A 72,089-nucleotide genomic window follows, 5' to 3' on the forward strand; every position below is an offset into this window, starting at 1 on the left:
TATGATCAAGGATTGCTTTAGAGTGGCTAGGAAATTAGAGAAAACAATATTTCTATTTAGAATACAGTTTCAAGAAAGAGAGATGAAATTCTGGGGCTTAAGTTTCTGAAGTTTTAGCTGAAACCAAAAATACATTTCAGTAATTTTAATATATAAAATTGTATCTGGAAAATACATATTTTAATAGTCTATAAAAATACTGGTGATTATATTATCTTAGGTGTCCCAGGATTTTCAGATGCCCTCGGGCAGTTTCAGGAAGCAGAATAAATATGAAGTATCCTTGTTTTGGCATCAGAAACTAGCCCCTGTTAAATTGTATGTACATCAGTAAAAATACTCCAGATCTTCAGGGTGTTGAAATCTCATTAGAGAGATGTACATCCATCTCTTTTCATGAGGTTTCAAGTCTCCTGTCAAAGAAAAGTCAACTTAGTGTGATGATCTTTTTGAGCAAATTTCTAGAAACTGTTCATGTGGATTTGCTAAGCGATCTCTTTCTCAAGCAGTTTCTGATCAATGCAGAGCTCTTTTAACTGCATTTTTAGAGTAACTTACCCATCTGATTAGGAGGGTTCTCGAAGGGCACTAGTTTTGGCTGAGTGGGCGAAAGCCTTCTGAAAATGAATTATCAGGGTTTTAAAAGCTCAGTGAAATAGCAAGACAGAATAGAGATCTTTAAGCATCAAATAAAACATAGAAATTACCTGTGTTCTAAGGTCACAGCATTTTCTGGTGTGATAATATATGCATCTGGAAGATCAGCAATTATGTGAAAAGAAATACCAGAATAATATTTGTTCTTCCTTTGATGACAATGGATGCCAATAGTGAAAGATATTGTCAAAGTAACTGAAGAAAACAAATTGAATTTATCAAAATTTCTAAGTATTGATACAGGGGTAACCAGTGTACAGGGGGTAATACAGAGAAATTTTACAAGGGGGTTAAAGGAATTCCTTTGCTTAAACAAAAGTATTGTCTGTCCTAAGTACCTGCCATTGCCATCTTGCCAAGGCATTGATTACTGCTGGAGGGGGAGAAGCAAATGCTAGTTCTACTGACAAAAGCAGACGATTGGTCCTGCTGATAAGACGAGGAGAGGCAGACTGGGTGACCAAGCCCTAAGACCATGACAAAAGCACAGGTGTTTGGTCCTACTGAGAAGTGGAGGAGAAGCAGACTGGGTGACGACCAAACCCTAAGGCCATGTCTGAAGGTTAAAAGGTGTAAAGTTTAAGAAGAGGAAGACTCATTTACTTCATCCTGAGACCCCTGCCGATGACCAGAAGGGGCACTGCGCAGGTGCAAAGGACCTTCCGGCTCATTATAATACGAAGCAGGGATAGATAATAAATATGTATAGGCGAATTGAGGAACCTCAAGTCTATGTATACCTTAAGAGAATAAATGTAAAGGGAGAACAACCCTGAGGTGTGCATGCTTTGGAGGAGCGATCCCCATGCACCTCAGCGCTGAATAAAAGCATACCTACTTTACAACTTTAACTAGTTGTGGAGTCTATCCGCGCATCAGTATCAGTGACTGAAATATGTTTATCCTTCACTGTTTTCTAGGTAGTAAGAACAAAAAAATTTACACGGATTTGGTGCAGAAAAAATAGCATGTATGTCAAAATGGCATGATAATGACAAAATGACAGAAATTCTGCAAAATCCAAGACCAGCAGGCAGTACCTTAGGTTAGATTCTCAAACCAGTGAAAACAATTGACTGAAAACAAATAACTGCAGGGGAAAAATAATGTCGAGCCACTAAATTCAGTTCCATATAACTCAGCTAGATTCAATCGCACTGTTAACAGAATTTTTCAGGTCATAAGGTGGACATATAGTAGAAATAATTAAGAAAATGTGGTTTATTTTTTCTTTTTGTTTACCCTACCTCTATAATTTAATTTTTAAAGTCACTGCAAAGATCAAGAAACGGGTTTTCAAACAGATGCTTAATGATTAATGGGTGTCCAAAATATGGTGCAGTCAGAAAATGAAGTTCTTCCTATATGAAGGCTTCTTTCTGACTGATAGAATCATAGAATACCAGTTTGAAAGGGACCTCAAGAATCATTTGGTCCAAACTTTCTTGGCAAGGTATGAAGTAGATGAGGTAGTGCAGAGCCCTGTCCAGCCAAAGCTTAAATGTATCCAGTGTTGGGGAATTCTTCACGTGCCTGGGGAGATTATTCCAATGGCTGATTGTTCTCATTGTATAAAATTTTCTTCTATCATCTAATTGGAATCTCCCCAATAGGAGTTTGTATCCATTGCCCTTTGTCTTTTCTATGTGACTCATCGTAAAAAGGGAGTCTCCCACCTTCTGACAGTTTGTCTGTTTGAAAAACTGCTGTCGTATGCTTGCCACCATTGCTAGTAGCCAGCCTTGCAAGCTGACTTGCACCTTGCACCTTATTCCTCTACTGATGCTCATGGGTCCAGTTCTGTAGTGGAGGTGCACCATGCAGCTTTTGAAATAACATGACTCTTTGCAGAGCTCCTTAATAACTGTCAGGATTGTTGGCTTTTTCCTTTCCAGCTTCTGGTTTTTGTTGTCTGAAAACTGCTGTGTCATTACTGTTTCCTGATCTTTTGCAAAATTAGTATCAACCTCCTGCCTCCATCTCTGTGTGGTTGGAGGATTAATTAACGTTTATTATTGATGTACCATGGCAGTGCCTCTTCCAGCCCAACGCTGTCCTCTAGTGAGTAAAGTCTTACGTTGCAAGTTCAACATGAATCTCGACTTTGGAGATAAGAGGTTGGCAGGAGAAGGAAAGTTGCTGACAGTGTACCAAGCACCCAGTTCTGCCATCAGACTCTTGGAAACCTTTGCATTTGAATCTATTGGCTGTTCACCTTACATTCATCAAGTGCATATACTTTAGATTTCTTTGTTGTTGCCCTGGATGGTTTCTGTGTTTGCTCTTACCAAATTAATCACTATAACAGAAACACAAAACTTTTTTTTTCAGTTAATTAGTATCTTTTCTGTGGGCATGTGAGTGCATTACCATGCTTTCACTGCCTGTCTTTGAAAGTTTGTGAACAGCAGGATATTGAAGAAGTGTTTAAGAGGCTTGTCCAGGGTCACATTAGAACAAAGATTGCTCAGTTCTTGCTCCTTAACATCAATCTGTGCTTTTTCCTTTCTGAAAACATGGTGATGTTTGAGTAGTTGAAACTATAATGCAGATTTTGTCCAAGGGGGCATGTTCAGAGAACTTGAAATAAATTTCACGTGAACTGATTAATATTATTAAGAATCTTAGCTAATTAATTTTACTTAACATTGAATATTAGTCCTAAAATTAGGTTTACTTACTGAGAGATATTGTTAGAACTGAAAATCTATCCATTAAGGCCCCAAATTTACGTTAAATTAAAAGCAGTACTGCCGGCCACTTGTAATAACTATATTGCATTTTCACCAAGAAGTGAACTAGTAAATACATACATATTAGGATTGCAGCACTTTGTTTTAATTTGTCTATATTGTAAAATATGAAGAAATATATGTAGATAAAGAGAGTGCACAGATGCATTTCCCTCACCAGATGCATGCCTCGTGTAAAGCATTTTTCTGAATTTCTAAATAGCCCTAGACCATACAACAAGAACAAAACTAAGAGACGCCCAATATGCATCAGAGGTTGTTTATTAATTTTCCTATCAAAGAACAAAGCCTGAGAACCTATCAACAGCTCTTCTGGGAGGGCTTTATTGTAACATGGTTTCAATCGGTTTGATGGAATACATTTTTACAAGCTAAAATATCTTCCTTCTGATTATTGGGAAATGTATTTTGATTGGTAAACGTTGTTTAGAAAATCCTTTGCATATATAATGCGTTATGTTTTCTTTGCTATGGCTTTGGATATCTATTCTATTTTTTCTGATCTGTGTAAAATGGATAAAAGCTGAAGTGATAGTAAATGCTTCCATTAAATGAATTTATTTTTCCTTTTACAGTGTGAATGCCAGCTGGTCACTGTATTTCTAAACAGACTGTTTAAGTCAGCAGATGACAAACTGTCCTAGAGCTGACAGTGTCAAGACCATCAAAACAAATAGTGTATTTGTCCTATTCTGATTAATATTGTATTCAGACCAGAACATTACTATTGGTGTTAAAATCACATCAGTGGCCCGATTTGGCCATCTCAGTCTTTGTAAATAACACGTTAGTAGCATTAATTGGAATTTGAAGTCATTAACTGAAGGAGCAAATACATTCAGTCCCTACATCTGACTTAACCTCCACCCACGTTTCAGATTTACTTTGGTTTCAATTGACCTACCATCATTTTTCATTAGTGTCTTGTCTGTCAAATTAGAGATACAGAGTGGTCATAGATTGAATGGGGAAAAATGTCCTCAAGGAAGATGGTGGTTCTAAGGTTTTTGGTTTGGGCTTTTTTGTTTGTTTTGACTTTGTTTTGTTTTGTTTCTTTTTTTTTTTTTTTTTTTTTTTAATTCAGCCTCCAAAGTATTTTCTGTCAGGTCCTAACCAAATGGTGTGAAAGTGAACATTTGGGTGTGAGCTCCATGAGTCATTCTAGCACCTGCATTAATCATTCATATCTCCAGTAGCTGGAAACTATATAAACCTATTCAGAAGAGCATAATGAAATGCAGCTTAGGGGTCAAAGGTTTAAGGTACTATGTATTCAAGATTCGCCAGGTCTTTTTGGTTTTCTACTGAAATATGCTTCACTTACCAACTCTTTAGATGTCAGGTATCTTGAAAAATTTTGAAATCACAAGCAAGAAGATGTTTCAGTGACAGGTGTTGAGGCATTTCTTCTAGCAATATCTAATCCCTTATAAATCTCTTAATGATTTCAGAGTGGGCTCTTACCTACTGGTCGAGAGAATAAGAACTGAGAGGCCGAACTCTGCCATAAGCTTTTCTACTGTATGATAATGACTGGACACTCCAATTTGTAGGCACCTAATTTCCTCTCATTGTCCTGAGCATATGTACACAACAAGGGACCATGGATTGCAACGTACAGCACGAGTATATATGCCCTTCCAAAGTCACCATTGCAGTAACCTTATTCTACTTTTTATATAACTCTTTAGTGCCAAAACCTGTTTTCAAATGTAATGAAGACATTTAGGTACGTTGGCACTCAGTAGAATTTAGGTTAAGTAGCCATGCAATTTTTGAAGTGCACTTTATCTTCTAATTTGCCAGGACACGTGGTAGTTTTACCTGTTAACCTGTTTTCTATGTGCTATTTTGAAAATATCTTGCCTTGGTATTTTTTAGCTGTCTTGTATTTTGTGTGTTTGTGTCAGCTGAACTTTCTAATAACATAATAGTGATTATTTTATTTACTTTATTTCAGGTATATGATAGGGTCAATTTAAACTAAGTTAAAAATGTCAATGTAGTACGTCAAGTCCTAGCTGTCTTGGCATACCTACGTGAGAATCAGTGGCACTTTGCTAGCTTACACTTCTGGGGGGACATCTGGGCAAGGTTAGTGAAGGGATCTTCTTGATTGTCCCCTTAATCTTCTTATATTTTCATTTACAGATTTTATTTGCTACAAAAGTATTTCTGTTTTCTGTGCTTACACAATAGTTTTTCTCAAAACCCTCCCCCCCCCTTATATAGTCTAGCTACTTTTAGTATCTTTGTTTCCAACATAAACCCGAATTCAATCTTTGGATAACTACCTTCTAGAAACATACGTTTAGGGAAGTATATAAATACAAGTCTTGGCGAGTGCTTTTATTTTGTACTTCTGGCAGGCAGTAAGGTAACAGAAGAAAACATGTGGTCACCTAGTCAGAAAAAACTTTTCTTATACCACCACCACAATGTAATATACTGATTGCATTCTAAAAGTGACTTCAGCTATGTTTTATATGTAAAACTCATTTTGGTGGGAGAATCAAACACTTTGATCACATTTGCAGTTCTTCATTCCTAAATGTACATGGAAAGTTTTTCATTAATGTGAAACATGCAGAAACACCAAAGTCTCTGCTTCTGAGATGATTACAAGTTTGCAGTTCTCTCTGTGTACAAAGTCAGTGTAAGTATGGGATATCTTCACCAGTCAGCATCTTGCTTTAAAAAAAGAGCCATTACAGAGAAGAAAATTAAAAAAAGTTTGACATTTTTATTTTAATAGACTATTTTCAGGAAAGTTAAAATAATTATGGGTAAAGAGCAGCACTGTACAGTTTAAATCCTCCTAAAAGTGAAGGTCAACATGGGATTCCGAGATGAAAAAAACAACGGATTAAATATTTTGACCAAAAAATGCATTTAATAATGAAATCTGTAAATGGAAACCTCTTCTATGTTGTCTAATGCTAACACATGACATTTTGCTGTCCACATAACCTTTAGATTTTCTGTCAATATTATTGTTCTGCACCAATTTCAGAAAGGGCATTAAATGCTGTCAGAATGAAGAGCATGATTTAATATTGAAGCAATTATTAACCTCTTATGATGCAGGAATATAGTATGTTGACGCAGGAGTCACGGACAACGCGGAGACTATCAATGTGATCAAGCAATTGCCAAAGTTTATTTGGATACAGTGCCCTTTTTATACCCTTACATTATGTAACAGCCTCAGATAGTGAGATATGATTGGTTAATCTAGAGGTTATTACAGTTTACAAAGCTAAACTAATATTTATGATATGTCATAATTGTGGCTAATTATCCTGTTCTAGAAGGTACAGTGGAAAACTACAACCTTGGCAGAAACCAACATCCACATGTCCTTGGCGAAGAGTTACAGAGATACATCATGGATAACAAGACAACTGGCCTTGGTTATTCTGGCCAGAAATACAGAGGATCATAAGTCTTGTTACTGGAATCCTTACTGGAAAATTACAGAGACACTGAGGTTTAGAGTACTGAGACCGCTCACCAGGTGGCCTTGGTCCTTTAAGAACCCCACAAATCCCCCTTCTTGTTCTTGAGTGATCCAGATACCCTTTACAGACTTTTTTATAATACGTTGCATACCCTGTAAGATACAGGGAATAATCATTAAGAATAGGATTACAACTGCAAGCAACATTAAAGTGACGTTGATAATATCTTTAATCCAGCCTGCGATTCCCCAGCTGCTTAACCACTTATCCAGACCCCAATCATCAATGGTTAATTTTTTGGTCATGTCATCTAACTGTCTTATTACTTTGTGAACTGATTCTGAATGATCAGAAAATTCATGCAGCACATTCCATCAACATCTTCACACCCATGGCCTTGTGCTAATAACAAGAAGTCTATGGCAGCACGATTTTGAAGCATAGCGTGTCTAATCGAATCAACATTTGCTAAAAGCCCAGACAATGCTACAGAAGTAAGATTGGTCTGCTTTGCTAACCAACACCCTAACTTCTTAAGAGTCGCTAAGGCTCGAGCGGAAGCAACTCCTGGGGTTAACAGTGAAGCCACTATGGTTTCACCTGGTCCGCAGAATTCTACCGTGTCATTGCAATCACTGTTAAAAGAGTGAGTGCTCTGTTTTCCTCTATTCCTCCTCCTCTGAGTCAGAATAGTGGAAACATTAACAACGTTAGTTTCCCCAAAGAACATGGTCCTCCTTTTATATGCTCTATCACCACAAACTAGAAACATCCCATAGGGCAGCTTTAAAGGAGCATTAGTAGACTTTGAGACATTACGGCTAGTATAATTGCACCAAGGGGTCTGATTGCGATATTGTGGAATAGATGCACTTACTTTTTGCACGAGAGAGGTGGTATTCTATCCTGAATAATTTAAATATACACAATAATCCGTTTTTATTGATCCAAGCAACTCAATTTCCTGAGGTTCTAAACCCCTTTGCGGAAGATATACAGTCCAGGCAACCCAATGATCTGTCATGTTTTGACCCTGGAGTCGTAAGGGCCTAGCTGGTTCAGGGATTGGCAAAGAGTCGAGCGGGACCCTGACTAGGCACGTTGAGAAGGGATTGCTTGGAGACGCAGTAGCTAAGCAAATAGAGTCTTGGCCTGTCATGTTAGCCAAAGTTATCCAAACATTGGTCTTTGGCTGTGATGGAGGCCAGAAGGTGCAATCTACGTTCAGCATGACTGCAAAAATACTGATTGTTAGCAAGACACACATTACTGTTCTGTCGGTTCCTCAACTGGCTGAGTCAAAGGCCGATCTGCTTGACTGTTTCTCTCTGACTTCTCCCGTAACCAGGGCTTAACCCACTTCACTGGTATCCACCTTGGTCCAGCCTCTGTTGAAACACAAACATAACCACGTCCGGTCATTATCACTTCCACTGGTCTCTTCCACACACCTGTACTTAACTCTCTGTACTGGACCCGTGCGCCTGGCGGCTGCCAGTAAGTCACAAAAAATTCATGGTATACACTACCTCTGCTAAGCACTCCCCTGGGGGACTAGGGGCTCCCCCTTTCTGTTTATCAAGAAGGCTTTTCAAGACTGCATGGGTACGCTCTATGATGGCCTGTCCCGTAGGAGAGCGTGGGATACTAGTGCTATGGCGGATACCCCACAGAGAACAGAAATGAGCAAAGGAGCGAGATGTATAAGCAGGTCCGCTGTCTGTCTTTAAGGACAATGGAACTCCCAATGCAGCAAAAGCAGAATGAAGGTGACAAATAACGTGTTCAGCAGGTTCGCCCATTTGGGCAGAGGCCCAAACTGCCATACAAAAGGTGTCAATAGAGACATGCACATACCTCAAACGACCAAATTCTGGAACATGAGTAATGTCCATCTGCCGCAATTGCAGAGCTAGGAGACCACATGGGTTAACTCCTAGTCCTAGCCCAAAGCCTGATTTTTGGCAAGCTGGACAGGATTGCACTATGCCATGTGCATTAGAAATGGGTATATTAAATTGGTGGGCTAGCACTTTCGTGGACTGATGGAAAAAAATCATGAGACTTACATGCCTGTTCAAAAAGGTTTGGTGCAGGTCCCGTCCATATGGGAGCTGCAACCAATTGGTCAGCTTGCAAATTACCTTGGGTTAGGCCTTCAGAAAACTGATGACAATGAATATGAGAGATAAAATATGGCACAAGCCGTTGATTAATTGTCTGAAGCAGCTGTAACAAAATAGACAACAAAAGAGAATTCTTAACAGTTCGAATGAAAGAACGCTCTACACGTTGTATTATGCCCGCAACATAAAGTGAGTCAGAAACGATATTAATGGGGTAGGCAGACCAATGCAGAAAGGCCCACACCACGGCTTTTAACTCCAATGTTTGCAAAGAATCAGCTGCTTCACCATCAGTCAAGTGCTGTTGCCATTGATCATCTGCATACCATGTAACTACAGCATGTCGGGATTTGCGCCCAGCATCCATGAGAACAGTTAACCCCTGTACGGGAACTTCAGATCTAATTGGATACTGTTCAAAAGTTTGAGACGTTAACAAAGGCATCAATCGGGATTGTGGAAAAGAGGTACAAATTTGTCCTGGATAATCTGCAAGGGCTACCTGAAGAGCAAGTGAAGTCCCTAACAGGTAGCTCAAATAATCCTGGGCTATTGGTATAGTGATAGAAGCTGGCTCCTCACCTGTGAGATCAATAATTCGGGTACAACCTTTCATGATCAATTGAGCAAACAACTCTGGCCTTGTCACAGTAGTCTTTTTTTGGTTGAAAGGGAAGAAACACCCATTCTAATATATGCAATTGACCTTCAGGTATCTGAGCAATAATGCCAAATAGGTGAGCATTTTGAGAACTAGAGTTGAGGAGAAAGAACAAGAGCGGTAGATCATGGATTCGTCAAGAAACCACTGCCAAACCGATCTTGTCTATGATTTTCTGCAAGGCCTCTGCTTGGGAATCAGACAACCGCCAAAGGGTATTGGCTTCTGTTGCTTGACCTAGCAACGGCATTAGTGGTGCCAAATCGTCATTAGTAATTCCACAAACAGGCCGAACCCATTGAATATCTCCCATCAACTTTTGAACGTCTGTTAAGGTTTCTATTTTACTGGTTAGAACGACCTTTTGGGGCCTAATTGAGCTGCCAGTTATCTGCCACCCCAGATAGTTCCAGGGGGCTTGTCACTGAATTTTTCCTGGGGCAATAGACAACCCTCTTGCTTGCAACGTTGTGGTAATAACTGCCAAAATATAATCTGGTAAACTTTTTGCTGCAAACAAGATATCATCAATATAGCAATAGATCAAGATATCACGATACTGTCTGCGCAAGGGGGTTACTGCCCATGCCACATATGTCTGACACATTGTGGGGGAATATTTCATGCCTTGTGGCAAAACGACCCAGTGATATCGCTTTGCCAGTGCCTGTTTGTTGACACTAGGCACCGTAAAAGCAATCTTTTCACAATCCTTGGGATGAAGTTTTATAGTGAAAAATCAATCTTTTAAATCTATTACAAGCAGTTCCCACTTCTCTGGGATCATACTCGGTGAGGGTAACCCTGGCTGCAGCGCACCCATAGCCTGCATAACTGCATTAACTGCTCTTAAATCATGTAACAATCTCCAGTTTCCCGATTTCTTAGGGTGTTCCAAGGACTAGTGGATGGGACTACATGACCTGCCTGCAATTGTTTGTCCACCAATTCTTGGACCTTCTGCAGCCGTTCATCTTTAAGTGGCCACTGATCTATCCAGACTGGCCTTTCTGTTAGCCAAGTTAATTTCAGGATAGGAGGCTGCTCTTCAGTGACCACACCTAAAAAAGGTGACGTAACCAATTTTGTGTGCAGTTGCCTTAGAAGATCTCGTCCCACCAATGCTAAAGTGTCGTGGTTTAAAGTCCCCACACTCCTTTGTTTCCCTCCCCCCCCCCACCTTCCCACTCCCGGAGGGATGGGAAGGAGAGCCAGAGGAATACAACTCCCACGGATTGAGGTAAAATCAGTCCAGCAATTAGGGTACAGCACAAACCACCATCGCCACCACCAACAAATCAGTGCTAGAGGAAATAAACAGGGAGAGAGAATACGATACCACCCGCCGCCACGAGCTCAGCCCGGAGGAGAGAGCTAACCCCTCCCCTCCTGGCCAGCTTCCAGTCCCCTCCCCGAGCAGGACGTGCTGTGGTATGGAATACCTCCCCGACTAACCCAGACCAGGCGCCCTATCTCTCCCTCCTCCCTGGCAGAGCATGAGCTCCTGCTGAACCCATGACATTATCCACCCCTTATTCCATACCATTCACGTCATGCTCAGATCCCATATTTTCAATATACCATCATATATATATATATATATATATATACATCTACATACACCCAGACAGATAGAAAGAAATCATTTCTTAATACATGGACCAATCCCTATAATGCTATTGAGTCCATTTGGTCCATGATGTTAGGTTTGTAATAGTCTTTTGTAGCAGGAGAGTCTGTGTGCAGTGCTGGATTGTTGCCTGCTAATGTTGACCATTCCTTTACTGCAGAACTCATCTGGTTCTATCAAAGTTCATTCTCTGTTGGGACAATGGTTAGAGGGAAGTCAGGGCCAGTTGCTGGTGACCTGAAGACATCTAGTTGATGGACTATAAAAACATTACACAGCAAGCAACAATGTATAATTAAATTCATTGGCTGTTTTCCCCTAAAATCAAATCCCCTTGAGGTATACATTGGACTTCCCCATCTTCCTGCGTTACCCACCAAGTATATCCGGGTCCTTGAGCAAAAGCAATCCCACAAGTGGGTTTGCCTTGGCCTGAAACAGGAGTAACTCAGACTGTCTTCCCTAGCAAATTCCTCATGTGCACTACAGGAACCTTGTCCCCCTCTACAATATGTAAAAGTTCAGACTGGGCTGGGCCAGCCCTTTTAGCAGATCCTCTGGTGTTGACCAACCAGGTGGCCTTTGGTAAATATGTATCCCAATGCTTGAAAGTTCTCCCACCCATTGCTCTCAGTGTAGTTTTTAACAGCCCATTGTACCGTTCAATTTTCCCAGAGGCTGGTGCATGGTAGGGGATGTGATATACCCACTCAATGCCATGTTCTTTGGCCTAAGTGCCTATAAGGTTTGTTCCAAAAAGGAGTCCCATTGTCTGACTCAATTCTCTCTGGGGTGCCATGTCGCCACAAAATCTGGTTCTCAAGGCCCAGGATACTGTTCCGGGCAGTGGCGTGGGGCACAGCATATATTTCCAGCCATTCTGTGGTTGTTTCCACCATGGTAAGCACATAGCACTTGCCTTGGCGGGTTGGAGGGAGTGTGATATAGCCAATTTGCCAGGCCTCCCCATATTTATACTTCAGCCATCGTCCTCCATACCAAAGAGGTTTTAACCGTTTAGCTTGTTTAATTGCAGCACATGTCTCACACTCATGAATAACCTGGGCGATAGTGTCCATTGTTAAGTCCACCCCTCGATCACGAGCCCATTTGTACGTTGCGTCTCTGCCCTGATGGCCTGAAGTGTCATGGGCCCACCGGGCCAAAAATAATTCGCCTTTATGTTGCCAATCTAAGTCCATCTGAGCTACTTCAATCTTAGCAGCTTTATCCACTTGCTGGTTATTGTGGTGTTCCTCAGTGGCCCGACTCTTAGGTATGTGGGCATCTACATGGCGTACCCTCACCACCAGCTTCTGCACCCGGGCAGCGATATCTTGCCATAATGCAGCAGCCCAAATGGGTTTACCTCTGCGTTGCCAGTTGCTCTGCTTCCATTGCTGCAACCACCCCCACAGGGCATTTGCCACCATCCATGAGTCAGTATAAAGGTAGAGTACTGGCCACCTTTCTCGCTCAGCAATGTCCAGGGCCAGCTGGATGGCTTTCACCTCAGCAAACTGACTCAATTCACCCTCTCCTTCAGCAGTTTCAGCAACTTGTCGCTGAGGACTCCATACAGCTGCCTTCCATCTCCGATGCTTTCCCACAATACGGCAGGACCCATCAGTGAACAAGGCATACTGCTTTTCACTTTCTGACAATTTATTATATGGTGGTGCCTCTTTGGCACGCATCACCTCCTCCTCTGGTGACATTCCAAAATCTTTGCCCTCTGGCCAGTCCATGATGACTTCCAGAATGCCTGGACGACTGGGATTTCCTATCCGAACTCGTTGTTTAATTAGTGCAGCCCTGTGTCGGAGCAATCCCAGGCACAGCTACAGGTTGGGCAAAAAGGAAATTCATGGTAGTCCTGTGGAAAAGGACTTGGGGGTGTTCTGGTGTCCTCAACATAAAAAGGACATGGTACTGTTAGAACAAGTTCAGAGGAGGGCCACGAGGATGATCAGGGGACTGGAGCACCTCCCTTATGAAGACAGGCTGAGAAAGTTGAGGCTGTTGAGCCTGGAGAAGAGAAGGCTGCGTGGAGACCTCATAGCAGCCTTCCAGTATCTGAAGGGGGCTTACAGGGATGCTGGGGAGGGACTATTCATTAGGGACTGTAGTGATAGGACAAGGGGTAATGGGTTGAAACTTAAACAGCAGAGGTTTAGACTTGATATAAGGAAGAAATTCTTTACTGTTAGGGTGGTGAGGTACTGGAATGGGTTGCCCAGGGAGGTTGTGAATTCTCCGTCCCTGACAGTGTTCAAGTCCAGGTTGGATGAAGCCTTGGGTGATATGGTTTAGTGTGGGGTGTCCCTGCCCATGGCAGGGGGGTTGGAACTAGATGAACTTCAGGTCCTTTCCAATCCTAACTATTCTATGATTCTATGATTCTATGACACCAGAACTGCACACGATACTCCAAGAGGGGTCTTGTGAGAACAAAGTATAGACGCAGGATCACCTCATTCGACCTGCTGGTCATGTTCCTTTTGATGCAGCCCAGGGTACGGTTAGCTTTCAGTGCTGCGAGTGTACACAGAAGCCTGGTCAGGTTCATTTTCCCATCAACCAATGCACCCACATCCTTCTCTGCTGGGCTGCTCTGAATCTCTTCTCTGCCCAACCTGTAGCTGTGCCTGGGATTGCTCCAACACAGGTGTAGGACCTTGCACTTGGCATGATTAAACTTCATGAGGTTGGCATCAGCCACCTCTCAAGCTTGTCAAGGTCCCTCTGGATGACATTCCTTTCCTCCAGTGTATCAACTGAACCACACAAGTTGGTGTCATCAGCAAACTTGCTGAGGGAGCACTTGATCTCATTGTCCATGTCACTGACAAAGATGTTGAACAGAATCAGTCCCAACACCAACCCCTGAGGGATACTACTTCTTACTAGTCTCCAAATGAACATTGAGCACATTGACCACAACACTTTGCATGCAGCCATCCAAACAGTCTTTATTCACTGAGTGGTCCATCCATCAAATTGATGTCTCTCCAGTTTAGAGACAAGGATGTCATGCGGCACAGTGTCAAACACTTTGCACAAGCCCAGGTCTACTGTTTTGTGCCTGTTCATCAGTTCTGTAGCCCTATCACAGAAGGCCACCATATTGGTCAGGCAGGATATCCCCTTAGTGAAGTCGTGCTTGCTGTCACCAACCACCTTGGTTTTCACTTACGAAAGAACTTATAGTATAATTTCCAATTACAATGCATGATCTCTGTGTAATCTTAGAATCATAGAATAGTTGGGGTTGGAAAGGACCTTAAGATCATCCAGTTCCAACCCGCCTGCCATTGGCAGGGACACCTCACACTAAACGATATCACTCAAGGCTTCTTCCAATCTGGCCTTGAACACTGCCAGGGATGGAGCATTCACAACCTCCCTGGGCAACCCAGTGCTTCACCTATCAAACTGAAGTCTCTCCAATTTAGAGACAAGGATGTCATGTGGGACAGTGTCTAACTCTTTGCACAAGTCCAGGTAGATGACGTCAACTGCCCCACCCCTTCTGTCTTGTAGTTTTCCTTTTTTTTTTAATCTTTATTTTTGTTTCGAATGTGTAATTTGCATGCCAATTTGTAGACAGAATGTAGAATCATTTTTAAGCTATAGGCCCAACTTTGCCTAAGCAAACGTTTGTAACAGTTCTTAATATTCAGAAGTACATGATGCTTATGCTTGTAACACTGTATTTTGCTGCTTGTCTGATCTGTTGTCATGGGTTCAGCCGTGGCAGTCATTTTTCTCCTTCTTGTAGCTGGTGCAGTGCTGTGTTTTGACTTATGGGCTGGGAATAGTTGCTTGATAGCGAGCGTATTTTGGGGGTGTTTTTGTTCAAGGCTTTTTCTGAGCACATGCTCCAGCCAGGTGGAGGAGGGGAGGCTGGGAGGAAGGAGAGGCAGGACACCTGACCCAGGCTAGCCAATGAGGTATTCCATACCATAGCACGTGATGCCCAGGATGCATACTGGGAGAGAGAGAGCAGGAGGGGTAGAGCTCTGGAGGAAAATGGAGGAAGCAGCATGCGCTGCTCGGCCGGGCAGGGTGGAGTGAGTTATGGGTCGGTGGCTGGTGGGGTGTTGTGTTCTTTTCGCTTGTTATTGGCTGTATCATTATTATTGTGTTATGCCTTAGGTATTAAACCGTTCTTATCTCAATCTGTGGGGGCTACATTCTTTGGATTTTCCTTCCTAACTCTCCGGGAGTTGGGGGACTTGGTTTAAACCACAACATCTGTTTTAAAAGTTTTCTTAATATGGGATTTACAGCAACAGCAGCAAGAATATTATCTCTTGTAGTTTTCTGTGCCTTTTAAGAAATCTTGCTCTCCTCCCCTCTTTTGTTGGGTCTTCTGGTAGCAGTGAGAATTGTGTAAAAAGTAGTGGAAGGAAATCACTTCAACAGTTTGTTCTCCCTTTCAATTAGGGATGTTTTCATCATACTGCAGTATAAAGCTACGGTGACCATTGTTAACTTCATCTCATATTCCTGCCGTTTATTTGAACAGAATGGATAGCAAACAGAGTGTATGAAAACATGAGGATAAGTCCTGGTTTTGTCGTCTATGCTGTGTAGATACAAGAATCTGCCAGAGCAAATCATTTTGCAAAATGAATATATAAGCTGTAACATTTCAGGTTATGTCTGCATTGTAATGAACTAAAGAAAAAAAAAAAACAAGAGAACCAACTAGTATTAAGTGAGTTTCTAACAAGCTATATAGTCTGGCTGTGGCAGGATGGTAAATCATCCTCTCACAGAGCTGGGCTATTACAAATAGGCTTTTACTACCATAACCAAAAGTTGATTATCCCTACTGTGTAGATGGGCAGGAGATCTCAGTGCTGCGTCTAAGTTTGAGTCAGGATGGAAACAGTAGATCTTGCACTGCCACCTGCCTCAGGGCAACTGGAAGGTCCAGAATTTCTGAGCCAGAGCTTTAGATTTATCTAAAACATCCTGTACTTGGTCACTAAAACATCTTGCTGAAAGCTTAGTCCGTCCTGAGTTTGTTTACCTAGGTTGGGAAGGTGTCATTGTTTTGATTCAGCTATTTACAAAATTGGTGCAACTAGCTGACTTGTGAAGCAGTTAGGAAGATTAGTGAAGTACTTAGGTTCTTCAGTGCTCATTAGGTCCCAGTTATTCACCCTGGTCATTAACTACCTTTTTGGAGAAACAGACCTTCCCTGCTTCTGAGGCTTGGTTCTGAGAGCATTCTGATCCCACTAGCTATGGGAAATGTGTGAAATTAATATTCTGGCAGCTGGGGTTCAAATCTGCAAAAAGAGATACAGCAAGGGCAAAAAAAAAAAAAGATATTTTCTAGGATCGCATAGAACATGATTGGTTAAAACCTGTTTATTATCACTGAGTTGTTTTCAGAAAGTCTATACTTTTTACTTCATCATGAAATCTGTTTGGGGAATTTTAGTTTAATTAAGCGTGTTAGAATTGACTGAACACAGAGTATGCCTCACATTGAAATAAGAAAGCAAAACTATATACAAATACTAAAGCATTTCAGAAGATGCACAAATAGTTTTCATAAACCTGTTAGTTACAATGTAAATGGAATCAAAACCTATGTTAAAAATTGGTTATACTTATTTATTTTGCTGTTCCTAGGGGCACCTTACTTTTTTAAATCAGGTAAGAGCATTTCCATTAAATTTCACTTTTGCAAGTTGCTGTGATAGCATCTGCAACAACACAGTATGTGCTGGCCTTTTAACCTCATAGTAGTCATGAAATGTACTTGTCTTGTGCACGTACTGTCTTCAGGGTAGCAGACAGAGCTTGCTCTTAACCTGGACAAACACTGTTGCCTCTATTCTGCAAAGACAGCTTTGCTATGAGTAATCGACAATAGCCAATTCGACTTTATCTCTATGAACAATTTTTATAATTGCCCTTGATTAATTTATATGCATCCTGATAAAAGGTTTCCCTAATCTCTGCAATAAGCCTTTAAAAACTCTGAGCATCTTCTCTTCTAAAAAGGCTACTGCCTAGCTCTCTCTGTCTTCTAATTGACTTCTTTGTCTCTGAAACATCCTCTCTTGAAATTATAATGCCCTAAAAGGTTCCCTTCCTTGATGAAACACTGAAATGCAAAATGTTAGAAAGTGCAGCCTGAAATACCATGCTCTTCAGAGGAGGAAGGATTTACAGCCTCCTTAAGAAGTGGCAGACAGCATAGTTTCTAGCACAACAAAGTTGCCTAGGGGGGTTGTGGAGTCTCCTACTTAGGAGATATTCAGGGCCTGCCTGGATAAGTTCCTGTGTGATGTATTCTAGGTTACCCTGCTCTTGCAGGGGGGTTGGACTAGATGATCTTTTGAAGTCCCTTCCAACCCTTGGGATTCTGTGATTCTTTGATTCCTAAACATGAATAGAGGAGATTCACATTCAGACGGTGAAATTGTTAGAGATGAGAAAAATGTTCCATAGGGAGGGGATTTAAAAGATTGAAAGTGCTTACTTTTGAGAAAAAGTGTGGAGGAGTAAAAAAAATAATAATTTTCTATATAATACATATATAGTAATTCTGTAAAGGTGATAATCATTTTTGTTCTGTCCCAGTGGTCTATATTTCCAGAACAAAAGAAGGATGTAATGAACTTTGGAAAGGGATGTGTTTAAAATGTAAATACTTGTCAATTTTTAAAAATGTCTAAGAATTTAGAATAAGGTTTTAGGATTGTCATACACTTCCTGAGTCCTAGGCATAATTTGGTGTCAAAAAGCATGGAAGGATGAACTGTGTCATTCAAAAATAATTGCGTTTTGGGGGGGGGGGTGTTTTAATCTGGGACTGTTACCCTTATATTTAAAGTCAACCATTTGCTGGCACAATTGTTTGGGTTGTTGTTTTTTTTAGTACTTAAGTATAACCATTGGAGGCAAAGTCACAGCACATCGCTTTCTCCTGGAAAAATAATTGTTGTGTTCCATAGATATCCCTGTGGTATCCCTGCCAAGAAATTATTTCTCTATGAGTATGCAGCTTGATTGGTTAACAAAAAAAAGGAAAGATGTAAAGGTCATATCCCAGCCACTTTTTCATCTTAAAATTTTCACTTGCTCATGTCCTTATGATCCAGGCAGCCTGACTGACTTTTGTCTCTTTATTGCTATTTACTATGCACCTCAGATCCAAGCATGTGCACATTAATCACAGGAGATGCTTGATGGAATGTCAACTGAAGGGTAGCAGAGTGGCCTGTAACTGCACAATGTATGAGTTTTGGAGATAGCACATTTATATCTGTAATGCAGTCAAATTAAAAGTAGTATCTGTCAGAAGAAAAGTAAAGAAACTATTTCCAGCTTATAACTATTGCCATGATAAATTTGAACTTTAAACAGTTTACTGTTGCAGTTACACTGCTGTTAAAAAAAAAAACAACCCCCCCCAAAAAAAACCACAAAAAAAACCCAACAAAAAATAACCCATAACAAAACAACTAACCCTGACAAATCGAATATTATACTATTATACAGAAGATGTGTATTTTCCCCAACTCAAAGATGCTTTTATTTTTGATCAAGCTAGTAAAGTATTTACCTTCAGACTGATCACAGAAAACATCATGCGCATTATTGAAAAGTTGAAGGAAAAGAAAATAAAAATAGTTCCGTAATCTTAACTGTAGTGCTCACTGTTGCTCCCTCTATCATAAAATGCAGACCTTTGTCGAAACACAGGAATCTGGTTGACAAAAAGAAGGCATATTAGTAAGAACTGAAGAGACGCAAGCTTTAAAGTAAGTGGATGTATTCAAATAAAAGATGAAATTTAATTAAAGCTGATGTTATTACTAGCTGCTGTAATTCCATTTGTTAGCAGGAAAACATTAAGGAACTATATTTAGCCAGATTGAGCAAATGCTTCATATAATTACTCTACATGCACTGTTAGAGGGTATAATCAGAATCACACATTAGACATTGGAGTGTTTTATTCTACTGCTGGAGACAAGTGACTTGGGAACACGTGCTGCCTTCACCAGTGCTTATCGGTGAATAACTAAGACTTCTTTAACATGTGTCAATTTCCCCTTGTGGGCAAATCTCTGCTTAATAAATAGTTTTTTCTTCTGCCATTAGTGAAGTTGTGTTGGGGGTCGAGCATGGGTGCTTTAACAGGCTTACAGCAAGCTGTGAGAAAGTGAACTTATGACCCCAGGTTAAAAGAAGATGTGTCAAGATCAGCAAAACAGGAACGCAATAACAGGATGCCAGTAATTGCAGAAGCATGATGTAACGCTAAGCTGAAGTGAAAGTGTGAAACCAATCAGGAGAGGTAAAGGGGAGCGTGTATCCCTCGTGGGCAAAGTGAAGCAGCCAATCAAGTAGTGCGTGATCGCGTGTAAGACAGTATATTAAGAGCAGCCTTGTAATCAATAAATTGAGCATTTTGTGAACCTACATCATATCGGTGTTTTCTCCCCTCCACCTGGCCGCGGCAAAGTTGTGCTTAAAAAGAAAAACATTAGACCTGAAATATCTCTGGCATGCCTGCTAGGAGACAGTAGTGAACAGTCATTCTAATAAAAAATACATTCCTTCCCTAATTTTAGGCTTTCTGCAGCCTAAGACAGACAAAAATTGGTCACTACATGTGTTTCATGAAAGACTGACATTTTTAATAAAGCAGCTGCTTTTCAGAACAATATTAGTTTTCTTCCAGAAAAAATAATTTTTGAAGGAAATAAATTTAAAATTATTTCAAAATTCTTTAAAGTAAGTGAATTTAGGAGTCCAAATTGCAAGGTTCCTGGCCTAGCCATAATGACCAGCTATCAGATCTAGAAAACTGATAAAATCAGCAAGATTTTGTAGTCATGGCTGAACATAAAGATTAATAGCTTGGGAAGATTCTCAGATGCGATGCTGTAAAGCTGAGAACAAATCTTGTGAATCCTTGGTATGGCTGAGACCATGGGAGTTAATGAGTTCAACACCAGCTCAGCAAGGCTAGTGAATGTCAGGAATCCTCTCAGCTTTCCTTCTCTAAATCCATAAATGAGGTTCCTAAGGCTTCCAGGAAGAATGAAAAGTTTTGAAGCCTTGTAGTCCATTATCTGAAGGTTGGGACAGAAAGGGAAGATATTTTGTGCCATGGATCTTTGAAGAAGTGGTATCCCCAACTCAAATTCTGTCTTTTTGTCAGGACCACACAAGATCTCAGGTTTGTACCCAAATGCATCCCTGTCCCTAATGTAGGAGCATGAGGGACCAAACCAGTGATCAGTCTTGCAGGCAGCATGCATGGAGGCAGTGTTCAGTCACTGCTGCCTACTATTAATCATTACTGTGTCTGTCTTGCAAAAATGCTGCTTTTGGTGCTTGTGCACTTGTTTTAGTTTTTAATCAATGTACATGGAAACAAGTTTCGAAATAGAAATTTCAAAGGTCACCAGCATGCTTCCAAGTCTAACAAGATAGAGACGGACAATTTGAAACATATATAAAACTTGTTTTATTTTTGTCTTAGAAGTTTAAATGCCAGGCTTTGTAGGTTGCTAGAGAAGGCATTTAGGCTCTCAAACCCCTTCTGCAGTGTTTTGTTTTTTTTTTAATCAGGTAATCAGATGAGCTTCGAGGCTACATGAACTGAACATGATCTCCAGGGCTTAAAAATTAATATTATTTCTGAAATCAGTTATGGTACAATAACTGTAACAGGTTTTATTTTGGCATCTTTGAAGCCAGTAGGATTTGCATATAAATCTGTATTCTCAATGTGGGAACTGATTTTTGAACAAAAAATTACTATGTGATAAAATGTTGTTGAAGTGTCTTCTGTGTGTTGTGGGGATACTGTGAAAAATTAAATCTGAACTTAGATCCATCAGTATCAAACTAAGCAAATAGAGTAAAAGTATCAATACATTACTGGTCCATATTTGGTACAGGTTCTACCTTTGATGATGCAAGGTTTTTCAGCTTTTTTTCACTTTTTTTCTTTTAGAATCAGAGGAGTCAAATATTTTGTTCTCAATATCTGCCTTATACCCTAAGTTTTCACTCCTGAATTTACCAATCATGTCACCAAATGTTTTATCTATGAGCTAAAGGGTAGCTATTAAATTTGAAAGGTATTCCTGTCCACACAATCCACTTAATCCCCACCATAAATAGAGCTAGAGGCACTCCCTGGGCCTGTAATTACCTCAGGGGTGTGAAAGAGAGTATAAGATCAATATAAAAATGTTCTAAGCTTCTAAATAACAGTCCCAATCACCATAATTTAGTATTGCAAATAGGTTTATTCTGGGACATTACTTTCTCCCAGAAGGCATTGGACATGACAGCTCTTTAGAGGGATGGGAGCGCCAGCTAGAGCAGCTGTCTTCAAAGTATATCTGCACTCATCAGCAGACTTACTCAATTGCTCCTTGTCCAAGTGGTGAAGGTGACTTTTCTGGAGCCACATATTTATCTGCAAATAAACCTTTGCTGTGTAGAGTCTGCAGCACCAAAAAGATAATATATGTTTTCTGCTCAATGTAGCTTCTTAATAAGTATTTGTTAATATTGTAGTAAGCTGTATTTTCTGTAGATGCCCATTTTTAACATACTCCATAATGTTACTTTGCTATGTATTTTAGGTCTTCACTGTAGCTTTCTATTTACAGATTAATTCCCTCAAGCTGTTAACTGTTTGAAAAGACCTTTTTCATTTTAACACCATTCATACGTTTAAGAGAAATACATTTTAATTTGTATTTCTATTTGAATGGTTCTTCCATGCAAAAATATAGAACAACCAAGCTTATTAAAAAGCATTCATTCTGACGAATGCTTTTCTAAACTGAAAAACAAGATGATACAAGATATTGTATTATCTGCTTTCTGTTTTCGAGTCATGTTCTTTTAGATGCATATTAAAAAAGTCTCCAAGGGCTCCTCAGTAGCCCTTTACCTGTTTTGCTGCTGTTACTAACTCTTGCATGCTAGCAGCTCTTGCTTAAGAAGTTATCGCTAACATTCACTGTCATCATTAAGAGACAACTTTAAGATGATTGGAATAATTATCAAGTGGTCTTGATATCAGAGCATCTTAACTGTTGAAAAATCAAATTCTGAATTTTTCATCCAAGTTAAATTGGCAGATACTTGCTTACCTGACTTTTGTCCAGATGTTGGAACAGAATAGTACTGTCAACATTAGGCTTTGGTTTAAGTGTCCAGTATCATGTTTTTTTTTCTGTCCACGGTTTACACTGGGGCATCTGCTTCTTTCAGTGCTTAAATGGTCCTGTCTCACACTGGTTTCTGAAAAAGCTGTGTCTGTGCAAGCAGGAGGGAATTGAGACTCCATAGCAGGGTTTTGCCCCATCTCCTTCTTTCCCCATGAAGAACAGAAGCACTTACAATGCCTAGAGAGGAATGGCTTTCACCTCTTGGCTTATTCACATTCTTCCTTCTAAACTGTGAGAGTTGTCCAGCATTCATCTCTGTGAGTGATGTTGAATTGTGGAACACACATATATATATATATATATGTATATATATTTTAGTACAAAGTATGTCCCAGTTATTTTTCATGCAGCTGGAGAAAACTTGTACATTAAAATACTACACACATGTATATATACAATGGTTCATCTTACCTAGAAACTGAAAACATGGTGTAATTACAATAGCAAATGAGCACATGCAGAAGGACCATAGTAAGTTATTTGCCAGAAGTCATGTAATGAATCAGTTGCTGAGCTATAGAGCTACATTTGACTGCAGATGTTTCTCTTTTGCAGCCACAATAATCCTCTTGATACTCTACAACCTGATGCATACAAAAATTGTGATTCTGAGTGATGAGATGATCTTGCTGAGGGGAGTAGATTGAGAAAGGACACCTGTAACACCGGAGCGGAGCTGGGGGAGATCAGCGTCCAGAAGCCTCACCACAGAGAGACAAGAGCCACTGAGGTGGGAGCCTCAAGTCCTCGACAGGACTTGCCCAAGAGCTCAGCTACCGCGAAGAGGTGACTCACCGGGGGCGGAGACAGGAGGAGTGGCACCAACTGTGAGTGGTTAAAAATCTACCCAGGGAGCGCGGCGACCAGGAGTGCGGCGAACAGAGCGGGTCGAGGCAGTTTGCGCGGCAGTGTGCGTGGGCAGGCGAGTGGGATGGTGAGCACTCAACATACTGACCAGGGTGTGGTCTGGGAGCTCTTCTCTGGCTGCCCCGGTGGTGGCCAGCGTAGGCACACAGACAGAGCCAGTAAGTGGGGAGGTTGCGGTGCAGAGCTTGGAGTGTAGAGAGTGCCTGCACTGATCTTGTGAGGGAAAGGTGCAGAATGGGCAAGGCTGCGCTCGCTGCTCCCTAAATGGAGGTCCTCCTCCAACAGCTGGCTGAGCTAGGGGATATTGTCAGTAAGCTGCAAGATCTCAGGAAAGCTGAGAGGAAGCAGGACTGCTTCCTCCAGGACCAAACAGCACAGAGGCCTCATGCTTCCCCTCTAACTCATGGAGGAAAGAAAGGGGCTGTTGACCAGGGAAGCTGGGAATTAGTAACAAAAAAAAACAACCAAAGGAGGAAGAGAGCAATTAAAAGCAAGGGGCTTCCTCCTAAATCTGCTGTACCCACCCAGAACCGCTTTGCTGTCCTGCAGGGGGCTGATGAGGAAATGCACTTGCATCAGAAACAGTCGGCTGGTGCACTGATACAGAAGATCTCTACTGGTGCCGCCAGGAAAAAGTGGCGGGTTGTAGTTGTTGGGGGTCGAGCATGGGCGCTTTAACAGGCTTGCAGCAAGCTGTGAGAAAGTGAACCTCTGACCCCAGGCTGGAAGAGGAAGCGTCAAGGTCAGCAAAACAGGAGCGCAATAACAAGATGCCAGAAGCATGATGTAACGCTAAGCTGAAGCGAAGGTGTGAAACCAATCAGGAGAGGCAAAGTGGAGCGTGTACCTCTCGCGGGCAAAGTGAAGCAGCCAATCAAGTAATGCGTGATTGCGTGTAAGACAGTATATTAAGAGCAGCCTTGTAATCAATAAACGGAGCATTTTGTGAACCTACATCGTATCGGTGTTTTCTCCCCTCCACCTGGCCGCGGCATTCTGGTGACCCCGACGTGATACCAAGAGAGAGAGAGACCGCGGACGAGAGAAGGTGGAGATCCCGGCTGCCCGAGAGAGGCAGGCTGCCCGAGAGAGGCAGGAAAAGAGCTCAAATTACATGGCCACGGCTGACCGGTGAGTCAGGCAGACTGCGGTCTGGTTCGGGATGGGTTCCGCTGTATCAGCGATAGAAAAGGCTACGATAGAGGGATTGCTATGCGTAGCAAAGAAAACAGGGTACTCGATACCCCAACAGGAACTTGTGGACCTTTTGTTTTGGTGCCGGAAAAGGGGGTTGTTAGAAAATACGGCACAGTTATTTTCCAAAGATCAATGGCGTAAGATAGGAGAAGAATTGTGGGAGAGCGTTCAGACAGAGCATAAAGGGGCGAAGAAATTAACACGCACTTACCGCTCCATTAAGCTCATGATTGATCAAATGCATGCAGAGGCGGAAATCGCAGCTGCGTTGAAGGGTGCCTTGAGTGAGAGTACGAAAAACTCGGACTTGGGGGAAACGGACTTAATCGAGTGGGGCCCCCTCCCTGATCCAGTGCCCCCCCGTACCTCCCCTGAAAAAACAAAAATTGCTGCACCAGTGCATAAGAAGGGGGAGTTTGATGACTTAATTATCCCCTGGGACCCCTCAGATGAGTTGCCCACGCAACCATCTGCACCCCCTGAGCCAGAACCTATGGAGGTACTGCCCGAAAATGTACCCTTGCCGTCTGAGGATGATGACGAACTACAAAAAGAATCGCCTTATGCTGAACTTGTGAAAGAACTAAGGCAACAGCGCCACCAAATGGCAAGGTTAATGATAGCTGTGAAAAATTTAGACAAGGATGGTGATACGGGTAAAAAGAAAGAAATGTATAAAAAAGCCATGGAGGCAATTAAAGAAGGAATCAAGAATATTGAAAGACAGTTGGACCAAAAGGAGAAATTAGACGCCGGGGGACGAGAAGGGATCAAGAGGGCAATTAGACAGGGAAAGCTAACGATTAAAGAAGGTCATGAAAAAATAAAATGCTTGTATGGAGCAGGGGAAGGATTAACAGAAAAAGAAAAAAGAGACTTACAGGATGATTTAGATGAAGGAATGTTAGAGGATGAGAGGGCAAAGGGGTATATCCCTAAAAGAGTAAACGAATATATCCCTACAGATCATTCTTTTGACATGGGGCGGAGATGGAAGGGAGTTATCACACAAGCTAATTTGAATGGGGAGGTTACTTTAGAACCATTAATATCTGCTCCAGTACGGGTTACACAGAATGGAGCAGAATGGACACCTTTAGACTGGAATTTGGTCTCAAAATTACAACAAAGTGTTATGGCCTACGGAGCCACTAATTCGGCTGTACGAAGACAGATGACAGCCTTTATGAAATACCAGGAGCTTGTTCCTGCCGATATTAGATTGCTTATGGAAACTCTCCTAGGGGCTACGGCTTTTACAATGTTTCTGGTAAAGTGGCAGGAACGCTTAGAGCTAAAACAACTAGAGTTTAAGGCTGAAGACTCCAACCTGCTCGAGATTAAGGCTGGAGATGCCAACCTGCTCAAGATTAAGACTGGAGACTCCAACCTACTAGAATTTAAGGCTGAAGATGCCAACCTACTACAGACAGCAACAGAGACAGAGGTTAATGAGGTGCTGAGGAGTACAAGCCCTGAGAAAAATGAAGCATTAGAAGCCCAGCAACAGATGTCCTTGTTTCAGAACCGTATCAGAGAGCAAAATGCACATTTGGAGATGCTGCGTGAGAAAGCACATGACCTGGAAGTACAGCTTGAGTCTTCTCAAAAGAATGCCAAAGATAAAGAAAATACATTTGCCCAAATGGAAGAGAATATGGAAGATACAATTCAACAGCTATGCGAAAGCACGGAAGAAAAAGAACAAGATGTTAAAAGTCTCCAAGATCTAGTGGCATCAGAAAGGTTGTCTGTATTGCAATGTGCCCTTTCTGTCCGGGACTCAGAAATAAGAGAATTGAAAAATGAAATAGCTTTATGCAAAATGAAAGAACAACAACATGTTGAAGAACTGACAATCAGCCATGAGAAGGATATTTGCAGACAGTTGGAGAACTTGAGGGCTGAGCTGGAGAAGTGCCACAGGAGGGAAATTGCAGAAGCCAGGCAGGTATATGAAGAAGAAATGGTTTTGAAATATAAGAATGAACTTGAAGAGCTAAAAAGAGAGCTCTGTGCTCTGAATTCTGAAGAGCATGTTCAGACTTTGAATGGCATAATAATTGACTTAAATAAGAGTCTTCATGAGTCTGAAGTTAATAAAGAATCTTTGAGGAAGAGACTTGAGAACCAACAGGAAGACTTTGAGAGAGAAAAATCTGAAATTGAAACTAAATACAAGGGTTTGATTGATGGGCTTAAGTTGCAACTTTCTGATGCAGAAGAGCAGCTCAAGGAAGCTGAGCAATATAAACAAGTAAAACAGTCCTCGCGTGGAAAGATTCAGAAACTGAATTCTCTCGTCAAGGAATTAAATGAGAAGCAACTTTATGAGGCTAAAGCCACTACAGATGTAAGGCAAAAGCCTGATGAAGACAATGTCTCCAATAAAAAGGTAATGACTTTGAGGGAAAACCAGATTTTACCAGAGATGAGAACAGAATTTGATGCAATGTGGAATGAGCCACACCAGTTGACAGGTGAAGATGAGCTAGTTCATGAAGAACTAGAGTTCCAGTATGGCTTTGGAGTAGGCTCCTCAAGGGATCCATTAGCAGAAATCAAGAATTCAGAGGTCACAGAGAATAATGAAAACGGTGAAAGTGATGACTCTCTTAAAGTAATTGAGACAAAAATTGAGCAACAACAGGTTTATAGATATGACCCTGAATATCCAGTTATGGTTTTGGTTTATGGATCACAGCAATACAGATCTGCTATTATAGCGCAACAAATTGAAAAACACTTAGCGATCCTAGAATGGGTTTTCCCATCGTATCAGCCTTCTGCATCTGTTACCACGCTCCAGGATTATATTGGGTCCCTATTGTTAAAAGCCAAAGAACGTGTCAGGTTGGTGTTTGGTGTTGATCCTTCTGTATTTGTACTACCTTGGAAAACTACTGATTTAATCCAAGAATGGTCATTATGTTCTATGACCTTTGCTCTTGCAGTTAATGGGGTACAATTGTCAACACATTATCCCTCTCATCCGCTGTTTCAAACAACCTCTATTATAATGAGAGGGCCTATTGTGAAACAAAAACCTATATCAAATGCACTTACTGTATTCACTGATGCCAGTGGACATACTGGGAAATATGGCTTCGCATGGCAAGACAATCAAAATTGGAAACTAAAGATATGGACTGACACAGGAAAATCAGTGCAAATCTTAGAACTACAAGCCATTGTTGAAACCTTAAATTGGTTTTCCTCACAAGCCTTAAATATTGTATCCGATTCAGCATATGCAGTCAGTGTAGTCAATCGTATTGACTGTGCAAAAATAGGTAAAATTGGAACATTGGAAATTGAAGAATTGGTAATTCGCCTAAAGGGTATAATTCAAGAACGTAAGGAGCCCATCTGGTGCTGCCACATGCGAAGTCATACCAACTTACCTGGTATCTTTTCCCAGGGTAATGCTGTAATTGACCGAGCGGTTGCAGGACCAGTCGTGCTACGGAACTTTGAAGCGGCTCGTCAGTCACATGAGTTTTTTCATCAATCCTCAAGAGGTCTACAGCAGGAATTTGGACTATCTAGGTCTCAGGCTCGAAATATTGTCGCAGCCTGCCCTGATTGCGCCCGTATTGCTCCATTACAACAACATGGAGTTAACCCGCGAGGCTTAGGCCCAAGAAAAGTATGGCAGACTGATGTTACAGAATACCCCCCTTTTGGTCGACTGAAATATTTACATGTCTCAGTTGATACTCATAGTGATGCAGTATGGGCCTCAGCACTAACTACAACAGCCTTTAAAGCAGTGAAACAACACTGGTTACAGGCTTTTGCTGTGCTAGGGGTTCCTGAAATGATAAAGACAGACAATGCGCCAAGTTATGTAGGACACTGGAGTGAACAATTTCTAAAGCAATGGGGTGTTAAACATGTTACAGGCATACCTTACAATACTACTGGCCAGGGCATTGTCGAAAGACGACATCAGGATATTAAACGCTTGCTTGGCGCTTTGAAAAAAGAGGGGGAGGTAACCCTCTCGCCACACGATATGTTAGCTAAAGCATGTTATGTTTTAAATTGGAAAAATCCTGTTTCAACCAATGATAAGCAAACTGTTATTCCGATACATTTGCACTATACTTCACAAAATTCTGTTTTAAAAATGCCTGTCCGTACTTGGGACCCTAAAAAAGGGGCCTGGGGAACAGAAAAAGAAACTTTATTCACCTGGGGACGGGGATATGCTTGTGTCTCTATAGGTGATGACCCACCTCGATGGGTCCCAGCTAAATGGGTAAAACCGTGGCTGGAAAAGAAGGGAGATTCTGAGGAAACGAGAGGACAGCAGACGGTGTCTTAATAAACTATTTGTGGAATCTAGCTAGGGAACTTTTGGAAGAAAAACGAAATGAAGATATTAGGTCTGGCAGCACCTGTGGTTCTGATGGAACAGGGAAGTATGATGTCACATAACATGGATCATCGGCAAAACATGTGGGTAACATGGGTTAATGAGATAGGGCAGGATTCCTTTTGTTTATCTATAGCAACCCCATCTGATCCATTTCGAACATGTTTGATTGGAGTCCCTCTGGTATCTCACAAGACCTTTATAGATATGGCTGACCACTTCTTCCAACACAGGCTGGCCACCTGTGTTGGAACGAGTGTGCATTTTAGTCAGTATAAAAGCCCAAGCCTCACGTGATGTGAGGGAGGCAGAGCCTCTGTGGGGACGCCCGCTAAGGTTGAGCCTGCCACCTTGCACTGCGATGATGCTTCTTGGAGCTGGTTTCTTAATAGTCTTTACAAGGTCCTTGTGCCACGTCCTGTATGTGGGACTGTGCAGTGGGAGCAATGATTGTCCGGATTTTGTGTTTCAAATATTGTAGTTCTGTGGAGAGTGTATGTGGGATCCCATATATGCATATATGTGTGTTTGTGTGTGTGTGATGAGGGCAGACAGTGTTCTGTATATTTTTTGTTGTCAGGTTCATGTAAAAAGTTTTAACAGGTAGCAGTTCAACATTTTGGGCAAGAAAGGGTCAATGCATAAGTGCAGCAGGTATTTATGGTTGACCACCTTAAAAAAAAAAAAAAAAAAAAAAAAGGGGGGGGGGAGTGTAATGATGGAGCAAACTCCTTGACTGTTAACACTGTACAGTTTACTTCTGCAGCTGCTTTACATCCTTCACAATCTTTCTGATCATTCTGAATCTATTCACAAGAAATTGTTTGAACTTAAAGAAAATACTGTAGAAACAAATCCTATAGACTCTTGGTTAAAATCGTTAGGAATAAGTAGCTGGTTAAGGAGTTTAATCATGATGTTTAGCGGACTAATAATGATTATGTTGTTAATTTTGTTTTTTGGACCTTGTTTGTTACAATGTACTATGCAACGCATGCAGCAGATGACGAACGCCTTATTTGAAAAAAGAGGGGGAGATGTTGGGGGTCGAGCATGGGCGCTTTAACAGGCTTGCAGCAAGCTGTGAGAAAGTGAACCTCTGACCCCAGGCTGGAAGAGGAAGCGTCAAGGTCAGCAAAACAGGAGCGCAATAACAAGATGCCAGAAGCATGATGTAACGCTAAGCTGAAGCGAAGGTGTGAAACCAATCAGGAGAGGCAAAGTGGAGCGTGTACCTCTCGCGGGCAAAGTGAAGCAGCCAATCAAGTAATGCGTGATTGCGTGTAAGACAGTATATTAAGAGCAGTCTTGTAATCAATAAACGGAGCATTTTGTGAACCTACATCGTATCGGTGTTTTCTCCCCTCCACCTGGCCGCGGCATGTAGTAGTAGGGGACTCTGCCTTGAAAGGGACAGAAGCACTCATCTGTCGGCCTGACCCGGTCGCAAGGGAGGTGTGTTGCCTACCTGGGGCACGGATCAGGGGTGTTGTGGAGGGGCTGCCTGCTCTAGTAAGTTCCACGGACTATTACCCGCTTCTAGTGATACACGTGGGTGCTAGGGATATAGATAGTAGTAGCCTGAGGAGTATAAAGAAGGACTACAGAGCTCTGGGAGAGGTGGTCAGGGGTTCTGGAGCTCAGATAGTCTTTTCGACAATTCTCCAAGACACAGGGGAGGACCTTCCAAAGGCAAGGAGGATTGGACAGGTTAATAAATGGTTAAAAGGGTGGTGTCATAGTCAAGGGTTTGGGTGTCTTGAACATGGGGCCCACATTTGTAGGCCAGGCCTACTGGCGGCTGGTGGAACTGCTCTGATAAAGAAAGGGAAGAGTGGCTTTGCTGGGAGGCTTGCCAGACTTGTCAAGGATGCTTTAAACTAGTTGTGTTGGGGGAGGGGAGCATCATTCCATCCCAACACACCCAGTCAGTTGCCAGCACCTATAATAAATACTCTGAGCAATGTAGTAATATTTTAGCCGCTCCAGCCACTGAGCCGGCTTCATTTGGACCTCGGATCAGATGCCTCTATACAAATGCCCATAGCATGGGGAATAGACAAGAGGAATTAGAGATATGGGCACATCTATGGGGCTATGATATAATAGGCATCACAGAAACATGGTGGAATGGCTCCTTTGACTAGAGTGTTGGAATGGAGGGTTATAGGCTTTTTAGAAAAGACAGGCCCAGTAGGAGGGGAGGGGAAGTTGCCCTTTATGTTAGGGAAAGGCTGGAGAGTATGGAACTCTGTCTGGGGACAGGTGATCAGTTAACAGAAAGTTTGTGGGTCAGGGTTAAGGGGAAATCAGTGATGGGACACATTACTGTGGAGATATGTTAGAGACTGCCTGATCAAGAGGAACCTGTGGATGAAAAACTCTACAGACAAATAGGAAACGCTCACAGGCCCTTGTTCTCATGGGGGACTTCAACCACCCTGACATCTGTTGGGGCGACGGTACGGCCCGGCACAAGCAATCCAGGAGGTTTCTCGATTGTGTGGAAGACAACTTCCTTCTGCAAGCAATAAAGGAGCCGACGAGGAGAGGTGCCCTGCTTGACCTCGTGCTCACCAACAGGGAAGGGCTCGTTGGAAATGTGACTCTCCAGAGAAGTCTTGGATGCAGTGATCATGAGATGGTCAAATTTGAGGTCCTCAAGACAGTGAGAAGAGCGTGCAGTAAGCTCACTGCCCTGGACTTCAAGAGAGCAGACTTCGGGCTCTTCAGGAACCTGCTTAGCAAGGTTCCATGGGATATAGACCTAGAGGGCAAGGGGGCCCGAGACTCTTGGTTAATATTCAAGGATCACCTGCTACAAGCTCAGGAGTGTTGCATCCCGACCAGAAGGAAGTGCAGCAGGAGGGCCAGGAGACCTCCTTGGATGGATAAGGAGCTGCTGAGAAAAATTCACAAGAAAAAAGAGGCTAATAAAGGGTGGAAGCAAGGGCAGATGGCCTGGGATGAAAACAGGGATGTTGTCCGGGTAGTTAGGGACCAAGTTAGGAAAGCTAAGGCCCAATTGGAGCTAAACTTGGCAAGGGATGTTAAAGATAATAGGAAGGGATTTTATAGGTATGTAGCAGCTAAAAAACAGACTAAGGACAATGTAGGCCCCCTCCGGAAACTTTCAGGAGAACTGGCTACACAGGACTTGGAGAAGGCTGAGGTTCTGAATGGCTTCTTTGCCACGGTCTTCACTGGCAAAGGCTCTGACCGCAGCACCCGAGTCTTGGAAGACGGATGCAGGGACTGTGAAAACCTAGACCTTGGGCCCACTGTACATGAGGATCTGGTTCGAGACCATCTTAAGAACCTGAATATACACAAGTCCATGGGACCTGATGAAATCCATCCGTGGGTCCTGAAGGAGCTGGCGAATGAGTTGCAAAGCCACTGGCCATCATATTTGAAAAATCATGGCAGACAAGTGAAGTTCCTGACGACTGGAAAAAGGGAAATATAACCCCCGTTTTCAAGAAGGGGAAAATGGATGACCCGGGGAATTACAGACCAGTCAGTCTCACCTCTGTGCCTGGCAAAATCTGGGAGCAGATTCTTTTGGAAGGCATGCTAGGGCACATGAAAAAGAGCAAGGTGCTTGGTGACAACCAGCATGGCTTTACTAGGGGAAAATCCTGCCTGACCAATTTGGTGGCCTTCTATGATGGGGCTACAAAAGTGATGGACAGGGGTGGAGCAGTTGATGTCATCTACCTGGACTTGTGCAAAGCGTTTGACACTGTCCCACACTACACCCTTGTCTCTAAATTGGAGTGTCATCAATTTGATAGGTGGACCACTCGGTGGATAAAGAACTGGCTGGATGGTCACACTCAAAGAGTTGTGGTCAACGGTTCAATGTCTGGCTGCAGACCAGTAGCGAGTGGTGTCCCTCAGGGATCAGTGTTAGGATCAGTCTTGTTCAACATTTTTGTTTGTGACATGGACAGTGGGATTGAGTGCTTCCTCAGCAAGTTTGCCAATGACAGCAATCTGTGTGGTTCTGTTGATACGCTAGAGGGAAGGAATGCCATCCAGAGGGACCTTGACACACTTGTGAGGTGGGCTGATGCCAACCTCGTGAAGTTTAACTATGACAAGTGCAAGGTCCTACACCTGGGTGGGAGCAATCCCAGGCACAGCTACAGGTTGGGCAAAGAAGAGATTCAGAGCAGCCCTGTGGAGAAGGACTTGGGGGTGTTAGTCAATGAGAAAAGGAGCATGAGCCAGCAGTATGCACTCACAGCCCAGAAAGCCAACCATATCCTGGACTGCATCAAGAGGAGCGTGACCAGCAGGTCGAAGGAGGTGATCCTGCCCCTCTACTCTGCTCTTGTGAGACCTCACTTGGAGTACTGTGTGCAGTTCTGGTGTCCTCAGCATAGAAAGGACATGGTACTGTTGGAACAAGTCCAGAGGAGGGCCACGAGGATGATCAGGGGACTGGAGCACCTCCCTTATGAAGACAGGCTGAGAAAGTTGAGGCTGTTGAGCCTGGAGAAGAGAAGGCTGCGTGGAGACCTCATAGCAGCCTTCCAGTATCTGTAGGGGGCTGTAAGGATGCTGGGGATGGACTCTTCATTAGGGACTGTAGTGACAGGACAAGGGGTAATGGGTTAAAACTTAAACAGGGGAGGTTTAGACTGGATCTAAGGAAGAAATTCTTTACTGTAAGGGTGGTGAGGTAGTGGAATGGGTTGCCCAGGGAAGCTGTGAATGCTCCATCCCTGGCAGTGTTAAAGGCCAGTTTGGATGAAGCCTTGGGTGATATGGTTTAGTGTGAGGTGTCCCTGCCCATGGCAGGGGGGTTGGAACTAGATGATCTTGAGGTCCTTTCCAATCCTAACTATTCTATGATTTTATGATTCTGTGATATACCTTTGACCTCAAGTGTCACACATGATTGCTCTCACTGTATTTATTCATATAAAGAAGTTATTTTCCACATTCCATTTTCATATTCTTTTCTTTAATAATTTTCCAAATTTCTAAAAACAATTTTTTATCATAGAAAAGATAATTTCTGCATTATTTTTAAGAGGAAAATTGTCTTTCCATGTAGTTATTTATCTGGACTTCCATGGCAGGTGGTGGCAACTAGGTGGTCTTCAAGGGCTCTGCCAACCTTAAGCTTAATAAGTAGAATCATAGAATCATTAAATGATTCTATGCACAATATTATTTTATTTTGTTAGTAATAAGTCTAAAAAAAAGGCAAAGTTGAATTAAATTACTGTCCTTTACCCCTCCCCCCCCCCAGAATTTATTTTTTGTTATCTCTTCTAGGATAACAAAAAGTACAGAAACAGGTTTTTTTTCTGGTAAATTTTATCATTTTGTTATTGACTTTATATCTTTTTTTGCGAGCATCATAAAGAGAAACGAATTAGAAGTATGTTTTCCCTGTTGAAGAAATACAGTATAGTGCTTTTCACAGGTGCATTACTGTATGATACTATTCAAAATGTATTATTTTGTTTTATTCAGAGTTATTGAGAACAATACACCATGTAATACAGAAGGTTTTATTTTATTTTTAGGTTGACACCATCATATTAGATAAAAATATGTATCTTGCTAGGATACAGTGGTCTAGATTTCCTTGTATGTTAACACATTAAATAATATGTTATTCAGTTAGCTGTTTGAAATTAGTTTGATATTCTTCCCTGAGTGAAAATGGGCAGTAAGATTGTGATCCTAGTTGTGACATCTGGGTTTTTGTAGTGAAAACAGATTAATATTGCATTAGCAGCCAAAATGGTCAATGAGTTTGACGTGTTGCACTCACCAGTGTTTTGTTTAAATTCACATGTCCCAAATAATTGGGGAACTTGAGAAAAGGTTGTTTCTTTTGCAACATTTGGGCCACTCAGAAGTCCTTATTCAGCTAACTGGAAAATTAGACGGCCTTCTGTTGGCACAAGGAGCAGTTGCAAATTCAACTATGAATGTGGAGAATTTTGCTTTGGAAAATACACTTCATAGTGTGTAAGTTGCCTTGAAAAAAAATTGAGTGATCAGTAGTAGTTGTTAAGATTAAAATAAGGTCATCTTACCCTTCTCTTACTGGAGAAGTCTAAATGATATTACTGTTATCCTTGGCTTAGTTTCCAGATTCTGACAAGGAATCCACAGGATTGCTATTTTAACCAGTCATCTGCTTTCTCTTGCTCAGACAGCTGGGTTGGAGAGTTGTAGAAAGCTACACAAAAACAAATATAAAGGTCCGTCCAGTAAGGTGAACAGGGGAGGGCATTGTTTTGTTATTTGTTCATGCTGCAATCTTGAGTCAGGCTACCGTTATTTACAGTTTTCACTGGTCTGATCTCTTGACATTTCTCTGACCAGTGTCGGTTTTAGAGAGGCAGAACTGGCATATGTAGTCTTGAAGTTCATGTATTGCAAAGGTACAAATAGTTGAAACAGTAGCTTCAGCTACTTTTCAGCTGTTGACAAGATATCTTACGTTGGTTTTGTGTTTAATTGTGTTTAAGTAATGTTCTCATGGTGGGTATAATTTATATATCCAATACATATAATTACATATAATTTATATATTATATACAATTTATATATTAAATATATAAATAAAATAATTTATAATAATTATTTTTGTTGTCTGACAAAGACTCTCTTTTCCCTTTTTTGTGTAGATGAGGCCAATTTTGGAAGAAATGAGGGATTGCTCAAAGTTTAATGCTGTCAAATTTAGAAAACAGGCTACTTGAGAAAAGGGGTGACGCTGAGTAGGAAGTTGTAATGGTGAGAAGAGCAGGGAAGTAGGATATGTATTCATTAGAAGCATTATGGAGATTGGAGACCATCAGAGGAAACTGCAAAGTGGTATACTCAAAAGTAAACACTACTCTGTTTCTCCAAGTAGGTTTCTAAATAAGTTTAATCAACTAGTGTTGATAATCTCTTAACAAATTGACAGAGTATGAATAAATTACTTTTCTGTAGTACATGTATTCTAGCCTGTCCCATCCTATTATGTGTTGACTGAGATAAGCAAGAGTCTCTTCAGACTTCTGAAAGGCTGCTAAATTAAGAATGAACAGTTTGCTATGTAATAATAATGTTTATAATAGGAATTAGGCGGCAAGGGTGAACATCTTAAGATATAGCTTCACCAAAGCCTATGAAACTCTGATCATATAGCTGAGATTTTAATTAAAAAAAATAGTAAAACTGTCACAATGGCACAAAGTGCAGTGAGAGGAGAGTAGGAAAGTAGGGAGTTGAACAGTTAAACTGAGCCTTTCAACCACCTGTATAAAACACTTTAGGTAAATATGCCAGCAGCCAGTGCAGCATTTCCAGGGGGCGGATTTGAGAATCTGCTCCATTAGGTCTAATTTAACAGATGGAACTTGTGATGTGAAAATAGTGGGAATATTTACATTTTTGTAAAGGAATGAAATTTCACTTTGGGAAATATACTCTAAATACTTCATAGATTGTAGTCAGTTTAGTTGGTGCTGAAAGCACTGATTGTTGTAAACTTGGTGAGATGCGGGACTGCAACTTAATTTCAATTATTCAATTCCTACCTTAACAAAAGAAAAAACCTGTTAAAAAGTGTTTCTTCCAACTAGACTTTGTAGGTAATGATAGTGGCTGAAACAATAGCCTTGCTCCTTCAGGAAGGTGTTAATGCCTCTTACAAAAATTCATCAGCCAGCCTTTGAGAGAGTGGACTGTGTAAGTGCAAATTTTATTCAACTTATTAAAAATAATTCATAGAATTAAACAATAGTTAAGTTTCTTTTATTATTTCAGGACACAGCCAAAACAGCAGTATACCTACATGAATACTGGCTATGATTAAGCGTAAAATCAGGTTTTGAAAAACAAAGTCAATGTACAGCATGCCTGTCAATGCTATGAGCAATGCAATAGTCCTGTTTCTCCATCTCTTGGATTTCTATTAACTTAAATGGGAAAGCTGTAGCTCACACAGCAGGAAAGCTAGATTGTAATATAAATGGGACCACATTTTTCTAAGAAGCTGACTGTAATAATCAGTCAAGCATAGTTCCCATGGCACACTGAGAAAAAGGGAACCTGTGACTACAACTTGTTCAGTCCAGAACCTGGTTTTATTATGTCCCACTAAAACTATGTTACTGTGGAAAGGAAATATATTTTGGAATTGATGTAGTTCCAGTTCCTGGGTACTGTATGGCAGGAATGATTCTACCACTGAGATTTGAAAGGCAAGGTGCAAATGGGTGCTTATGCATTTACAACCTCTAAGTGTGTGCTAAAGACCTGCTCTGTATTCATGAGAACAATAAATTCTTAAGAAGAGCAAAAGCAAGTAGTGCTGAATATATTGAGATCAACTTCCAAAGCTGATTCTGCTAGGAGAGAAAAGAGAGCAGCTTCTCCATGCCAAAGGTGAAAAGTGAGCAGTTAAATGTAATTATGCCTAAAAAAGAATTTTTTTTTTTCCTAAAGGGGGCCCGAGCATACTGCAGGCTTGAACATGAAAATAATGAAAACAGCAAAGAGATCAGTAAATCTGAAGATTATTAATACAGTAATTGCAGTCTACCTCAACAATTAAAATTAATGATATGCAGAATGGAGTCTAGAATTTATATATACTGTACACTTATAAACAGCACTACAGCTGTTTATAAGTAAGTAATGTGCAACTAGCTGTTGTATTAGGTATCAAAACTACTCTAAGAGCTACTTGATAAAGTAAAATCAAACTGATTCCTGGTTCGGTATCGTAAGGAGTTGCCTATGCAATAGTGAGTAGATGTGAGGCAAAGTAGATCTGGATTGATATGCTATATGGATCTACAAGATAAACATCTTAGTTACCTAGTATTTCCCAAAGAGATCCCTCCAAACAAGCAAATTGTATAGGCTCCTACAGGGTCAGCTCTAAAGAAAACCATAACCCAGCAGCTGTGAAGTGATAAAGCAACATCATTTCTCTGCACAGTTCACCACTATTGTCTTCTCTGTAAGGTTTGCTCTTAAAATTTATAACGCACCAGGCATAGTATTAAGTGATGGAATTTTTACTTGATATATTGGTAAGCAGCAGCATATTCAGCATCACCATATCGGAGTGCTGAGCAGGTATTTAATTCTGGTCCCTTTGGCACTTGTAGTCACTGATGGACTGAATGCAAAACCTTTGGGTTTTTTAATTTGCATTTCTTGAATAAGCCTGCAATTTCTTGAAACATCAGTGCACCAAATGCTTTACAATAGGAGGAACATAATTTGTAAAAATGAAAGTGTGGCAGCTTCTCAGACCCCGGTTTCCTACTAATCCTATTGGGATTTCTGAGAAGGCCCTTGTTCCTTATTGACGTTCCTAAATAATGAAAATTACTTGATATTTGCTTTTTGGTATCCACACAATGATCAAATGACAAAAGAGGACAATGAAACAAAGGGGGGGAGGGGCAGGAAAGGGGGAAGTTTACAAGAAGACTGGAAAAAGAAGTTTCAAATCATTGATTTATTCCACTGAAGTCATATTGTTCCATTGAAATGTCATCTATCTGATCAATTATTACAGGATATCTTTCATATAAAACCCCAACCCATTTTAAGCATTTCCTCTTGTTTTTCATCTAATTCATGCAGGTCTTGCAACTGATAGTAGGCAAAATACGGCCACTTTCTTCTGTAAGATGGCTGGGGCTGATCTGGCCGAATTTTATGTAGTTGAACTGCTTTCATTAACAAGCTATAGGAAATCATGTGGATTGTGAGAAATCTTTTTTCCAAGGTAAAGCCAAGAATGACTTTGAACTCTAGCGGTTAAATCACTTCCCTGAGTTAGAGGAAACTGGATTTCCACCCTTGTGCCAATGAATATTTATACAAAGTGTAACAAAATCAACAGGAATAAATTTAATATTGTCCATTTTGGGAAATGTTTGTCCATGTGGTTCAAGATGAGTACATTCTTATAACAACCAAAGGGAGAAGAAGAAATGTAAGCGCTACAGGGGATCTAAGCTTTGACTCACATATCAACCACATATAGCTCTTTGTGAATCTAAAATTAATTATATAGAAATTGATGTCTCAAGTTCCTAGTTGGAGACCTTGGAAACCCAAATCCCGCTTACCTGAAATTAAAATTAGGATTCTAGGAGATCAGTTTTCTCAGAAATGGTACTTTCATATCTAAGTTATTTTATATTTGCACAGTATTCTCCTACCTTCATCATAATTTACCTTAAAGTAAATATGTTGTCTAGAAAACAGATGCAAAGACGGCGATTTGAAAGCCTTGAGAACTGACAGTATTTAAAGATATTTTTTAAACTAAATTGTATATGTCATAAACTTAAATTTCTTTATTTTTTTTCAGAATTACAAATCACTGATGGAGGATATTGAATCTATTCCATCAGTATTAACTCCCATAAAACATATAATACACTGTGAATGCCTAGGTGTTTATTTAGAATAATTTTTCTTTATGTCATCCTAAGAAAACCTATAAGAAATAAAAAAAATGCTGACACATGTACCTAACAGTTCAACAGGCAATGCTGTTGGCTATAAAGGAGGATAAATGAAGTATGATTTCATATGAATCTTTACCACCCCTTCAAGTGAAGGATGCACTTAGCAGTTCAGGAGTTCAGCCACAAAGTGGAAGATGAGTAATCAAAGTTCGGTAACATTCTGTATAATAAAGGAAAAGGTTAAAAAGTTATTCTACATGGTATTTAAGACTGCTGTTTGTACCTTGCCTTTTCCTTCCAAAGCTCAGCAGCTTAATCTCATCTGGAGTAGGGGCAATACCGACTATCCTACTATGAAATAAATAAATAATATCATAAGGGAATTTTTCGCTGAATACGCTTTGCCACAGGAAATTGTCTCAGTCAATGGCCCACAGTTTATTTCAGAAGAATTTGACATGTTGTTAGGTCTAAATGCAGTGAAGTATGACAAAGTTGCTTCATTTCATGAAGCATCAAATGGAGCAGTAGAACATTTTTTTCAAACCATTAACCAGACAATCTCACTAACAATGCACTATCAGAAAACTGGAATCAGTTTTATTCTTCTTTTTTGTTTGTTTGTTTGATTTGCTTTCTGGGTTGGGTTGTGGGATTTTTTTTTTCTTTTTTTCTTTTTGTTTTGTTTGTTGGGGTTTTTTTTTTCTCCTGTCCCTGTTTTGGGACAACGAATCCTCTGTATGTCACAACAAAGGAATCAGTTAGTAGTTTTTAAACAGACTGACAAGTATTAAGCCTTGTGCTGTGACCTACTTCAGGTAGTATGAACATTGTATTTACTGAGCTAGGTAGGGTTAGAAGCTTTTATGGCTGGAGTCAAAAAATACTGGCTTTCTTGCTGAAGCTCAGCCTTTTGTGGAGTCAGTGACACAATTCTCACTTGCCTGGAGGAGAAGGGGTGGTTTCATTTCCTTTTCCCACTCATGTAGGTTAGAAAATGCTCAATTTTTTTTTTTTAATTCTGAGTAAAACAAAGAGGAAGCACAGCTGAGAGCAACAACTATCACGAGCAAGCGTGTTGATACACGGGTAACCAATGTACAGGGGGTAATACAGAGAAACTGTACAAGGGAGTTAAAGGAATTCCTTTGCTTAAACAAAAGTATTGTCTGTCCTAAGTACCTGCCATTGCCACCTTGCCAAGGCATTGATTACTGCTGGAGGGGGAGAAGCAGATGCTAGTTCTGCTGACAAAAGCAGATGAAAGGTCCTGCTGATAAGCCAGGGAGAAGCAGACTGGGCGATCAAGCCTTAAGACCATGACAAAAACACAGATGTTTGTTCCTACTGATAAGTGGCAGGAGAAGCAGACTGGGCGCCAACTAACCCTAAGTCCATGTCTGGAGATTAAAAGGTGAAAAGGTTAAGAAGAGGAAGACTCATTTACTTCATCTTGAAGACCCCTGCCCACAGGAGGAAGACTCATTTACTTCATCCTGAGACCCCTGCCCATGATGAGAAGGGGCACTGCGCAAGTGCAAAGGACCTTCCGGCTCATTATAATACGAAGCAGGGATAGATAATAAATATGTATAGGCGGATTGAGCAACCTCATGTCTATGTATACCTTAAGAGAATAAGTGTAAAGGGACAACAACCCTGAGGCGTGCATGCTTTGGAGGAGCTATCCCCATGCACCTCAGCGCTGAATAAAAGCATACCTACTTTACAACTTTAACTAGTTGTGGAGTCTATCCGCGCATCAGTGTCAGACAAGTTATTTCTTACAAGGCTCTGAAGAGTTTGTTTTCTTGCTTTTTCATTTGGCATTGCAGTTAAAAGCTATCACAAGGACTAAAGTAAATGAGGAATAACTATGCGTATTGAGAAAAGTAGGGGTTTGGTGTCCTGTAGGGAAAAATTGCACAATTGACAATCACAGTATCAATACTTGACTTACTTCATTAACACTGATTTAGTATGTGGCTATTTGAATTAGTCATACAATAAATATTTTGATCTTTTATCTTATTCTTGGCATTATCTCATTAGACTGACTGGCAGCAAAGATTGGTTCTTAATGTGTGCGCCATGTGGTCTTAGTACCACGACACCACATAAAGCACCTAATAATATAGTAAATAAGATAAAGATTAATACTCTAAGCTGTCCAAACAGTCATGCAAGTTGTGAGGAAATTCTAATCAATCCACTTTAGGCTTTTTAGATTGTAAATTTGGTTGAGAAAAAATCATGGGTGATTCTGGAAGAGCTGAGAAATTACTGAAGACTTCTGAAAATGAGAAAGTAGGCCTCACAGTGCAACTCATCATCAATGGCTAATAAATCTTTCAGGGCTATGATTTAAAAAGTGAAATTTTATTTTATTTTCAGATCTTGCTCTTTAATCTTATTCTTTCATTTTATTTTGGAGGGGTTTAGTTTATTTGTGATTGTATTTTTCCTTTTATTTTGTAATTGCCTATGATGTGCATGACTCAGCAGTGAAAGAAGTCTGTTCATCAATTTTAGAACCCTGCAGGTGGAATATTCTCACCTAGTCTAGTTTTTCATAACTATGTCAAAGTGTTTCAGCCCCTTGTATTTCAAAGGTAATGTTTTCCTGCGTATTGAAGGCTAGATTTTCTGAGGGAACGTTTCCTAGAGGCCAGTCCCCCCACCCCCCTTTCTATGAGGTTTGGCACATCTGCTTTTCATCACACAATATAGCTGCACAGCGCTGCACAATCTCCTTTCTCCTCTGCCACCATACCTGTTATTCACACTGTGGCTGTATCTGTCTGATATTCTGAAATAGCTGAAAAGCTTAGAGTATTATTAATAGCTTTTTGTTATGTGAGGGTTTTGACAATCATCTCAGTCTATCTGTATTCTGACAACAGGTAATTCAGTCAAAGAGCAGTCTCTCAGTTCTTTGGGGAGAGCTGTCACTGTCAAGTTCAGTGCTGGTGGTAAGGTCACCAAGGAGATGGTCTTAAATGAAAGTGTCATGAACTTGCCAACTAATTCTTGCCAGCTTGCTATGGTTCTGGCCAAAATCTTCAGTATGATGGACAGGCCAAGTACAAGATGAAGCCTTTGCCCTATTTCAGCAAGAGAATGGCTGATGATGAATAGAAATGTATTACATTACATTTTATTAGCACACCTGAGCTGTCTCCAGCTTACTTGTGGGCCTGAATAACTTTCTTTTAAATAGATGTTTTTTAACAGACCTTCATAGTGATGACTATATATTTCTGGGGATATATTGGCTCCTGTTCACCAAACATGGAGATCTTGTGTTTGCTTTGGTGCTGTTTTGGTTTGTGGCTTTGGGTTTTTTTCCTTGTTTTTTTTCTTTTTCCAACCCCCCCACCCCATACATGTTACCTCATTATTTGTGGTGACTTCAGCTTTTGTGCATTTAATTCCATTAGTTTCATGGTGATTTTAGCATGTATTCCTCTCTGCAGTTTGTATATAGAAAAAAGTCCAGTTTACAGAGGCCATTGCAGGATACACTTACTCAGGCGAAACAGTTCTAAATTTGGATCGCAAATTTCAAAGTAAATCCTATTCCCCATTGTTGAGATAGCTCAAGTAAGTAAAGAAGAATGGAGCCCTGCTTTAGGATAACATTTAAGAATTTGTAAAGAAAAAGTAATAATTTTATAGTACATCTTGAACTCTGTTTAACTGAAGTAGTTCATTGGGAAAAATTATGGATCATCATACTCAGGAGATTCATTTATCAATAACCTAATTTAATACAATGCTGAAACTAAAGTTAGCCTCTCTCTTAATTTGGCCATTAACATTAACATGAAAGAGTTGTGTGTGCATGAACCAAAGATGCTTGTATCCCTAAGTTCTTTATTGCTGCATTCAAAGGCGTTCTTTTCCTTAAAAATGATTTAATATTAGGATTGTTCAGAATGGTTTGACTTTAGCAAATCAGGTTGGCTATTTCTTGAATATTTAGGAAAGGAAAGTTACAGGAAGTGGTTGAGCAAATAAAAGTCATTATAGGTGTAGGATCCCCTTAGCTTCTTTCCTTGCAGTATTCTCTAAGCTTACACTAGTGTATGCTGGGGAATAATGAGTTTATCTGCAGTTTCTGTGTTTTTTCAGGAATTATAGTTTTAAGGATTCATTATTATTCTCCACTACTGAAAAATGAGAAAATAATTCAGGTTAGAAGGGACACTGTGAGGTCTCTTGTCCAAGGCATTGCTCAAAGCAGGGTCAGCTATGGGCTCAGACTAGATTTCCTGGGACTTCAGCCAGACAGAATTGGCAAGCTTCCAAGAATGGAAACTGTAACAGTGTACACATAAATGTTCAGATGACTGTAATTTCAGTATGGTAAATACATGCTCTGACTGCTACAGCCTCTCCAGATTACTTGCTCCTTTGTAGCCCCATCCTGCTCAAAGCAAGTTTGTTGGAAAGTGGTTAGAATTTACATCAGTCACTATCCCCTTAGGTGCTGCAGGTTATCTGAGCAGTGTGAAAAACTGGCTGCTCAGCTGGATCCTCTCAGCTAATGATCAAGGATGTGGTTGTACTGAAATGGTAGGAATTAGACATCTTTATTCCCATTAACGATCAAGTCAATTATTAGCGTGTGGTTAGGCTTTTAACTCAAGAAGTACATACGATTTAGCAAAGTGCCAAGTGATTGAATTGATTGGGTTTGGCACTTCAACTGCCAGGAGGAAGAGATGACTTTCTTATGTGCCTGATGAGGACATATTATACTGGACAACCAAATGTCAGTAGTATTGTAACTGCCAAAACAATCGTTACACAGAAGATGTTTATAAAACATATATACATTAATGCTAATAACAGTAAAAATAAGGATATTAATTTATACATGCTTCATCTACAACTGTAAAACAGTAGCTATATAGATTGGCACTAGTTCTGCTATCTTCAGAAATTTTAATCCTTTCATTAAGGATGCCAGAAGCAGCCTCTCAGTACAAATATTTACATTTTTATTTCAGAGCAAGATAACCTCACATTGAAGATGCTTCTGTTCCCACTGAAATGTGAGGATCAGCAGAAATTATTTAAACTTATTCATATCTAGAAATAAAATACATGATTATATTGGAGATATTTAAGCTCTTATTAGTTCCAAAGCTAAACATTTCACTACTCAGTTCTGCAAAACTTAGTCTGTATATCTTAATCCTCTTACTGCTTAATTTGAGATAGATTTGAGTCAAATATTTGTCTCAATTACAATAATGGAGTTCATGACTGTTTGTTTCATGGGAAACTAGCAAAAAGGAAAGTTAAATAGAACTAATAAAAAGAAATGAAAATGTCTATTATGTGCTGCATTGGAAAGATAAAGAGCAATGGTGTAACATTCTGACTGGATTATGAATAGCAGATATTACGGGGTATTATTAGGCTGATCTTCAAAGCCTATATGGATTTTTCAAGCTCTCTTTAGTTTGCTTTTTCAGAAGATCAGGTTTAGCTTTTACATTTTCATAAAGGAAACTGCAATCCACTTGAAAATAAATAAAGTTCTAAAATAAGTTTTTAACTAGGGAAAGAAAGCAGGCATATAATCACCAGTAGCTGAAACCCATATACTCTGTTCCTCAGCAGATGTGTTACTGAATAGAATGGCCAGACATTAGCATTTTAAATGTCTTCTAACAGCATATGACAAATGTGTCATGAATAATTAGATATTACTAACTACTGAACAGTGCTTAATTCACTTACCTGCCGGTACATTTGCCCTTTCTATCTGACAGCTCAAGTTGAATAAATGCTATCTGTGGCTCTGCACCACCAGCTGTACAGGGCAGAAAGGTCAGTCTTTCACATCATAGAGTGAAAGCTCTTTACACTGAATTGTAATACAGCTCCTGAGTTTGTACTATTTAAATGAAACTGCCTGGATGGTTAGTGGTATGAACTGGTGCTGGACTTTGCTCTCTGATTAAATGGTGCACTAGCTTCATGGTTTTAAGGTGGTGGGGTGGGGGTGGAGCTTGGCATGACTTCAGTGACCAAAGAAGGACCTGGGGGTGTTGGTCAATGAGAAACTGAACATAAGCTGGCTGCCCAGAAAGCCAACAGTATCCTAGGCTACATCAAAAGAAGTGTGACCAGCAGGTTGAAGGAAGTGATCCTGCCCCTCAACTCTGCTCTCGTGAGACCTCACTTGGAGTACTGTGTGCAGTTCTGGTGTCCTCAACATAAAAAGGACATGGTACTGTAGGAACAAGTCCAGAGGAGGGCCACGAGGGTGATCAGGGGACTGGAGCACCTCCCTTATGAAGACAGGCTGAGAAAGTTGAGGCTGTTGAGCCTGGAGAAGAGAAGGCTGCGTGGAGACCTCATAGCAGCCTTCCAGTATCTGTAGGGGGCTGTAAGGATGCTGGGGATGGACTCTTCATTAGGGACTGTAGTGACAGGACAAGGGGTAATGGGTTAAAACTTAAACAGGGGAGGTTTAGACTGGATCTAAGGAAGAAATTCTTTACTGTAAGGGTGGTGAGGTACTGGAATGGGTTGCCCAGGGAAGCTGTGAATGCTCCATCCCTGGCAGTGTTCAAGACCAGGTTGGATGAAGCCTTGGGTGATATGGTTTAGTGTGAGGTGTCCCTGCCCATGACAGGGGGGTTGGAACTAGATGAACTTCAGGTCCTTTCCAACCCTAACTATTCTATGATTCTATGATTCTAAGAAAATAATTTCTCGAGATAGACATCTATATTTATAATTATTATTTATAAATAATAATAATTATTATAAGGATTCCTATTCTTATCTAAAACTTCATTGAAGTAACCTGTGGACAGTTAACTGCATTGCTTGGAAGAGTGTACTGGACTTCAAATCTTTAGATATACTAAAGCCTATAAACTCCTTTAAAAATACTGGTGGGACTAGAGTGTACATGTGTGTGTGTGCTTTTAAATATTTTGGTGTATTTGTTTTAAATTTGTAAGGTCAGATTTACAGTACTGTGCTGGCTTAGAACATTCTTCACACGTATCTGTAAGGCTACACTTGCTAATAAAATCAAATTTACAGCTGGAACAGAACTGGTTACCTTAGCATCCTTTGCCAATGCTGTCAACAATTTACATTTTAGGAAGAAAATAAGATCACACTAGGGGCCAAGACCTGACTCCAAATGCCACTGAAATCAATGGAAGCTTTCACACTGACTGCAGAATACTTAAAGGTCAGGCTCTAAAGTCCAAATTCTCATGCTGGAAAGCTGCCAGGTACTCAGGGCAGGCCACTGAACAAATAGGCATGGAAAGAAATTCATATCCTATAACAGGAAGTAGTACTATAACTGTAAGTATTATAAGGAGGTGTTTTGGTGTAAACAGTGGAAACAAAGGCAGAGAAAGCTTTCTTTATTAAAAAAAAAAATAAGATATTGCCATAAAAAAACCCCACAATGATGCATTGTGTTTGCCGTGATTAAAGGAAAAACTGGAAACAAACATTTTTTGGGAAGGGAATTAAAGTATAGATAATTTAGATTGCACAAAGTCTCAGTTGTATAGCTCAAATGTTGCTGAATTCCATGAATGAAAATGGAGGCTGCTAAATAGCAGTAAAAGAAAAAGTGAGATGGCAGGGTCTTCTGTATGAAGATCATGACAGAGATTTTGTAATGTCTTGTCACTTCTTCCACATCTGTGAGAAAGCAATTTGTAATCATTCCTAAAGTTAAACCTAATTTAAAGAGCAGTGAAGTTGATGCATTGTTACAAAGTCACTTTCATGAAGCTGTCTGTTGAACTCTTCCTTACTCAGCATGTGGTATCTAGTCTTCTTTCATTGCTTCTTAGCAAAACCACTTTGTGTATGTGCTTGCTAGATGCAGTTTGGCAACAAGGTGGGATTGGAGCTTTGGCATCTAAGCTGAGGAAAAAGGAATCAAAGCAGCATTGAAACGCTCTTCTGTGCTGTCCTTTCTGCTGTTGATTTGTGGTGCAACTGTTTCTCTTCAGAGAAGCAGGAACATAAGAGAAAGCACAGTGTCTTTGCTGAAAAAAGTTGCTGCTTTTTTATGGGAAGACATAAATATGGCGGAGGAATTGTTCTTTCACATAAAGAGAAATATTAAACAAATAAGATTATTTGTTTTCTGATTGCTGTGAATGAACTTAACACACATACAGAAATATATTTATTTATTTTATACAGCATAATTCAAGCAACTGAAAGTTGTCTTGGTCGTGATCCACAAAAGCAAAGTCCTGAGTTCTCCTTCCCATCCATTTGGTGACTGACTGTCTCGGGAATATTTAAAAAATTGGGAAAAAAGACCTTTCCTTTTCCTCTTTCTAAGATGTTTTAAAATTACCTGTTGTGAATTTGTGTATTCATGTAATGGTATATAGATGATCAAACAATTCACCCATTTCAATGGCATATTGATGATAAAACAATTCACTCATTTCACTAATTGTAAACTGCATGCCGTAACTAAGCCTAATAGAAAGGAGCAAACAGGGAGTTTCTTTCAGCATCACTCACATGCCTATTGGATTGGTAAACTCTTCAAGATTGAGATTATATCTACTGTGTCGGTTCAGTAGTGTGTTTTTCAGTTATGAATTATAGTTTTACAGTTAAATAATTTGTTATTTAATTTTTGCATATATTTACAGAGCTCTGTAGATCCGAACTGTCATTACTGATTATTTTGTTCATCATTATTATCTGGAACATAACTTTTAACATGCCTTTTTAACACATTCGAATTTTAAAAATGTGAAGTCAGTCCATTGACTATTACATGGGGTAGTTTTTGTGCATTCACTGCTTCTGTTAGATATTGTACCTGATGGACTAATGTTTGGTGATCATTTCCTCTAGATGTTTCCTAGTGACACTGGATGTATAGGCTATTAGTGGGAGGGATTCAATCAAAGCAAAAGATCTATTGCCTGTATTACTTACAGAACTTGTAACTGGAAAGAACTCTTGTTTCTTTGCAAAACAGAAGCTGCTCTTTCCTGCTCAGGTATGAGTCTGCCAGGCAACTTGCTGTGTTGGTTTTCATACCTCTGAAGATTTTGTACGTTTAATTATCATTAGAATTTCCAGAAGCCAATCTCCTGCAAGGAGCTAACAACTTTAATATTTTCTCTTCCCTGTGAAAAGGTAGTCTTCCTCTTCTGGTAGTGTGAAATGATGAAAAGGCTTTCAGGCACTATGTGTATTCAGTTTCATAAATTATTTAAGCAGAATTATGTGTTATTTTAACAGGCAAATACTGGGTTCTTACCATATTTATCTTTTTTTTCTTTCTTTCTTTTTAATTTACTGATATCTATTATGGTACCATTAAAACTTTTCAGAAGGATTGAAGGAACTCATGCCTGTAGCTAAATGGAAAAGTAATGTGGTCATTTCTTTGCATCCATGTCGTGGTTTAAATCAAGTCTCCCTACTCCCAGAGAGTTAGGAAGAAGAATCCAAAGAATGTAGCCCCCACGGATTGAGATAAAAACGGTTTAAACTAAATCTGCACAGTTCCCCCTCTGTTCCCCTTCCCCCCCCCTCACCTTCCCACTCCCGGAGGGATGGGAAGGAGAGCCGGAGGGATACAACTCCCACGGATCAAGGTAAAATCAGTCCAGCAATCAAGGTATAACAGAAGTAACTACCGGTACCAATAACAAATCAAAGTTAGAGGAAACAAACAGAGAGAGAGAATACGATACCACCCGCCGCCACGAGGCCAGCAGCCGGAACCCCGCAGCCGGAAGCCCCAGAGAGGGCTTCCCGTTCCCTCCCCGAGCTCAGCCCGGCGTGTTAACTCCTTCCCTCCCGGCCAGCTTCCAGTCCCCTCCCCAAGCAGGACGTGCTGTGGTATGGAATACCTCCCCGACTAGCCCAGACCAGGCGCCCTATCTCTCCCTCCTCACTGGCAGAGCATGAGCTACTGCTGAACCCATGACATTATCCACCCCTTATTCCATACCATTCACGTCATGCTTAGATCCCACATTTTCAATATATCATCATATAGATATACACACATATATATATACATCTGCGTACACCCAGACAAATAAAAAGAAATCATTTCTTAATACATGGACCAATCCCTATAATGCAATTGAGTCCATTTGGTCCATGATATTAAGTTTGTAATAGTCTTTTATAGCAGGGAAGTCTGTGTGCAATGCTGGATTGTTGCCTGCCGATATTCATCATCCCTTTACTGCAGAACTCATCTGGTTCTATCAAAGTTCATTCTCTGTTGGGACGATGGTTAGAGGGAAGTCAGGACCAGTCACTGGTGACCTGAAGACATCTAGTTGATGGACTATAAAAACATTACACAGCAAGCAACAATGTATAATTAAGTTCATTGGCTGTTTTCCCCTAAAATCAAATCCCCTTGAGGTATACATTGGATTTCCCCATCTTCCTGCATTACCCACCAAGTATATCCGGGTCCTTGAGCAAAAGCAATCCCACAAGTGGGTTTGCCTTGGCCTGAAACAGGAGTAACCCAGACTGTCTTCCCTAGCAAATTTCTCATGTGCACTACAGGCACCTTGTCCCCCTCTACAATATGTAAAAGTTCAGACTGGGCTGGGCCAGCCCTGTTAGCAGATCCTCTGGTGTTGACCAACCAGGTGGCCTTTGGCAAATGGGTATCCCAATGCTTGAAAGTTCCCCCACCCATTGCTCTCAGTGTAGTTTTTAACAGCCCATTGTACCGTTCAATTTTCCCAGAGGCTGGTGCATGGTAGGGGATGTGATATACCCACTCAATGCCATGTTCTTTGGCCCAAGTGCCTATAAGGTTGTTCCGAAAATGAGTCCCATTGTCTGACTCAATTCTCTCTGGGGTGCCATGTCGCCACAAAATCTGGTTCTCAAGGCCCAGGATACTGTTCCAGGCAGTGGCGTGGGGCACAGCATATATTTCCAGCCATCCTGTGGTTGTTTCCACCATGGTAAGCACATAGCGCTTGCCTCGGCGAGTTGGTGGGAGTGTGATATAGTCAATTTGCCAGGCCTCCCCATATTTATACTTCAGCCATCGTCCTCCATACCAAAGAGGTTTTAACCGTTTAGCTTGTTTAATTGCAGCACATGTCTCACACTCATGAATAACCTGGGGGATAGTGTCCATTGTTAAGTCCACCCCTCGATCACGAGCCCATTTGTACGTTGCGTCTCTGCCCTGATGGCCTGAAGTGTCGTGGGCCCACCGGGCCAAAAATAATTCGCCTTTATGTTGCCAATCTAAGTCCATCTGAGCTACTTCAATCTTAGCAGCTTTATCCACTTGCTGGTTATTGTGGTGTTCCTCAGTGGCCCGACTCTTAGGTATGTGGGCATCTACATGGCGTACCCTCACCACCAGCTTCTGCACCCGGGCAGCGATATCTTGCCATAATGCAGCAGCCCAAATGAGTTTACCTCTGCGTTGCCAGTTGCTCTGCTTCCATTGCTGCAACCACCCCCACAGGGCATTTGCCACCATCCATGAGTCAGTATAAAGGTAGAGTACTGGCCACCTTTCTCGCTCAGCAATGTCCAGGGCCAGCTGGATGGCTTTCACCTCAGCAAACTGACTCAATTCACCCTCTCCTTCAGCAGTTTCAGCAACTTGTCGCTGAGGACTCCATACAGCTGCCTTCCATCTCCGATGCTTTCCCACAATACGGCAGGACCCATCAGTGAACAAGGCATACTGCTTTTCACTTTCTGACAATTTATTATATGGTGGTGCCTCTTGGCACGCATCACCTCCTCCTCTGGTGACATTCCAAAATCTTTGCCCTCTGGCCAGTCCATGATGACTTCCAGAATGCCTGGACGACTGGGATTTCCTATCCAAGCTCGTTGTGTAATTAGTGCAGCCCATTTACTCCAAGTAGCATCAGTTGCATGATGTGTAGAGGAGACCCTGCCTTTGAACATCCAGCCCAACACTGGCAAGCGGGGTGCCAAAAGGAGCTGTACATCAGTGCCAATCACCTTCGAAGCAGCTCGAACCCCTTCATAAGCTGCCAATATCTCTTTCTCCGTTGGGGTATAGTTGGCCTCCGAGCCTTTGTATCCCCGACTCCAAAAACCAAGGGGTCGACCTCGAGTCTCCCCTGGAGTTTTCTGCCAGAGGCTCCAGGTAGGACCATTCTCCCCAGCTGCGGTGTACAGTACATTTTTCACATCTGGACCGGTCCGGACTGGTCCAAGGGCCACGGCCTGAACTATCTCACGTTTAATTTGCTCGAAGGCTTGTTGTTGCTCAGGACCCCATTTGAAATCATTCTTTTTCCGGGTCACATGATAGAGAGGGCTTACGATTGAACTGTAATTTGGAATGTGCATTCTCCAGAACCCCACAGCACCCAAGAAAGCTTGTGTTTCTTTCTTATCAGTTGGTGGAGACATTGCTGTTATCTTATTGATCACTTCTGTAGGGATATGTCTACGTCCATCTTGCCATTTTATTCCCAAAAATTGAATTTCCCGTGCAGGTCCCTTGACTTTATTCCGTTTTATGGCAAAACCAGCTTCCAGCAGGATTTGGATTATTTCCCTCCCTTTCTCAAAAACTTCTTCTGCTGTATTACCCCACACAATAATGTCATCAATGTATTGCAAGTGTTCTGGAGCTTGCCCCTGTTCCAGTGCAGTCTGGATCAGTCCGTGGCAGATGGTGGGGCTGTGTTTCCACCCCTGGGGCAGTCGGTTCCAAGTGAACTGGACACCCCTCCAAGTAAAAGCAAACTGTGGCCTGCACTCTGCCGACAAAGGAATTGAGAAAAATGCATTGGCAATATCAATCGTGGCATACCACTTGGCTGCCTTTGACTCTAGTTCATACTGCAGCTCTAACATATCCGGCACGGCAGCACTCAATGGTGGTGTGACTTCATTCAGGCCATGATAGTCTACTGTTAGTATCCACTCTCCATTAGACTTTCGCACTGGCCATATGGGGCTATTAAAAGGTGAGCGGGTCCTGCTGATCACTCCCTGCCTTTCCAGTCTACGGATCAGATTATGGATGGGAATCAGGGAGTCTCGATTGGTGCGATATTGCCGCCGGTGCACTGTTGCAGTCGCAATTGGCACTTGTTGTTCTTCGACTTTCAGCAACCCCACAACAGAAGGATCCTCTGAGAGACCAGGTAAGGTGGACAGCTGCTCAATTTCCTCAGTCTCCAAAGCAGCAATACCAAAAGCCCACCGGTACCCTTTTGGGTCTTTGAAGTACCCCCTCCTGAGGTAGTCCATGCCAAGGATGCATGGAGCCTCTGGACCAGTCACAATGGGGTGCTTCTGCCATTCCTTCCCAGTCAGGCTAATTTCAGCCTCTAGTACAGTCAACTCTTGGGACCCTCCTGTCACTCCAGAAATATAGACGGTTTCCACCCCTTGACAGTTAGATGGCATCAGGGTACACTGTGCACCGGTATCAACTAGAGCCTTATATTTCTGTGGGACTGATGTGCCAGGCCATTTGATCCACACAGTCCAGTAAATACGATTGTCCCCTACCTCCACCTGGCTGGAGGCAGGGCCCCTCTAATAGTCATCGTCGTCACAATCTTGGACACCTAAGTCGTATTGAAAGGGATCATTCTTCTTTATCACAGGAGCTGGAGTAAAATCAGCTCTTCCGCTCCATCTGGGAACCTGTTCACCAGAGACTGAAGCTGCAGCTCTCATGGGGCGATCAGTCTTGGCCCTTGCTCCTCTCTTCAATTCACCCACACGTTCCTCCAAGACTGAAGTAGGTTTTCCATCCCACTTTGTCATGTCTTCTCCGTGATTCTGCAAGTAAAACCATAGGGTGGCCCGTGGTGTGTATCTTATATATCTTCTCTCTCGAGCAATAGGACGCCTTTTGTTAATAGCTGAAACACGTATTGGCACACGTGAAGAGCTAGATAAATCAGACAGATCGTCCCTCAACTGTTTGAGATCCTGTCTGAGATCCTGAGACATTTTTTCCACAGCTGAGATGATGGAAGGGGTAAGATTGTCTTCGAATTCTCGGAGTTTATGAACCATTTCATCCACTGTTGGTGGTACTATGTCATTCCAAGTTACCGTTGCCAATGAATGGGCATATGACGACGGTGCGTTTCGTGTAAGCTTTCGCCACATGGGTCGTGTGCATTCGACTTCATCTGGGTCTATGGGTATATCCCCATTATTCGGCTTGATGTGATAAATCATCTCTACAATAGCTGATTCCCTCAGGGACTGGATGCCTTTGTCTATAGTAGTCCACTTGGCCGAACGACTCATAACATCATCCTTGTATGGAAACCTTTCTTTCACAGCTGCCAAAAGCCGCCTCCAAAGACTGAGGGACTTTTTCTCTCTTGCAATTGCTTTGTCAATTCCCCCTTCTTTAGCAAGTGACCCCAGCTGCTTGGCTTCTGTACCTGCTAGTTCGTGACCATCGGCCCCACTATCCCAACATCGGAGCAACCAGGTGATGATGTGCTCCCCTGGTTGACGGGTGAAATCTTTTCGCATATTCCGCAGCTCAGTTGAGGTCCGAGATCGAGAAGTCACCTCTTCTTCTTCGTCGTGTGATGATGACCCCTGATCAGATACTAGACCAGGTAGTGGATGCATAGTTTCTTCATCCTGCCTCGTCCTTCTTGCCTCTCTTTTGGTTTTTCTCTTGTGTACAGGAGCAACCGATATTGGTACGAATTGGTCCTGTAGTTCAGCTGCACTGTCTGTCGCAGTCGAGGTTTGAGTAGCTGCTGTACTTGTTGCTGGGGTAGCTGCACTGTCTGTCACAGCTGAAGTTTGGGTAGCAACTGTACTTACTACTGGGGATGGTGTAGCTGCTGTACTTGGAATTGGAACAGCTGCGCTGACTTCTGTGTTGCTATCAGATCCAGGGGCATTTTTTTCCTTTTGAAGGTGTTGGATAATGTCGATTGAGGCCCTATAAGCATAGGCCAAGCCCCAGCACGTTGCTGTAATTTGTCCATCTCTGGTATGGCCAGGACGACAACACACCTCATTTAGGTGTTTTACTAATTCTTCCGGATTCTTCACTTGTTCAGGAGTAAAATTCCAAAGTACTGGAGGGGCCCACTGACCTAGATGCTTGCCCATACTATCCCATACACCCTGCCACTCATGACTATCCAGCCTCTGGGAAGATTTCCTGGTCCTCCTATTTCGTCGTTTAACCCCAACACAGGACCAGACCTGACTCCGCTTAACTCTTGAAATCAGATGAAATAACTGTGGGCAAAACACACTCTGTATGCGTGCTACTATGGTGATCCCCATCGCAATCAGCATACAAGTCTCAACAGTATTAAAAGGCCATTCAAAAACTTCAAAACCCTCAAATGATGTTGTAGACCATCTGGAGAGAACACTGGGAGGATAGCAGAATGTCTCCTTCACAGGTTGACCACCCGAGAAGGAGAAAAAAGATGTGAAATTCCCAAGCATTTCTATTATATACCTCCCAAAATATAAAGTTGGTGACCATACCGGGAGCATAAACCAAATCAGTTTCATGATTAATGTTTCTATTGTATTACAAGTCATTACCATAAAGTACAATGAGACCAGAACCTTAGCCCAAACCCCATACTTGATAAACACTAACACAGCTAATATATATGAAAAGTAATTGGTAAAATCCTGAAACCGTGAGAGCAAGAGAAAAAACTGTGAGAGCCAATAAAACAGCATTGTGACAAATGACTATAAATCCGCTCAGATCTGTTCTTATCTCAAACCCTCGTGCCCCACGTTGGGCGCCAAAAAATGTCGTGGTTTAAATCAAGTCTCCCTACTCCCAGAGAGTTAGGAAGAAGAATCCAAAGAATGTAGCCCCCACAGATTGAGATAAAAACGGTTTAAACTAAATCTGCACAGTTCCCCCTCTGTTCCCCTTCCCCCCCCCCTCACCTTCCCACTCCCGGAGGGATGGGAAGGAGAGCCGGAGGGATACAACTCCCACGGATCAAGGTAAAATCAGTCCAGCAATCAAGGTATAACAGAAGTAACTACCGGTACCAATAACAAATCAAAGTTAGAGGAAACAAACAGAGAGAGAGAATACGATACCACCCGCCGCCACGAGGCCAGCAGCCGGAACCCCGCAGCCGGAAGCCCCAGAGAGGGCTTCCCGTTCCCTCCCCGAGCTCAGCCCGGCGTGTTAACTCCTTCCCTCCCAGCCAGCTTCCAGTCCCCTCCCCAAGCAGGACGTGCTGTGGTATGGAATACCTCCCCGACTAGCCCAGACCAGGCGCCCTATCTCTCCCTCCTCACTGGCAGAGCATGAGCTACTGCTGAACCCATGACAATCCACAATAAATTTTCCATGCTGTTCACCCCAAGGCTCTCAGTATTGAGTGAAATTCACTCCTTAATCAGACATGACACCTCACTGTAATTGTAAATCTGAAGTAAAAAAAAAGCCTTCAGCATATTTGCAATATCATTGTAGTATGTTCCAAGTTGAACAGTTATAGCTCGTTTAGTTTAGTTTAATATGAAGTGCAAAGATTTGATCTATCTCCGGCATATGGAATCTCAAACTTGGCAGTTGGAATGAGAATATTACTGTAGATTGGTTTTACAATTTTGAAGCTAACTTTTTTTTTTTTTGCTTATTTATAGATTACACATTATGCATATGGACCGACATGTATATGAATTTAAGGTGGCTATTTCCTAGTTGTGTGGTATAAAATATATGATTTAGGCTTCTAAAATTAATGTTGCTAAGGATTGAAAAGTTTGCCTGAACAAGTGACAAAGTGTGATGGTTTAGCCCATCAAACCACTGAAGCTTCTCATCACAGGGAAACAATCTCTTCTGTAAAATAGTCTGTGGAAACATGAGTGTGTTTGGAGTTTGGAGGAGATGATGGCTGGCTGATAGTTAAGAAAACGTTTGTTGTCTTCTGGTTTTGAGCACTGCACAAGGTGGTTTATTAGCATTCTGGCACTCTGATGCAAGTACAGAACAGATTTTTTTAAACTTAGATGATCTGTTAGTAATTATTGCGTTTTGTTAGTAGGAATGGTAAGGTCACCAATACCTTGTTATTCGAGAACAGCTTAGATCAAACCTAACACCCTCTGAGCATGGGAACTGCATTTGAAGGCAGGTTTCAAAAATAGGCAGTTTTCTAATTTATATTTTGTTGTAGGCATTCACAGTTGCACTTGGGCATAAATTCGGATCATGAAATTTATCATCCAGTTGCTTGCTTTAATTCTCCTTTGGCCCCCTTTATTCTGCATACTTGTTAAACTCTGTGCAAAGGGAACACGATCTATTTGCAAAGCAGCAACAAGAAAGAATGATAGCATTGCACTACTAAGCCATTTTTCATACATGGAAAATACATATTATCATGAGTAAACGGCCTGGATGAAGCAAGGAGGTTTCTTGAGCTGTCATGTTCCTATGCCAGGTTAAAACATTAGTAGTAAATAGCTTAAAATCACTGACACCCCACTGTTCACCAGATTGATGCTTCTCATTTGTTTCTGTTTCTTATAATAACACAGAGGTTTATGACTAGACAGGTGTTGAAGTCTTGGTAACTATACACAATTTTACCAATGTCTTACATAGAAGCATGCATTACGTACGGGTATGAAAAGTAAGAAAACAGGCCTTGAACCCAGCTCTAAAGCTCTGTTCATGGCTTTAATCAAACCTACTTTGGACAAAATTAGTGTTCTCCATACATATGTATTTGGAGGAAAATCAGAATTCACAAGAACTATTTTGCTTTGTGTTCTTCATCTGTCTTAGATTTTTAGAGTGAACAGTTTCCAATTGAACAAAAGGATCCGTATCCTTTGAGAAAAAAAGCAGAAAAAGGGAACAGGAAAATATAAGCAAACTAAAATTGGCAATGATGCAGGGGAAGCATCTGATAAGAGTTAAGGCTGAGACCTCACTTGGAGTATTGTGTGCAGTTCTGGTGCCCTCAACATAAAAATGACATGGAACTGTTGGAACAAGTCCAGAGGAGGGCCATGAGGATGATCAGGGGACTGGAGCACCTCCCTTATGAAGACAGGCTGAGAAAGTTGAGGCAGTTGAGCCTGGAGAAGAGAAGGCTGTGTGGAGACCTCATAGCAGCCTTCCAGTATCTGTAGGGGGCTGTAAGGATGCTGGGGATGGACTCTTCATTAGGGACTGTAGTGACAGGACAAGGGGTAATGGGTTAAAACTTAAACAGGGGAGGTTTAGACTGGATCTAAGGAAGAAATTCTTTACTGTAAGGGTGGTGAGGTGTGGAGCCGCATATTCAGCGGTGGCTAGCAGAGCGCGGAATGAAGGACATGGTGACCTTGGAGGAAAGCTACTGGCAAGATCAGCAAAAAGAAAATGTCCAGTAAGCAAGATAAGAGGAAGAACTAACCGCAGAATGTACGCTTCCCCATTCCGAAGATGGTTTCGGGAACAAGATTAACGCAATGCTTAGCAACCAATCATGAGCTCAGCTTTTGTAATATGTATGAGCTAATTAAGTATGTTATAAAAACATGTGTATGTTTATCAATAAACGAATTCTGCCGACCTTACATGAGGGTGCAGTTTTCCCTCCGCCGCTTTCCCGCAGATGGAGACCCCGCCTTATCAAGTGATAGAATAGGTCGTCCCACCATTGCAGCAAACTAAAACATTGCAAACCACCCTTGAACGATTAAGCAAGGTTATTAAAATGGGACGGAAACGGATTGCCCAAGTGATTGGCATGGAGCCGGCAGAAATGTGGCTTCCCATGAAGGAAGAAGTGCTTACGTGGTATTTGGAGCATGATGAACAGTTGCAGGAGACACTTTTGGGTGCTGGCTCACAATTGATAATTCGGCCTCTTCCGTTGACAGTGGAAAGCTGGATGGGGCGTCAACAATGGGTTGAGAGTCCACGGCTGCAAAAGACCCCCATTGTGGGCGTGACAACTGTGTACACGGATGCCGGAAAGAAAACTATGCGAGCTGCTGCTACATGGCAGCGGGATGGTGTATGGCACCATAAAATATTGCCAGCAAATCTCGGGGATACCCTTCAAACGTTGGAACTAAGGGCAGTTGTTTGGGTATTAAGTGAATTTATTCAGGCTGTTAATATTGTTACTGACTCATTGTATGTAGTGGGAGTTGTACAGAGAATTGAGAATGCGTATGTGAAGGAAGTTAAGAATAAAATGTTGGGAATTTTGTTTTTACAATTGCGATGAGCAGTTCAAAATAGGACGGCTGACTATTTTATTATGCACATCAGAAGTCATCAAAACATAGGGGGACTAGGTTATGGAAATCGAAAAGCAGATAATCTTGTTTCTCTACCTGCATTGACACCGAAAGACCCCTTTCAGGAAGCAAGACTAGCACATGAATTGTTCCATCAGAATGCAAAAGGGTTAAAATATGAATTTGGCATCTCTAGATCAGAAGCAGAAAATATTGTCTGTGCATGTCCACGGTGTAGTTTGCATAATAATGGAGTGGGCCTAGGAATAGGAGTTAATCCTAGAGGGTTAGCCTCGAACCAGATCTGGCAGATGGACGTTACACACATTTCAGAATTTGGGAGATTGAAATATGTGCATGTTACCATAGATACTTATAGCAAGTTTCTCTGGGCAACTGCACAAACTGGAGAACGGGCTTTGCATGTGATTAGACACTTGACAAGTGCTTTTGCTGTTATTGGAGTACCGCAGCAAATTAAGTCAGATAATGGACCAGCGTATGTGGGAATACGGGTACAACGATTTTTGAAACAATGGGGAGTGAAGCATGTTACAGGTATACCTCACTCTCCTACAGGACAAGCTATTGTAGAAAGAGCGCATCAAATATTGAAAAGTTATGTGAGGAAACAGGACGTTGAGGATGTTTATGAAAAATTAGCACGAACTCTGTTTGTTATGAACCATTTGTGCATATTTGGGGACGCAATGACCCCTCCAGCTGTCACACATTTTTATCGAGAACCTAAAGAAAAGCAGATTGAACAACCTTTAGTTCAATATAAGAATCCCAAAACAGGGTTGTGGGAGGGGCCAGTTCCAGTATTGTATTGGGGCCGAGGTTATGTTGCTGTCTCTACTCCCACAGGACCAAGGTGGATTCCGGCCAAGTGGGTTAAGATCAGCCATGCCAGAACGCCTAAAAATGACAATGTTCAAAATCAGAATGATGATGACACTCATGATGGAGATGATGTCGAATCCGTTGTTTCTGAAGCCCCCAGGGAAAACATCTGGGTAATGATAGCTAATATAACCAGACAATCATCTATTTGTTTAGCCCTAGGGTCTGTGACCTCTCCATTCCGCACTTGTTTGATAGGGACCCCCACATGGGAGCCCAATGAGTTTAAGGCATTTGTAAGTAATGTATCTGTCCTCAATATTACCACAGTGAAGGCCTTTTTACATCCAACTGCTAACACGGCTGCAAAACAAGATGGTGGCTGGCAATGTCAGATAGTATTAAATCTGAATGAAACATTGTATGGGGAACCAGAGGAATTAGAGCTTTTTGGCAGCTTAAACACCACTAATAGTACACACGGGGGTGGATGGTTCAGTTTTATACCAAGAAGTGACAGTCAATGGAACACACCCCATAAAGTTTGGGCTACCTTAAATTCTTTTTTAACCTTGAACGATGTTAATCAAGCATTATATTCAAATTGTAATGCCACTAACATTACCCGACCACATGCTCTGCCACCTGGGATATTTTTGATTTGTGGAGACAGAGCTTGGAACGGGGTGCCAAGCAATTTACAGGGAGGACCATGTTATCTAGGGAAGTTAGTATTATTTCACCCCAATATTAGTATGTTACAAAATTGGGCTCATAAAAGAAACAAAGGTGATTTACATGAACTGAAATGTGAGGACATAGGCAACCCTGTTTTTTGGTCAGAATTTCGAAGTGTTGTAACTGCGGCACTCCTTCCGGGAGCCGCAGCTCGAAAGGCATTATATTTAGCAAAACAGATGGCTTGTTGGAGAAAAAATGAAATCAATCGAACCTCAGAAGTTTTAGATATGTTATCCCAAGATTCAGTTAGCATGCAACATGCTGTATTGCAAAATAGAGCTGCCATAGATTTTTTGCTTCTAGCACAGGGCCATGGGTGTGAAGAATTTGAAGGTATGTGTTGCGTGGAACTAAGCAATCACTCTCAATCTATACATGCTCGCATTAAAGATTTGAGAGACCATCTAAATGATTTAAAGGAACAAAATGGTTGGGACCTTTCTGCTCTTTTACGAGGTTTGGGAATCTCAGGGTGGCTACAAGGACTGCTTAAAGAAGGGTTACGCTTGTTATTTGTTGTTATTATTATGATTGTTGGCTTTAAAATCGTTATGACATGTATTAACAAGCAAATCACAAAAATAGCAGGGGTTGTTATACCACAAGAAAATGGGGGAGATGTGGAGCCGCATATTCAGCAGTGGCTAGCAGAGCACGGAATGAAGGACATGGTGACCTTGGAGGAAAGCTACTGGCAAGATCAGCAAAAAGGAAATGTCCAGTAAGCAAGATAAGAGGAAGAACTAACCGCAGAATGTACGCTTCCCCATTCCGAAGATGGTTTCGGGAACAAGATTAACGCAATGCTTAGCAACCAATCATGAGCTCAGCTTTTGCAATATGTATGAGCTAATTAAGTATGTTATAAAAACATGTGTATGCTTATCAATAAACAAATTCTGCTGACCTTACATGAGGGTGCAGTTTTCCCTCCACCGCTTTCCCGCAGTGAGGTACTGGAATGGGTTGCCCAGGGAGGTAGTGAATGCTCCATCCCTGGCAGTGTTCAAGACCAGGTTGGATGAAGCCTTGGGTGATATGGTTTAGTGTGAGGCGTCCCTGCCCATGACAGGGGGGTTGGAACTAGATGATCTTAAGGTCCTCTCCAACCCTAACTATTCTATGATTCTATGATTCTGAGGAAAAATAAAAGGAAAGTTAGAAAAAATAATTTTTCAAGTCTTGGCTCAGTGATGTTTTCTGGATCAAAGGATATTACAGAAATTCATGTTCTGTCATTAAAAGACTGCTATGATAAGCAGCATTTGGGATCACAGCTGCTGAATGTTGCTGACTAAATCTTTTCTCCCAGTAATGAGATCAGTAGGCACTAACGGTTTCCAAGAACTTGCAAAAACAATCTTTTGTTTAATTACATAGAGAAAGTTCCTCAGTGAAGTTTTCTTGTTTGCGCTGAGCTTTTCCATGGAAGACCTGGCTACTCGGACAATTATCACCATTCACAGCTATGAATGGTGATGATCTATACAGTCTTCAGCTTGTTGTGGTCAGGTAATCACAGAAAGATGCAAGGTGGAAAACTGGAGGCTTCTAATGCAATGTTTTTGGGTTTTTTTTGGGGGGGTATATTTTTTCTTAGCCTTAATTCTTCTTTTGTGAATATATTTCAGATTTCCAGATGATGACAAAAAGACAGTGTACCTGTAATGATAGTTTATAAGAGCAATATAGTTTAAAAATGCTTTATAGAGGAAGTCTGAGTGATGCCACATGGTTTGACATCATTGAAATTGTCTGCAGTTCTTTTAAAACAATTCTGCCAAATTTTTCCTGAATGACCTGCAGAAGTCAATGATGCCTTTGTGAAATTGCATTACTTTGCTGTGTATTTCTGTCATGAGTGCAGCAGAAAGAGAACCAACTCTGAGTAATATAGAAGCACATTTGCTGAGGGTTTTGTGTACTCCCAGTGAGATACCGATCTGCTGCTACTTACCTGTTTCCTACATCTTCTCTCTGTAGCCTTGTAGCATTTAGTGGAGGTTACTGTGTGTTTACTTGTTACTTGTTTATCTAACAAACATAGTGGTTAAGCTGCTTCTTCACACTCTTGTCTCCCAGTATTTCTGGTTTTAGTCTTGAAAAGACCAATGGAACCATTTTTACTCTTCACACTTCCATACTTTCCTTGGTCTGTAATTCCTGTTTTTAAAATGATTCAACAAAAAGCATTCACTGCACAAGCACAAAGTTCCCTCAGGCAATTATTATGTGTTTTATATTGATTTATGCCAGCTGAAGTTTTGGACTAATATTTTAAATGTACAAAATATGTTTATCAAGATGATGGAGCAGACAGTAACCAGACTGTGAAGGTGTATAAATAGCACAATGAATATTGCTCAAAGAAACTTCTAAATCTGTCTTGCTGAGGCCCAACAAGAATGAGAATCAAAAGCCCCTGAATTCAGCAAGTGCTAATCTCTCACTGATTTGAGGCACAGTGGGATATGCATTTTCATTAAGTGTTCTGAATAGTTTGAAAAAAGGAAATCTTCCTTAGTTTACAATGAGCCACGCAACAAACACTGCATTTAATACATGGGCTAGAGGCAAAGAACAGTCTGAGGAGTAAAAATCAGTTTTGATTTTGTAGAAATACCTGTATTGTATGTACTGTCTCTGCTGATCTCCAGTGCCCTACAAGATCTCTAGCAGAAGGCTAGTGTGGCTGCCAAGACTGAATCAGTCGTTTCAGTGGCAGCATAATTAAGTTGATATGAATCACTTAACAAGAGAAATCCAGATCCCATGTTTGCAGTAAAAATAATCCAGTTCCATCACTTAGGAGCTCTCATTTCACATGGTTTTTATATTTACAGTCTATTACTATTGCAGGAAAAATTAATCCAGTTTACAATCTGCATATAAACACATATAAAGAATAAAACACAACTAATCACATTAGATAGAACTAGATTTTAAAGAAAAAATTTGGCTCTACTAAATGTATTTTAATGTGTATGTGTTGTGGTTTTTATCCGATAGCACATTCTGTTATGTGTTTGTTGTGATTTAAACCAAGTCCCCCAACTCCCGGAGAGTTAGGAAGGAAAATCCAAAGAATGTAGCCCCCACAGATTGAGACAAGAATGGTTTAATAGATAAGGCATAACGCAAACCACCACTGCCATTACTACTACAAATAATAATGATAAAGCCAATAACAAGCGAAAAGAAGACAACACTCCACCAGCCACCGACCCATAACTCACTCCACCCTGCCTGGCTGAGCACCGTGTGCTCCTTCCTCCATTTTCCGCCAGAGCTCCACCCCTCCAGCTCTCTCTCCCAGTTGCATCCTGGGCATCACGTGCTATGGTATGGAATACCTCATTGGCTAGCCTGGGTCAGGTGTCCTGTCTCTCCTTCCTCCGGGCCTCCCCTCCTCCCTGGCAGAGCACGTGCTCAGAAAAGGCCTTGAACAAAAACACCCTCAAAACATGCTCGCTATCAAGCAACTGTTCCCAGCCCAGAAGTCAAAACACAGCACTGCACCAGCTACAAGGAGAAAAAATGACTGCTACTGCTCAACCCATGACAGTGTTGTTTCACATGAGCACACAAACAGACTGTGCATGCATCATTGTGTTAAGGTCTGAGGAATTATCTGTGGGTTTGACAAGTTTTCAAAATTTAACTCAATATAATAAAAATTTTATTTGGATTGCAATGACATAGTTGTTTCAAAATCTTCCTTCTTAATATATCTGTAGCACAGCTCTCAGAGGCTTCAGGAAAAGTACTTGGCCTTTTCCTTATCCTCAGTGTCTTCATGCATAGATGTACGTCTGCATCAATTGTCTCAGACTAATTATCTCATTTACATATTTCATGCTTTCTGCTTAGAATGCTCCATGAGATAGCCAAAAGGTAAATTGTGGGCTGTCACACAACTGCTTAAGGAGGGTGTACATTTTTATTTTATTGATATTATTATGAATTTTGTATGAACAGAATAATGTATTATGTAGTGCTTCATATAAAACATTATGTTAAAGAATTGTTGCAGGGCAGAGCTCCCAGAACCTAAAAAGTGCTAAACTAAAGCGGTTTCTGTAATTTTTCCTGGTTACTTCCTCTACCTTCTGGTATTATTATCCATGCCTTTTGAGAGGCTTGAGTTAATGAAGTTTTTTATCTTTTCCATTTTCATTTAAGGTAATAGAAAGACAAGAGAAAATGTAGCTAGTTCCCAGCTGTAGAGCAGTCCCACCTAAAGATATATCTTTGGTTTCTTTCATTATCTAGTGCTTAAGAAGACACTACAGTTGAAGATTGCCTCAATATATGAAATTCTGTGGGAATTCGGGACCCTTGATACCACCTAACTGCCTAGTCCAAGTTTCTCCTTCAAAAATAATGACCCCTTGAGGTCTCCAGGGCAGCAACCATGTTGTTATTGTATCCCTTTAAGATTAGGTGCCTTAAGAGGAGAGTGCAGGTAGGCTGCTTTCTCTCAGAGGTTCCTTCAGGGAATCTTGTACTCCTAACTCTGCTGCAAAGTAGAAACCTTGGTAGTCTGCTTGGTGCAGGCTGTGTCACACACATTCTGCTTTACACGTTTCTGTTGAGTGAGTTATTGTGGATGCAGAGTGAAAAAATGTCATGGTTTACTGACTAATGGCTGCTAGCCCACTTCCCTGTATAGCAAGATTAATATGCTATAGGATGAACCAAATAAGCACCCATGACAGGCAGGATGTGTGTCCTTTCAGTAGCTGAAATGAATAGTTATTCCATTAGTGTTGACCTTTCAGTTCTATTGAAAGGCAGCTTAGTATTATTCCTTCATTTGAGGATAGATACTGCTACTTTTCCTCTGCTAAGTACTGCTGCAAAATATGGCCTCTAATACCACATCTCCACAGAGATGGTAGGTGATCCTTTGTGGCCCTTTTCTCCCCTGAACTGCACAATCAGTTGTTTTCTTAGATCTTTCTTTATACTTTACTGCTGATCCATAAAAAGTAGTTTGATGATGAGTGAGAAATTTCTGAAGACTACCTGTCTGCAGACATCATGCATGGATTACTGTCCTTAAAAAAGAAAGCCCCATCTGAACAGCTTCTAATAAGGAAATCTCAGATTCACATAAAAGGCTGGGGTCTGTGTGTATAGCTATAAAATCAATAGGCAGTCTCTGAAGCCACCATACGTAAAAGGCCAACTATTATAATGCATATTTGTCTGCAGCCCTGGGAAAAGCATTCTGCTCCAAACAGCATCAGTCTGAATAACAGAGGTAATGAAACCCCCCCACAACAGAACCCAAAACAACCAGACATCCTCCAGCTCCCCCCAACAAAACAGAACATTTTGCAACATTGTAGCTCATTGGATTTTTGAGAACCATTTTCCTTTACTCTTGTAAGCACTGTGTAATGCTTTTTCTTGCCTCTGATAACAAAGGCACACATCTGCTCTTCAGTGCACTTTTAGATTCAAGGTATGTGGAATTTAAGTATATTTATGATACCTTCACATACAGTGGCTTTTTCACATTAAAAAAAGAAAAAGTGTTGAAACACACTGAACATTTCACAGCCGTAAAATCAGAATCAGTGAGTTGAAATCAGTACTGTTCATTCCTTTCTTCTTTCAGAAGAGCTTATACTATGCTCATCCCAATCAGTTGAAACTATAAATACATTAAACACAGAATCAGCTAATTATAACCAAGGGTATACTTTCTTTTCACATATGTAGGGCCTTAATAAATATAATATGCATTACTTCTGGTATTCACTCCTGTTTTCTCCATCTCCATTTTGACCCCACAGCTGTCTGATTCTGACTTCTTTTGTGCTCAGTAATTTCTGTCAAGAAAGAAACAAGAGTTGCCAGGGCCTACTGGCTTTAACTTTAAATGTCCTGTTTAATTACAGTTCCCTAGACATTTACACTGTTCTATATGTATAGTTGGCAGCTCTAAGAAAAAGAAATTAATCTAGTAATAGCATTGAAAAGTGTGTCTATTTTTAGACCAGATTTTGTGGATTCCAGTATTTGAATCTGTGAAAGGCTATGTCCTGATAAATTTCCATCTCTCTATTTTAGTTGTTACTTTTCAGTTTTAGAACTATTTGTACTTTCCACAGGGCATTTTACCCTTAAAGGACTATGTGGCTAATAGACAAAGGATTTAAAATGTTATTATGTTCAAACCTTAAATGCTGTTCTAGAACCATAGAATCGTAGAAGAGTTTGGGTTGGTAGGGACCTTAAAGATCATCTAGTTCCAACCACCCTGTTCTGGGCAGGGACACCTCATACTAGACCAGATTTCTCACGCCTGGATCAACCTGGCCTTGAATACTGCCAGGGATGGTGTTTTTTTAGTTGTCTGACATTTCTTTGGATACTTTGTGAAACATGGTAGGCTTCTCTCTGTAGTCCTAGGCATACTAGAAATTACATTGCTGAAACTGGAAGCTTCTAAGCAGCAAAATAATACCTTCACTTCTTTTTTCCTCAGTCAGGGGTTCAGATCCACAGATCCTTAATTCACTGATTATATTCAGGTACAATTTCCACTTAAGTGAAAACTAAGTCTACATAAGGATGTTAAAATTTGGCCTGGCACTATCTGCCCCTCTGCCAAAGGAAGCAAACAGTAAATCCATGTTGCTTCTGAAAGGACAAATTCAAAATTATTTACTAGTTTAGCACTATCATCTTAGAAGTCAATAGTAAACCTTGTATTAATTTTAATAGGAATAATTAAGTCAATTTTGAAATTCTGAGAATCTAGAGTGACTGGCCTCTGTAATGCACTTTAGTAATTTCCGAAATAAGCATAAAATGCATAGTGAGGCTTCAAACAGAGGCTGGATTCCTCTATATCTTGTTCAAGGTCAGTAATCCACAATTTTCTAATTGGCATGAACCTGGAGTTCCCTGTAGTGCATGTGAAGAATTTGATTTTAGATTAGGTCATGAGCTGCTATGCTCTGCTACTTCAGAAGCAAATTATAATCATACCTATCTTAAAAAAGCATACTCTTATCATTCTGAGCAATTGAGTAAAATTACATTGCTTGTAAGAAGAGCTTTCTGAATAAGTGCCAGAATACCATGGTAATAATGAGCTTAGTAAAAATGCTTAGATTGAATGTGATCTCACAAAAGCAAAATGTGGCATTAGGCTAATTTATAAAACTGTCTTGTTAACTGAAATTATTTGTAGCTTGTCAAACATTAAGTTGCTCAAATCAGTTCCTTGTAATTGAATTTCAGAGAAATTAACTTTGCTGTAGCAATGAATTTAGTAGATTGAATGTCTTATGTATTTTCTCCAAATTAAAAATAAGTAAATATGTAGCTAAGTCTTTTGACAAATTTTGTCTTTTTTAATACCTAAAACATTTGCAAAGTTAAACTTCTCTCTTACTGCATTACTCTTAAAATTAATTTAAAGGTTAAATAAGCTTGAGAAAACCAGAAGTCATCCGAAACAAATTTTGTAGGATGGTGTGTACTTTGATATTTATTTTGAATATGAAATTACTCTGCCTGATAATGGCTTCTGCTATTTTCTTAGGGTTTGCTTTAAATTATATTTACTCTATTTTTGTAGTCTAAAAAGTATCCACACATTTATTTTTACCTGACGTATAGAAATTCATAATAGAAAACCCAGTTTTAGCACTGTCCTACAAGACAATCTTCAGTAAATTTCATTATAAGTGTGTGGCAAAAGAAGTGGAGGGACATGGGCCCGAGATTTGCCTTTGTAGTGCATAGGTGACTTTTTGAAAGTGCTTAGGATATGAATATTGTGTAATGTCCTAACTTGATATTAATTCACAACTACATCTTTGCCAATGATATCTGTTCCTCAAGCATGCATAAAATGTTGCTTCTAGGCATGTATGTGAGCTTTTTAACTTCTCTATGATGCCTAAGAAAACTGTGTTTGAGATCCATTTTAAGATGTCCCTAGGGCTCCTGTAATGAGTTTGCCTCCCTCATATGTCTGCTGCAGAGACGAGTATTGCACAGAAATTTCAGACATCTGCTCTAAAAAGCACATTGCATTGTCTGGATTAAGGAGCTTTATGCAGCATATGAAGTTGTGCTGCAGTACAGCATCTTTTAAATAAAAGTAATCTAAAAGAAAAAGGTAGGAATTGAGGAATTTGCTTTTTTTCCACCCCAGTGTAATGTGTCACTACCGTATAAATGATACTGTGTTATCGTGTGTTTTTTGTTAAAGATTAATAATATTTTCAGATATAATGTCCATTGTTATGTGGTTTATTATGTAATATGGGGCTTCAGTTATGAAATCTGATCTTGTTCAAATATAACTATATATAGACTAGCATCGATACGACTAGACAGAAAAAAAACCCAGCCCACCTCTAAATTAATAAGTAATGTGAACTAAGAAAAGGCAAAAGGTAATTGAAAATGATGTTTAGTTGTCTGGGTGATGAAGTGGAATGAATTCCTCCTCAGTGTTATCACTGATAGGAATCATAGGCCTTTGTGGTTAACCAGCCATCCTGGGCACACACCAGACACAGTTCCTTCAAAGAGTCTCTTAGTGTATAGCAAGTATCACCCAGGACACTGTTCGTTCCCTAATTGCATCATGGGTGACATCTGTGGTCTGAGATTATTGAAAAATAAAACCTTTATATCTCTATAAGTTTAAGTCACAATATGAAGATTGATATTAATGTTTTCACAACAGTCCTTTACTGTTGAACATGGTGTAGGGTTCAGTTTTGGAGAATACTTTAATAGTGGCTGATGTTCTACCCCACAGATGCAGTTTGCTTGCTCACCCTATTAGAGCATCATCAAATTGTTTTATGTTGTGAGGCTTTGTAAGCATTTGATTAAAGCTGTAGCCTCATATTTTGAAGCAATGTTTTTCTAATTATGCTCTCCCCTAAGTATCTGTGAAAGATGGAAATGTCTGTGGTTGTTTCTGCAAGTAAATAAGACATAAATAATAAGTATGAGCAGTGGAGGGGTGATGTTGTAATTGTTGTTTCTTTAATAATAATTTTTTACTACAATGCACAAGCAAAAGTATTTTTGTTTCTGGGTGAAACTGTTTAATCAAGTTATGGGACTTTTCTGTAAGACAAAACTGAGAGTTGGTGTGGTGCTTATTCCCCCGCAGTGAATGCAAGAGCTTGTGACACACACTGAAAAGGCGGAGAGGGGGAGGGGGCAGAGGTTTGGAGTCCTCAGACAGTATTAAAATATCAGATAGGAAAGCTTTGCTAAAAGAAAAAAAAAAGTCACTGTTGCTTTGAGGCTGTTTTGAAAAATTTTGCTGTCATCTCAATGAAATTCAAATAATGTGGAAACAGAACTTTTTGGAGTTTAATATTTCATGTGAAGTTTTCTCTGTACTTCATTGTTAAGTACAGACTATGGAATCATAGAAATAGTGGAAAATGTACATCTAGATTTATAATCTTGAAAAAAAAATATTTCAAAACCTATCAAAACTTTAGATCAACTGAAATATTGTGTATGCATAAATATATAGCATGATGGAAATTTATATCATTTTTTTTCCTGTAGGTCTGCTTTTCGTTCCTATATGTATGATTAAACATGTAATCAGTTGTGGTTTTGCCAAGCGCATTTTTCGCATGCATTCTTCCAGCAATTTTTGCAATAGTTAACATTTCTTTTTCTCTTTCTTGCAGGAAAAATGGGCTAAATCACTGATCTAAAAATGGATAGCACCATATTGGAATAAAATAAGATCCATAAACAGATTATGTAATGAACTGGTAAGACTAGGTAGTAACAAAAAAAACAATTTTTTGTGATGGTGGTGCTTTCTCAGGAGCTGCTGTAGCTGTTTAGGTCACTGAGTGAATGTAATAGTGTGTTAATGCAGTGCTATTACCATGTACCCATGGTTGCTCAACTCATTCTGCCTCTGAATTCTTTTTGCATGCAAGAGTCTGATAGTGCAGCTCAACAGGGAACTGTGGTTTGCAACAAAAAATAAAGGACTGAAACTTCAGTGGGAAAAACATTTGACAAACAAAAGTATTTATATTTATTGCTTGTAGTAGCAATAAATAAATAATAACAAAATAATAAGATACATAGACAATAAAATGTAGTTCAGTATAATTTTTGAGCAGGACACTAGTGGCCATCCCGGCTGGACAGCCTGGCCAGTATGTCGTTGCTGTAGATGGTATTACTTGTTGTCCATGCCACATTCAAAACGGGAAAATGTTTTTTAGAAATAAATGCTGCTATTCTGAATTCTGCAAACTGTCAGACTCTGCTAGCTATCTCTAAGTAATTATCACAGTCCCACAGAGAACACATGGGATCTGTGATGCAGCAGTAGAAACTGGGAGATAAGATAACGATGTGCACTTGATTTGAGAGACTAACCTGTAAAGAGTTTCTAAGAGAAAGGTCAGATAGCTGTTTCTTTATAGATTGTCATATGACAACAAGTGCTGTAGCAATAACTTTTACATTTTTATCCTTAGGTTCTCATAGGACTGCTGGCAGAAAATTCTGGACAAAGAGAACCCAACTGTTTCTTACTAGTGATACATTTATTATAAACTTTTATTGCACAGTGAGATTTATAATTATTGAACATGAGATTTTTTTATCCGATTTTCAGTTTTCTGCATTAGATATCCTGGTGATATTACATGTCACAAGTGACTGAATTCACCAACAGTTTACCACTGAAAGCAAGATAATGGGAGTTTGCAAATGAACTGAGCAATGACACTGTTAAAGTGAGGAAAAAGTATTTTATAACATCATTTGTTTGAGACAAAGAATCTGAAACAGAAAGCATTACACTCTAAATTAAAAAATATTACCAGGGTAGGAACTGAGTTATTTTTTTTTGCCCCCCCCCCCCTTTGTTTCTTTTGGAGAAAATAACCTGAAACATGATTTGAAGACAGCTATTAGGCAATTTCACTTACAGAATGTCTCATCTTCAACTCAGAAAAATCCCAAAGGCACTTACTTACTGCAAATTTATTATAATAAAAAATGGTGATTAAAGGAATACAGTACGCGCTAATGCACAGCCATTGAGGTTTGTGAAAATTGAGGTAGATGGCTTCAGATTAGATGAGTTCTATGTCACAGAATGTTTTTTACACTTGTTTTTACAGTGACAATTCAGCTGATATATCAGAACTCTGCAGTCTGTCTGAAGAGAGAAATGCACAGATGGAACTTGTCTTGAGTTTCACCTGAGTGATATTCAGGTTTTACTGTGGCCTGCTATAGAATATTATGTAAGGTAGTTTAAAAAAACTCCTGAAGTTGCTGACTACTAATGACCTTCATTTCTGAGTTCCCATGTTAAAAAACACAAAGCACACAAAACAAAACAAAACCTAACAATGAAAGAAGCTCAGATAATTTAAAATTTCTCAGGAAATTTTTTCAATTGAAAGGTTTTACACAAGTAGATCTCTAAATGCCTAAAAGATAGATAGCCTGTATTAATATATTCCTTACTTGCTAGTATATTCTGTCACAGTGTACTGACCACCTGCTGTCTTGGGTCTGGCTTCTATTGGAGACTTTAATAACCTTTATTGGCAAGAGTGTTTATACTACCATGAGGCTGGTTTTGAGGTCAGCATTTATAAGGAAAGACTGCTAAAGAAGGAATAAATTTTTTTCATCAAACCAGCACTCTAGTGAGTATGAATAAATAGTGGCTGAACATTGTTCTACAGCTCATTAGGAGAAGGGGAAAATAAGAATTTGAGGATTCTGGACTGTGCAATTTACTATTTCGTCTGCCTTTCAA

General features: G+C 40.7%; 2 protein-coding genes across 3 annotated transcripts; both read left to right on the forward strand.

The window, feature by feature from the left end:
- The first annotated feature begins 24,647 nt into the window (after nucleotides 1-24,647).
- On the forward strand, nucleotides 24,648-25,689 carry LOC117438996 (uncharacterized). The gene is made up of 3 exons (XM_034074657.1): nucleotides 24,648-25,361; nucleotides 25,503-25,619; nucleotides 25,651-25,689. The coding sequence occupies exons 1-3, from the start codon at nucleotides 24,816-24,818 to the stop codon at nucleotides 25,687-25,689; spliced, it is 702 nt and encodes a 233-aa protein (XP_033930548.1). The 5' UTR covers nucleotides 24,648-24,815.
- On the forward strand, nucleotides 25,596-29,283 carry LOC117435889 (uncharacterized). Of its 2 annotated transcripts, none has more exons than XM_034060163.1 (2): nucleotides 25,596-28,023; nucleotides 28,890-29,283. In XM_034060163.1, the coding sequence occupies exons 1-2, from the start codon at nucleotides 25,725-25,727 to the stop codon at nucleotides 29,030-29,032; spliced, it is 2,442 nt and encodes an 813-aa protein (XP_033916054.1). In that variant the 5' UTR covers nucleotides 25,596-25,724; the 3' UTR covers nucleotides 29,033-29,283. The 2 variants fall into 2 exon arrangements, with proteins under 2 accessions (XP_033916054.1, XP_033916053.1); XM_034060162.1 differs by having other exon boundaries at nucleotides 25,596-28,238; nucleotides 28,819-29,031.
- Nucleotides 29,284-72,089: the final 42,806 nt, after the last annotated feature.

This window comes from Melopsittacus undulatus, chromosome 2, assembly GCF_012275295.1.
Source record: "Melopsittacus undulatus isolate bMelUnd1 chromosome 2, bMelUnd1.mat.Z, whole genome shotgun sequence".
Lineage (NCBI taxonomy): Eukaryota > Metazoa > Chordata > Aves > Psittaciformes > Psittaculidae > Melopsittacus > Melopsittacus undulatus.

Coding starts and splice junctions, on each gene's coding strand:
- LOC117438996 (XM_034074657.1), top strand. CDS start 24,816: ATGATTGATCAAATGCATGCAGAGGCGGAAATCGCAGCTGCGTTGAAG. Junction 25,362..25,502: donor CCGGGGGACGAGAAGGGATC/AAGAGGGCAATT, acceptor ATGTTAGAGGAT/GAGAGGGCAAAGGGGTATAT. Junction 25,620..25,650: donor AAGCTAATTTGAATGGGGAG/GTTACTTTAGAA, acceptor TATCTGCTCCAG/TACGGGTTACACAGAATGGA.
- LOC117435889 (XM_034060162.1), top strand. CDS start 25,725: ATGGCCTACGGAGCCACTAATTCGGCTGTACGAAGACAGATGACAGCC. Junction 28,239..28,818: donor GAGGCTTAGGCCCAAGAAAA/GTATGGCAGACT, acceptor GTGTCTCTATAG/GTGATGACCCACCTCGATGG.